Raw genomic sequence first — 59,896 nt, 5'->3', positions numbered from 1 at the left:
GTCTTACTTTACAAGTAACAACTTACATCTTCAATACTTGGTTACAACAGTTAACAATCATTATATTACTCCATTGTCACTACAGATGGTTATATGACACTTGACAATGACCCATAAACTTATAACATCATGTTCTATCGGCATGAACAACATGGTACTTTTCCTTCAGTTCGTGTACTCAACTCACATAACATATTTCCTGGTACTATTAATAGTTATGGGTTCACTACTTAACCTGGGATTTCCATATTTCTGTTAGTTAATCCCTCAATCAAGATACAATAATACTTAGGCCCATGTAACTGTGAGGAGTGCCCCAGGGTATATGACACTGGTGTCTCCACAACAAATGAAGATAGCTGTTTGGGGTCGGTTGTAGACCAACACACTGTGAGGGAGCTGGGGGCCTAATTTGCAGGGTGCGGACTTCACAGTTTATCCTGTCGAATTAACGACATCGTCAAATACAGCTAGCTGTTATACAGCTACCGATCCCCGGTAGCTGCTGGGTATTCAGCTAACACACACACTGGGCCTGGAGATGAATTGAGGAAGAGTCACGAATGTGTAACTCTAACTTCAACTACACAAAACATACGTCTGGCAACGATACAGACGATACTGACTTTACTCGAATTATGTGACACATGATTATTTCACAAGGTTAAAACATGAACACTGATATTCACAAAATCGACTAAGTTAAACTGACTTAACATGGAGGCGGGAAACAATCGTTCACATACCTGGAGATGCATTGAGGAAGAGTCACGAATGTGTGATTCTTCCTCGTGTATCGGTATATACGTGAGCCCTGGGGGCAGCTCCGGCCTACGCATTCGTACCAAAAAGGTTGATCTCACCAACAACAGACCTTCTATACAATTTGGATCGCTGTACACTTAGCTATGAATGTCAGTGTTCCTGGTCAGGCTAATTTCCTACGTTTATTCCCATTCATATAATCTAATCAGAGTTTGAGCTTGCCAGGAAAGAGTGGAATTACACACGTTGATAACTTTAATTTTGCAAGCTCAGCGCAGTTGCTAACAAGGGACTCTTCAAGTGGAGGCGTTAGATCTTGGAGATAAGGAGTTTGAAATGTTCTTCTCAGGAGATTAATGACTTTCTTAAATAGACAACTGACACTAACTAAACTACAAACATCCGATTCTCTGATGTTTGGGCAACAAAATAATCAAACTTCAGTAGCAATTGGAAACTCATGGCTATTCCTAGGGACAATATCATGGGATGTCGTTTGTCCTGGCAGACTCAACACTCACTTACCTAACCAATGTTACTAACAACAAAGACAGTTTTATGCCGGGGCGCTCTTGCTTGACACAATTGCTCAAGGTATTGGATATTTGGACCCATATTCTAGAACGGGGTGGTAATATCGACAATATTTACCTAGATTTTGCCAAGGCTTTCGACAGTGTACCCCACGAAAGGCTGAAAATCAAACTGGAAGGGTACGGAATTCGGGGAAATGTCCTAGCGTGGATAGAAGACTTTCTACATGACCGCAAGCAATGTGTGGTGATTAATGGCACGAAATCGTCATCTGTACCTGTAACAAGTGGGGTACCGCAGGGTAGTGTATTGGGCCCGCTGTTGTTTGTTTGTTTCATAAATGATATGCCTGACGTTGTACACTCCTCCATACAAATGTTTGCCGATGACGCCAAGTTATTTCGGGAAATTAAGAACCAAGCTGACTGTGAAGAGCTGCAGAAGCACCTCTGTGGGCTCCAGGAATGGTCGAAGGAATGGCTGCTGAGATTCAATGTCACGAAGTGTAAGAGGATGCACCTGGGGCGTACCAACGGTAAGGAGGCGTACCATATGTCCCAACGGGATGAAGAAAATGTACTAGTTGAGACTGTGTGTGAGAAGGACCTAGGTGTGTATGTTGACAATGAGCTGAAGTTCTCGGGCCATTGTGAGAAGAAGGTAAATCAGGCAAATAAATTATTGGGTCTTATAAGAAGGTCGTTCAGATATCTAGACGGTCCGTCCCTCGTGACGATCTTCAGGAGTGAAGTGCTTCCCCATCTGGAGTACTGTCACCCCATCTGGTCCCCGAGATATGCTAGGGACTGTCAGTTGGTTGAAAATGTTCAAAGGAGGGCCACCAAACTGGTGCCTGCACTTCGGCATCTCAGCTACCCTGAGAGATTGGAGCGCCTGAACTTGCCTAGCTTATACTACAGACGGGCAAGGGGGGACCTAGTTGAGGTTTATAAGCATCTCAGGGGGCACTACTCAGTTGAGTGTCCTTACTTGGAGCTGGCGGACGCTCGCCCCACAAGGGGTCACAGCTCAAGATTGAAGAAGCCGCAAGTCCGGAAAACCGTGAGGGCAAACTTTTTCGGAGTGAGGGTTGTAAACTCTTGGAACAATCTACCAGAGAGTGTTGTGACGGCACCGAGTGTGAGCTCTTTCAAGAGAAGACTTGACCAACACTGGAGCGGGTTCAGGTACATTCAGGAGCCGGTGCATGCCCAGTATTTGCCAACAGTGCGTGACAGAGACGTGACCGATCGCCCGGGCGGCTAGCGAGCCGACCTTTTGGTGAAGAATATAAAGGAAAAGAGACGTGACCGATCGCCCAAGCGGCTAACAAGCCGATCAGTGGCGAAGAGGATAAAAGTAAAAGTAACATCACTCACAAAGGATCTTGTATGCTTTAACTGTAATCAAACATATCTAAGTTGACTCAAAACAAGGGTGTTCTCTCTCACATTCAAATTCGCTCTATAGGGAAGTTGATTTCAGGAAGTCAGAGGAAATGGGATAACGGAGGACTCAGGCGTTTTGAAGCGATGAGAAAACGAACGCCTTAGATGGGAGACTCAATAAAGAAGGCATAGCTACATGTTTTGTGGGCTATTGAGCGTTATATGAATCATCTGATTTTACGTTAACTGACGTGTATGATCGTAGTCATTACAATAACCATGGTAACATTATGAGATCTTTTTATTACCAACATGCTATTGTACTATCCCAGATGATACTAAATGTTACATAATACTTCCTTGAGATAAATGTATAGTATATATGAGGTGCCTAAAAGAGAGCTCAGGTTCTCAACTGGCTCAGCCATGTTAACAATGTTTTTATTAACCACTCTGTATCTGTGTTTTTCTGGCTAAATAAACTGTTTCAATTCAAATCCTTGAGTCAGAATAACCGCCAGGCCAAAGACCACGAGTATAAAATATAGACAAGGGATCCTTGAGTATAATCCTATAAATTTTGCATAGAATACATAATTATTCGTAGCTAAATAATAACTAAATATTACAAAAATAATTTACTGTGGATATATTTTAATATTTGAGACAATAATTTTGTTGTTACTTTTTACTTTCAGTACTGTACTTGAGTTCTTTTAGACCCTTTTTTACTTCTACTTGAATAACATTTTTGCCAACATAACAATAATTATACTTAACTAACAAAGTCTGGTACTTATAAAACTCTGAATAAAAGCTTAAATATGTATTAGTTATTATTAGGGCCCGGATAGTTATGCATTTGCATATTTCATATGCAAATGCATATTTTGCGTGATTTCTATGATAAGTGCATATTACCTAGATAACTGCATATAAATGCATATTTTGGTAAAATATTCATCTGGCAGTATCTCTTTGTTGCCACTGAATGAGCACACGTGGTACTGGGAGGTGAGGTGAGGTGTGGTTAGGTGAAGTGAGGTGAGGTCACGTCGCTTTAATCTGTCGTTTCCACACCTGGTCATGACTCATTGGTATTTCTGGGTTAACCCCACCCCCACGAATTTTGCGTGCATCTCATCAACAATTACTAGACTTGAAGAAAGGGGACTACTGCTGTCCTTGGCAATTTCGTTGGTTAATGGTGTTCTTGATGAACTGAAAAGTTTGCAGTCTGATGCTTACTATGGTAAACTGAGTAACGTGTTGTACAAAAACAAGGGATTTGAAAAGCTGAAAAAAGTCAGTCAGATAATGTCTGGTGATGCTATTATTGACGAGACGGTACAGCCACTCACTATGTCAGACCTCCTATGTATGAAACATGCACCAATCGTCTCGTGTGATGTAGAAAGGGTGTTCTCAGAATATAAAGCTATGCTGACAGACAACAGGCGGGGTTTTAACTTTGAGAACTTACGCCACCATGTCATCATCAAATGCAACCACAATCTGTAATGTCTGAAAATATGTCAGTCTATAATGTAAATACATGTTCATATATATTTTTTGAAGCACTTTCACATATATATGTTAAATACATTACGTATATTGCTTAATAAACATTAACATTAGTTTATATTAACTATTTTGTTTCCGTATAACCTGCATTCTTGGCTTTATAAGCGACATTTTTAGTGCATATAAATGCATATTTCCCCTGTTTTTAGTGCATATTTGCATGCATATTTCATGGTTTTTTAGTGCATAACTATCCGGGCCCTAGTTATTATAGAAGATTAAGCGTACTGGGAAAAATATTTCCATTGATCAAAATACAGTTACTAAAATACTATAAACAAATGCCTTAACCATTTTGTTTTTTATTTATCAGTCACATGCGAATTAATTGAAGCTAACTTATACAAACTATGATTAAGAAAATTATTAGTGATTTAGAATCCATCAAAGATAGTTAGGTTTTTGTGTTAGGTCTGTAGATCCAGAAATTAATGTTATGCTGTGTAAGGTATTTAACATTAAATATTTTTTAAACAATAGATGATAAACGTAGCTTAGTCTAGAATATAACAAAATCATATTTTTTGAAATAATCCATAAATAAAATCAATAAAGAATAGTTTTATTAGAACGTAAATAAAAAAAATCAATAAAAAGTGTTCGTGGTAATATAGACAACATAAATAACATCACATCCAGCTAAGAGACGTTCAAGCGGATGTGAAAAAGCGACTTGTTTATCTTAGGTAATGGACTCCCAGGACTTCCGTATTTAGAGGCGATTTTCGTGAGTTATTGGGTATTTAACCACTAATTGCTACCTAAAATAGAAAGATAAGAGTATAAGGAGTTAATGTTTAGACTAAGTAGGGTTAATAAGTTTAAATAAGGTGATATAAAGTGAGGGTATCTTGACGGTGCACCTCCTACTCGGCCCATTACTAACTGCCCATTTTGCACACTTCAAACAAGTACCTGACTAGAGGTGATTCACATTCGTAACCTGTGCTTCTCCAGGTGATTTCGAATAGGGTTTGAAATTAATGCTTCCAGTAATTTGCTTACAATTGATGCTAAACTGATTGGGCGGTAGTTAGAGGATAGTGATCTATGTCCCTTCTTGAAAATCGGTATCACATTCGCTATTTTAAAGGATTCTGGTACTACACCCGTTTTAATGACATGCTAAACAGCTTTGCTAAGGGCATATTAAGCTCTTCCTTTCATTCCTTTAATACTCTGGCAAATATCTCATTGGGACCTGGTGACTCATTGGGCTTTAGTTTGTCTATTTGCTTACTAACATCAGTACTATCACTAAAATCTTGTTTAATCTAGTTTCTTCACTATCTCTTATATAATCGGTGCCTCGGGTATCATGTTTAAGTTTTGGCTGGTGAAAACTGTTGAAAAATACCTGTTCAGATTATTTCTCATTTCTCCGTTGTTCTCAGTTAGCTCACCGGTATTGGTCCAATCTTTTCTCGTGTTTTAGTTTGATACTTTTGAAAGAATCCCTTGGGGTTTGACTTTGCCGCCCTTGTTACCCTCAGTTCATTAGTCCTCTTTGCTTTTCTTATCTCGGTCTTAACCCAACTGGCCAATGCCTTGGAGGTAATCTTCACGATTTAGTCTCCTACCTACAGGCTTCCTTTGGTCAATAATCTTTAAATAATTATTTATCCATTTGGGGTCATTGCTATTTGATCCGAGTTTTCTGTATGGTATGTTCTGCCTTTGTGCACTACGTAACTCATTATATAAATGGTAAAGGTGTAGATAATGGCTACCACCAGAAGTTGTTTATGGATTTTCTTTATTTTTGCTATAGATTTTGTTTTGATGATTTTAAGTATATTAAAAGAGACAACAACTTTCTATTATGATTTTAAGTATTTTTGTTTTAATTTTGTCATTTAATCTATCCCGTTTCACAATTCTCCTCCCGGCGCCAATTTTGTTGTTTACCTCGCTGAATCCCTTTTCAAGAGACTTTCCCTATAAGAACATAGGAAAATAAGGAGCCTGCAATAGGCCGGTTGGCCTGCCCATGGCAGCTCCTGTTGAGAGTTACAACCACTCTCTGTCGTCCATGAATCTATCTAGCCTCCTCTTAAAACTTTCCAGCGTCTCAGCACTTACTACAAAGTTGCTAAACTTGTTTCACTCATCTACCACCCTATTTGTGAACCAGTTACTTCCTATCTTCCTCCTAAACCTAAATTTATCTAACTTAAATCCGTTGCTACGAGTCCTATCCTGCTCAGATATTATAAGAACTTTATCTATATCTCCTTAATTGATTCCTTTCACCCACTTAATCTCTTCTATCATATTTCCCCGCACTCTTCATCTTTCTTGGGAATACAGGTTTAGTTTCTTTAACCTATCTTGATATGGAAGGTTTCTAAGTCCAGGAATCATTTTCGTCATTCTTCGCTGCACCGACTCCTGTGATTTGATATACATTCTATAGTTAGGGCACCAACTGAACCGCATAGTCGAGGTATGGCCTGACTAGCACAAGATATAATTGCAATATGACTGTAATCGCTAATAGGAGCGATTTTGGCTTGTGCAGGGCAATAAGACTCTTGTCGTTGACGCGATGAGTGTAATTCGGTCAAAACCTGTCGAATACATTTCACGTATACAGTAAAGCCTTAAATAAGACGTTAATGTGTCCTCCAATATTGCAGTGTAAGGTGAATCATCGTATCGCGAATCATTAATTACCATTAAAATAAAGCAGTAGTAATGAGATGCGTTCCAAAGTGTGACCTTTTCATAACTTTTGTGTGGCTTTTTACCCTCTTTTCTCCCCCAAAACAATACAATTAATGAAAATTGCATTCTTTAAATAATGTTTCTGAATGCACCTTATACAATATAAACAGTGGTGTAGTGCTAAAAAAAAGAAGTGAGGGAATGCATTTTGAGTGTTACTCAGATGGTGGGTGGGGGCACTGGCGAGTGCAGCGAGCCCATACAACTGGGGGTCCTGACTGATTTTAGGGGGTCAAAAGAGGGGTTGGTGGGGGGTGGCAATATCATTTATATCAAGGCTTAACTGAACCTCGCATAGGTCTAATCAATCTGTGTTCCAATTTTGGTAACAATTGGTCCCATTGTGTCGGAGGAGTTTCGTGACAGACAGACGAGACAGACAGATATGCTGAACTTTCCGGATCCCTATATCCTACTGTACTATACATGCTGGCAACATTTTTACCTCCAGTTTCGATACCTGATAATAGTGATGCGTAGCTTTTCATGACTCCACAGTCTCAAAGCAATACATTTTATTAAATACAATTTAAAAAATAATTTATTTAGGCTCACCTTGAACATTTGCAGTCTTGGAGAAATTTTTAACAGAATTTCCAAACTGGTTCACAGTGAGATCCTTGGACTTGACTATTCTTGTTTGTGTATCAGTTGCTGAACGATGATACCTAAGCCATTTGTGTACGTAGTCGTCTGGTTTCCAGGTTGGAATCGGAGGACCGTGAAGTTTAATAAACATGAGATTGCTCACATGGTTGCTTAACAGTCTAGACCTCGTTTCCGTCACTCTTCCAATTTTTTCATCTGTTCATCAAGCTTCGCTGCACACTATTGAATTTCTCTTTGTTTCTTAGGATATTGACTGTATAAAGAGTACAGTTTATCCATAAATGAACGAAAATGATTAACACTATGTACTTCAGAAATTGTATCTGCTACTGACAATTCCAAGCAATGATTTAAGCAATGCCATACAGTGAGTTCTGCTATAACGCGTGTTTTGATAACGCGAATTTGCTCTAACGCGATTTATGAATAGAGGAACGATATTTGTGTAACGCAAATGCTTGTTTGCTGTAACACGATTTTTGCTTACTATTTCTCCAATTTTGTGGTATTAACTGTGAATATGGTAAAGAAGAATATCTCCAAGAAGCGTTCTGGTGATCGAATTCCCGGCGATGATCGTAAAATAAAGGATATAACACTTGAAGAGAAGCTCGATGTTATCAACCTCAAAATCACCCTTCTCCCCCATCAAGTTATATTCAGATTTTTTCAAGGTAAAGTGTTACATTTACTGTATGATTTCATTATTAGATATGAATGTAACATTTATTTAGACTGTGCTATCCTTTGTGTTAGGCTAACTACTAATTTTTTTTCGATTTCGAGTAGTAATCTGCACCTAACCCTATTTTCTCCATAAGCCCTGTTATTTCTATTACGCGATTTTCTATAACATGATATTTTACAAAAACACAACTATCGCGTTATAGCAGAACTGACTGTACTGTACTATAATATTAGGGTACTTCTGCAACAGTCGTTGAGCCACACCAGAGTTTTTCCCCAACATTACACTGGCACCATCACTGGTAAAAGCAACAAGATTGTCCTGAAGGTAATCATGATCAAACCCATGCTCAGCAAGACAAGTAAGTAAGTGTTCGCTTATTGTTTTTGCTCTTGTATCTGGTAATTCTAGCAAATCCAGGAAAATAAAATGTGGATCATCTCACTTGTTCGTTTCACATTTCAAATAGACTATCAAAGTAGTTTTGCTACTAAGAGTAGTGGACTCGTCTATTAGAATGGCTATTTTACCTTTATTTCTAGGATGCGTTTGCTGACTCTTTATCTCATTTCTTGTGCAACGTGGTCAGTTATATTTGTAGCACTAAATCATGAATGCAATCCTTGTGGAATGTCTGTGCCATTTAATTCTTGCAATTGCAACAAATAAAAATGGTCAGTATATGGTTTATCATTTTTGGCTATATAATATGCAGTTCTAAATATTTATTTAAACGGTCCACGATAGTTTCAACTTGTCGTTCCCTTGCACTCTGAAGAATTTTAACAGCACTGATGTGTGACTGCGACTTTGAATGAAGCAAACATTTTTTTCTCAAGGATGATAGTTGGACTGATCTTGTGCGGCCGTTGAAAGAAACTGAAACTGAACTCCGTTCTTTGGAAACACTAGCACCTTGTGATTTAAATGGGCCTAGATATGTCACACTAGAGCACTCTGAACATCCGATTTTTCCGGAATCACTCACAAGCCACGGGTGAACCTTTTTCTTATCTTCCCACATCCCAGTATCTCAGGCCATGCAGACTTAATTATATGTTGTCCTGGCAGTGTCACTTCACCACTAGAAATAGTAGCTTGTGGAATTACTTTTCCGCACTCAATATCACTTGTGGAATCACTTGCACAAGTTGCACTTTCTTCTGTGTGTTCTATTACTTTTGTTGTTTTTTGTGAAAAATTATTGTATGGAAGCTTGTTTACTCATATTTGAGGGTACAGCGTATGATTAAATAAAGATTTTGGGAAATTTTGGGTAAACCACCAAAGCCTACATCACTCGCATTGAGCTTTGGTTCTTAGAACACCACTATGTAATTTCACCAGTTCTGTTAACACATACAACGGTACAATAATAGTCTTCTAGACTTCCACCAGTGTCAAGACAAGTGCGTGCATTTTCTAGGTGACTTGGTGAGCAGCTAAACTGGCATTCCTACTCAGCACTGCAGGTCTGCAGCAGCGTCAGCACATTGCGCTTAACAATGCTGAGTATGCCAGATTTTTCGGATTGCACATTATTTTACGTATTTACAAATATTTCTGCTGCTTATTAAGAGAATATATTATACCAACGAATTAGAATAAATTAACTTAAAAATATATAAAACAGACAAACTAAAATAAGACTCAACCTATTTTTTATTTTTTACCAGATTTAAGGTACTGTATTTGGTAACCGAGAACACTAATGTCCAAGTGAGGAGAGCGGCCGCCGGCCTGTAAGAAATGGGAGGGAGCGGCTATTATTTTTGTGAGTTTTTTATATTTAAGTAATGCGACGATGCCGCAAAAATCACAGTGCCTCAAAGTTTATAGGCTAGCATTACCTCAGTTGTAGCAAAAAGAATTGAAACAGTTAATGATTCTTTCTCATATTTCTTTTAGGGGTGGAAATAAAAAATTTCATTACATTAGAGAATTGTACGTTTGGATTTATTTGAAAAAGTGAGGGAATGCCGTTCCCCCTCCCATAGCACTACATCTGAATATAAATGAATAATAATATGGTCACACAAGAGGAGATGGGACGCCATTGTTTCCGTTTGTGTTTACAGTCTGGGACGATAGTTCTGCACGAGAAAATGAAGAAAATAAGACCCTGGTTGTAGCTGTAGTAAGATTAATGTAAAAAAAAAGTATGTTTTATTTAATGTTATTTAATGTTCTGTAGACGTAACCACTGATATTAAAGAAAAAGTGACTGATATTGGAACTCCAATGTAGACGTGCGCACTCAAGGAAACATAGTCATTTATCTTAAGAATATGTACAAGAGATTCATTATTGTTTATTTCTGAATATGTATTTGATTGAATTAATGTTTATATATGTGAAATGAACAATGCAATTCATTAATAATACGTAGAATATTAAAACACACAAGAGGAGACAAGACGGCATTGTTTTCGTGAGTGACGATGGTTCTACATAGAAACTGAAGAAAATAATACCCTGGTTGTAACTGTAGTGAACTTAATTTAAAAAAATTGAATACCTGTATGTATGTTTTAAGTAATCTTATTTAATGTTAATAAATGGAACACTAGAAGTAGCCAACCACTAATGGTAAAGAAATAAGGCGAGAAAATTGGGAACGCCAACGGATGAACAGTAAGTGCGTACATGTGAAAACATATCATTTCTCTACGTTCATATACTGTTCATTTACTGTTCATATATGTTTTAAATAATATTTACAAATATAAAGCTAAAATTCTACTCACCAATGGTGGTAAAGTCTAAAACATAAGGACAGCCAATGAATATTGTGCGAGTTTTTACTCAGATGACGAAGTCATCAGGTTCAACACTGGCTGAAACTGTAGGTTCAACTCTGGCTGAAGCTGTAGGTTCAACTCTGGCTGAAGCTGTAGCTTTCCATAAAACTGTTGCTGAAACTGTTACTGAACCTGAAGTTGACGTTGAAGCTGCTTATGATGCTGAATTTGATGGTGTAGCTGAATTTGATGGCTTAGACCTTCGAATAATATAGCTGTCGAAAGAACCTTACATAGCTGTTTTCTTTTCTCATTATACATCTTTGTGTAGAGGTCATTTGCATTTATTTAAATTTTAATGCTTTGTTCTGTTAATGGATTCACTTCAGAAAATATGTTCATTGCTTGCTCCCTATAATATCCACAGACCTCTCTCCTTTTTCATATCGTTTTAACACATCTAGTTTCTCGGCTAAGCTTATACACTTTCTATTAGCTTTTGAACCAACACTACCATCACTTGCTCTCTTGCTCATGTTAAGTAGGGATGCAAAAATGCTGTAAGAAACTTGAGAAAGTTTTTCTCCTGTTCCTGTTCCAGATGCGTGAAAACAAAGGGCCCGCCAAGCCCCGACTGTTGTTTACCATTCATTAGCCAGGCAGCTTCTTTGTGCAAGGCGCTCTTCTTTTTTTTTTACAGTATTTTTTTTTATAATACATATCAGGATTTAGTTATTATTTATATGAAAATGTAATTGTATTTTATTTTTATTATATTTTGGTCTTAAATACGAATGAAATAAGGACATAAATTGAATTGGGTCCTAAATTAACTAGGGTTTTGAATATGAAAAGTTGTTGGTCGAACCGTTGTTATCGGAGGCTTTACTGTAACAACCGCTGGTACATCAGGACACACAGTTTGAATAATACGATCAATATACATGACATAACCTGTTAAATATAACTCACATGTAACAACTGCTGATTTAAAGCGACACCCACAATTAAGGACAATGTTTTAATTTAAAGCGAATCTATCCAATTTTGCGCGAGTCAATCTGGCACATCATACAGGGTATTTTAAAATTCGCGCCTAATGTTTCTCTGGGCACGCTGCACTGTCCTGAGGGCAAAGGTGTACTCTACATACAGTGAGTTCTGCTATAACGCGTGTTTTGATAATGCGAATTTGCTGTAACGCGATTTATGAATTAGGAACGATATTTGTATAGTGCGAACGCTTGTTTGCTATAACGCGATTTTTGCTTACTATTTCTCCAATTTTGTGGTACGTATTAACTGTGAATATAATAAAGAAGAATATCAACAAGAAGCGTTCTGGTGATAGAATTCCCGGTGATGATCGTAAAAGAAAGGATATAACACTTGAAGAGAAGCTCGATTTTATCAACCTCAAAATCACCCTTCTCCCCCAACAAGTAAAGTGTTACATTTACTGTATGATTTCATTATTAGATATGAAGGTAACATTTATTTAGACTGTGCTATCCTTTGTGTTAGGCTAACTACTAAATTTTTTCGATTTCGAGTAATCTGCACCTAACCCTATTTTCTCCATAAGCCCTGTTATTTCTATTACGCGATTTTCTATAACACGATATTTTACAAGAACACAATTATCGCGTTATAGCAGAACTACCTGTATACTCAAAATAATGTACTAAATGATTACTAAAATTTTTGTCCAGTGCAAAATATAGCATGATTACAGTGACCCCTCCGTTAACGAACTCAATCCGTTCCAGAAGGTCGTTCGTTAACCGAAACCATTGTTTCAGTGGGTTTTTGGGTAATTGGTTCCAGCTCACCGAAAATTTCCTAAATTCAACAAAAATGGTAGAAAAGTTTACTTACTTTGAGGTGTGTATGTAGAAGGCTCCTGGATGATGATGATGATGATGATGATGATGGGAATTAGAATGGGGGTGGAGGAGAAGGAAGAAGAGAAGGCATTGGGGTGGAAGAGAAGTCACCCCATGGCACCATTTCACCCATAAAATTTTAGCTCTCTGCTGTAATTCAAGATTATTTTCTTTAAATCAACACTGCACTGCATTATATATTGTCAATATGTAAAATATATTTCAAAATGACCAATAATTTGCTTGGAAACACAGAAAAAAGCATTTAGTTGAAGAGAGTCTCAAGCAAGATGTTACCTCCAGTGAAAACAGAGACTAACTCCTGTTTGCTGTGTTAAGAGGCTGGATGCCGCGCATTAAACTAGTCACTTTACCTTCAATTATGTTCAATAATTGTTAAATGACTAAAAAATTGAATATTAAACTTTTAAAATTATTGAATAGTATAAACTTCCTGATATTTACTAAAATAGTAAGGAATTTAAGCCCTAGAAGCGATTAATGTATTGGCGGACTGATACTAAAGCTGGTTGCCCGGTCAGTGCAAGCGAAAACATGTTGAGGTCGGTTCGTAAGAACTTCGTTAACCGAATTTTTTTTCGTTAACCGAATTGAAGATCCTTATGGAAGGCAGTTCGTTAATCGAAATTACGTTAACCGAGGTGTTCGTTAAACGAGGGGTCACTGTATATTCAAATTAATCACTATCTTATAAGAATTTCAGCAATGTAAATTATATTGTCCCTGGTCACTTCTGTGACGTTTTATAAACAAAATACTGTACAAAAATTCAATGTAAAGGACATAAATAAATAAATAAATAAATAAATACTTCACTAGATCTTCGGCCCCAACTGTCAAATGTGTCACTGTCACCTGCCGTCTCCCCCTTCTTCCCAGCCAGGGTTGGGTGGTTATAGGCTTACAGTTTTTATCTTATGTAATATGACAGACTAAAGTTAGGAGAATATAATTTGCATTGCCAGAATCCTTGCAAGACAGCTAATAATTTGAATATAAACGTCATATATTTTGCACAAGAGATAAAATTTTTAGCTCTTTGTAATAAAATTAATTAGAACATGTCAGTTTAGTGACATTTTGTAAGAGAAAAACTTAGTCACTCCTAAGGACAGATAAATAAATAAATAAATAAATAAGCACTAGACCTTGGCATCAACTGTCAAACATATCACCTCACCTCTCCCCCCCCATCTGCCCAGCATCTGGACCCTAGTAAACAGATCATTTCACATCCCATAATTTTAGCTTTGTTGATTTATGAGTGTTTTTTTTTTTTTTTAATGGGCATTAGCCCACCCGGGCACAGGTAATGACCCACATCAGGGCCTGGGGGGCGAAAACATAATAATAAATAATAATTACTATTATAATAATAATAATAAGACAGTGAACCCTCACTTTACGCGGTTAATTCAACCCACAGGGTACCGCGGAAAGTGAGAAACTCGTAAAGTGAACAACATAACATATGGGATTAATTGAAATAGAGACCGGGCCGACCCCCAAACTCCACTTTTTCAGACACAATACCTACGTTGTAGTAAAAATAACTTCTTAATTTTATGATGGTATGCACACACAATTAATAATTAAGAGAAATATCAATAATATTAGGTTTTTTAACACTTACATTAGTAGAAAAGATGGCTGGGTACATGGGGATGGGGGGTTGGTTCCGAGGCAGAGGGCAGATTATTGGCCCTCACCTGTATCACTTGTATCAATTGTATCACTATCCACCACAGAGGCTTGCAGGGCCTCTTTGTCAAAGTCCATATAAGTCCATATCCTCACTATAATTATCACTATCACTGACTTGGGCTGGCTGTGGTGGGTGGCAGGTGAAGAACTCGGTAATGTTTTGATGACTGGGCGACCTTGTGCGCACCCTGCTCGCGCCGCTTACACAACATGGCGGATGGCGGGAGAGATGGCGGGAGGTTTGGATCCAAAAATGGCGCGGCTCGCCAGCCGCTCTCCGCGTAAAGGGGTACACGCACCGCGGAATGTGAGCATTCCGGTTTCGGCAGGGTACCGCGTAAACGTGGAAACGCGGAATGTGGGTCCGCGTAAAGCGAGGGTTGACTGTACAGTCAACCCTCGTTAATTCGGACTAGTAGGGGGGAAGGGTGTCCGTTTTAGCCGATTGTCCGAATTAACCGATTTAGGGGTTAATATTGCATTATATTTCAAAGTCATTGTTTTCGTCACGATTTTATCCCACTCTCCACTGTAATACGTACGTAATTTCAGCAAAAATATTACATTTCCGTGAATGTATTATATCAAGCACAGTATGAATAGAATACCATTGTAATATAACAGTATTTTAACCGAAAACTACTAAAAAAACGAATAACATCTCAAGAACATCGGAAGCTTAGGTAAAGTCTTTTGTTTTCGTCATGTATTTTATCCTATTTTACATTGAAATACATCACGTTTCAGCAAAACTACTATTTATTTCCAAGAATATATTCATTCAGGCGCAGTTTAGGTAAAATATACATGTGATGTAACAGTTTTTTAACTGAAAACGATTCGAAAAACACTTACCCTCTAGCCCCGTTCAAGGAGAGGACTGGGAGAAACTGTTTGGTGCTGCAGACGATGACAAGGAAAATGATTTGGATGAATTTTAATGAAAATATTCAGAAATATGGTATCGTAGTATTTATTCAAGTCAATTAGGATGGAATATTATTGTAATACAACAGATTTTTAACTGAAAACCATTCGAAAAGCGATTACGGTAACATCTTTTGAACGAAAGAAAGCGAAAGTCATTGTTTTCGTCACGATTTTATCCCACTTTCCACTGTAAAACGTACGTCATTTCAGCAAAAATATTACATTTCCGTGAATGCATTATATCAAGCACAGTATGAATAGAATACCATTGTAATATAACAGTATTTTAACCAAAAACTATTAAAAAAACGAGTAACATCTCAAGAACATCGCAAGCTTAGGTAAAGTCTTTTGTTTTCGACATGTATTTTATCCTATTTTACATTGAAATACATCACGTTTCAGCAAAACTACTATTTATTTCCGAGAATATATTCATTCAGGCACAGTTAAGGTAAAATATACATGTGATGTAACAGTTTTTTAACTGAAAACGATTCAAAAAACACGTGTACCGTGTAGCTAATACTCAACAGCTGATGGTGCGTCATGTGTCGTTGTAAACAATAGGAGGTTGAAGTAGATTACCGGGTATTATATTAAGTGTGAAATATCAAAAAGGTTTTTATTACCGGTATTTTTTGTAGATCAATGAGAACTGTGATACCATATATGATATGATAAGTTAGCCTGTGCTAAGAACTTCAACATAGACTACTGAAAACACGTTGTAAGGTAATTTAGCCTATTGTAAGTTGGTGAGCTTCATTTGCTGAAGGAACTGCACAACTTTTCATTACTAATTGGTACAAATTTTACGTTTCCATTGTTTACTGGCAGTAAATGGTAAATATTTTTCATGTCTGAAGCTAAAAGTTGCATCCCCCCCCACACTAGTGGTGATGTTACATTTGACCAAAAAGACGCTGGTGTTTTATCCCAGCAGTGGGTGGACCAGCATTTTAGCTTAAGGTCTGCGTAGGTAATATTCCTACAAATCTTAAAAAAAAAAAAAAAAGTTCGTTCAGATTTTGTCCGAATTATCCGAAATCCGGATTAAAGGGGTCCGAATTAACGAGGGTCGACTGTAATTATAATAATAATAATACAGGTAATAATATTAATAATAATAATGATAATAATAATTATTATTATTATAACAATTAATAAAATTAATAGCAAATTAATAGAAATAAAATAATAACCATAAATAAATACAAAATTGAAAAAATAAATTCAAGAGTGAGAAATTATATACATTATATATGTTGTGTTGTCCAGGTAAGAGAGACAGTTGAGACCCTGCAATTGTGTGTAAATGGGGCAGAAAGTCAGATCAGCAACCTGGGACTTGGTCACAAGCTTCGTGATGCCATATGGCAGCAGGGTCTACCATTAGCCAACACATTATGCTTCCAATATCTTCCCAGGCGGTAGTACCTCCCTGTTTGGTAGCTGCCTATATACCTACTACACATAATACTACAAAAACAATGTTTTGTTTATTCTAGAAGGTGGGCTGAGGTGCATCTGGGTAGACTTTGTCTTTTTAGTATTTTGTGTTTCTCTCAAGTACCAAACTAAATTATTTTATTGAAACAACACTTCGATTTAGCGCAAATTCGGTTTAAAGCGACCTCTCTTGGAACGTATCTCGTGTTATATCGACATTCTACTGTATACAGTACATAAATACACTTATTAAAGTTATTTAAAGTTCTCAGAGGATTCAACAGTTCACAATCACACTCATGTTTTTGGGTCTAGGGTTAGACCAACGAGAACAAATATAATGTCCTACAGGAAGATGTTGGCTGACGAGAATCAAGATGTTGCCTCCACAGTAGAAGGCGATAGTCTGCCGCTCAGGCTCTTACACAGCTGCTACCAGCTCCATCTCGCTTAGTAAGCTATTCTGAGTTGTAAATAGTCTCCTCACTTAACATGTGGCCGGTGTGCACATTTGTGTGTGGCGATAACAATGACCTCTGCACTCTTATTACTTACACTTTTAGATATAAAACCTAATACTCTGTTTGCCTTATTTCGAACATTAACGCACTGTTTTCTAGGCCGTAGGTCCGGGCTTATGAGTACCCCTAAGTCTCTTTAACAGGTCGACTTCTTTAGTTTGATGTTGTTAAGACTGTGTTCATTGACAGTATTTGTTGTTCCATTATTAAGTACGCTGCACTTACTGGTATTGAATTTCATTCGCCATTTTTCTGACCACTCCTACAGTTTATTTAAATTCTCCTACAGTGCATTGCATCCTGCCCTGAATTAATCTGCTGCCCTATTTTGGTGTCATCTGCAAACTTGCTTATGTCACTGCTGATCCCAGTATCTATATCGTTTATGTAGATTATGAACACGAGTGGGCCTAGTACTGACCCCTGGGAAACCCCACTGGCTACATAGCCCCACTCAGATTTAAAACCATCTATGCTGACCCTCTGTGTTTTATCGGTGAGCCATGATTTTATCCAATTTAAAACATTTCCCTCGATACCATGAGCCTTAACTTATCTCAGAAGCCTCTGTGGTTCTCTGTCAAATGCTTTGCTAAAATTTAAGTAAATAACATCGTAATTTTCGTCATTATCTAACACCTCATAGACTTTCCAAGAAAACGTCAGCAGATTTGTTAGACAAGATTTTCCCTTTGTAAATCCATTTTGAAAGTCATAGATTAATTTTTTTTCTAAAAGCGATCAGATGCTATTTGCTGTACAGTCAACCCTCGCTTTACGCGATCCCACATTCAGCGTTTCCACGTTTACGTGGTACCCTGCCGAAACCGGAATGCTCACATACCGCGGGGCGTGTACCCCTTTATGCGGAGAGCGGCTGGCGAGCTGCGCCATTTTTGGATCCAAACCTCCCGCCATCCGCCATGTTGTGTAAGCGGCGCGAGCATGGTGCGCACAAGGTCGCCCAGTCATCAAAACATTACCGAGTTCTTCACCCGCCACCCACCACAGCCGGCCCAAGTCAGTGATAGTGATAATTATAGTGAGGATATGGACTTATATGGACTTTGAGGGGTTTGACAAAAAGGCCCTGCAAGCCTCTGTGGTGGATAGTGATACAATTGATACAAGTGATACAGGTGAGGGCCAATAATCTGCCCTCTGCCTCGGAACCAACCCCCCATCCCCGTGTGCCCAGCCATCTTTTCTACTAATGTAAGTGTTAAAAAACCTAATATTATTGATATTTCTCTTAATTATTAGTTGTGTGTGTGCATAGCATCATACAATTAAGAAGTTATTTTTACTACAACGTAGGTATTGTGTCTGAAAAAGTGGAGTTTGGGGGTCGGCCTGGTCTCTATTTCAATTAATCCTATATGTTATGTTGTTCACTTTACGAGTTTCTCACTTTCCGCGGTACCCTGTGGGTTGAATTAACCGCGTAAAGTGAGGGTTCACTGTAATTGATTGAAGAAATTACCCCATTACTGACGTCAAACTAATTGGCCAGTAATTTAACGCTGATGCTCTGTCTTCCATTTTGAATATGGGTACCACTACATTTGCCTGTCTCTACAAGTCTGGCACAACTCCCGTGTCTAATGATTTTGAAAATAAATTTACGAGGGGTCCGCTAATCTGTTCCTAACACTCTTTCAAAACCCGAGGGAAAATTTCATCGGGCCCTGGGGATTTTGTCTTCTTTAATTTATTTATCTTCTTAAGAACATCCTCTTTTCTGATTGTGATATTCTTTAATTTCTCTTCATTTCTCCTAAATATCAGTTCCACCTCTGGTGCATATCAACTCCTGGTCCATGGGCTGGATTAACGAAGTAGTGTTGGGAGGAAGGAAGACCACTTTTATGTTGGGATGACGATCCAACAGTAGGGGCGAGTGTCCTGGTGCATTGTCAAGGAGCAACAATATGTTGAATGGAACATTCTGTTGCTCGCAGAATTTCTTGACGTCGGGAACGAAACAGTCGTCAAACCAGGAGAGGGACAGAGCAGATAACATCCACGCCTTACTTGCGGTTAGCCAGTGGACATTTAGCTTGGTCATGTCCATGTTCTTGTAGGAGTGCGGCTTGCGGGCTGGGTGGATCACCGATAACTTAAGTTTACAGGTACCGGAGGCACTTACTGGCAGACTTGACAACGAAGGTCTTGGAAGGTAGCTTTTTCCAAAACAGACCGGATTCATCCATGTTGAACCCCTGGCCGTCGGTGTACTGTCCTTCCTCCATAACGTCACATAAGAACAGAGGAAAATCACTAGCCGCAACAAGGTCAGCACTCGCTCCTTCACCACCAATGTTAATGTTGGTGATCTTGTTCCTCTTCTTAAACCCTTGCAGCCACCCAGAGGAAGCATTGAAGGGTTTGGGCTCTGCAATTCCCATCTTACGTGCGTACTCTTGAACCGACCGCGTGTCCACTGCCATGTTCCGTCGTGCCTGACGAATCAAGTAGCTCACAAGTAAATTCTCCGTCTTGAGAAGCACCTTGTTCTGGCAGTACTTCACCATTGAAGCGCCTGTACACTTTGTGATGTTCATGTGTTCTTTTATCTTGGCTGCATCCTTCTTGATCGTCCGGATCATAGATTCGTTAACACCATGCTGGCGCGCGAGATCAACCTGTCTTGTTCCTTTTTCTAACTCTTGTATTATCTTGTACTTCACCTCGTAACTTAGGGCACGTCAATTCAATTTCAATTTCAATTGTTTATTCCTTGATAGAGGAAGCGGGATCCTAGTGCTGTCACTAGGTACCCCTGTACAATGACACCAGAAGCATCTGGCAAGTGTGACAAGTATATACAGTATAAATAAATAAAGGGGCTTACTAAAGCCTAAGGAAGGAAGGATATTCCTTTAACACATAATCAATATTATTTACATAATATCTGGCCAGTATGGGGAGGATCATCGTGTCTCCGTCAGGGGTCGTGGAGTGGTGGTCCAGCAGGCGTCACAGAAGCGTTGTGTGTGGGGACATCTTAGGAGGTAGTGGATAAGGGTGCTGCTGTCGGGTCTTCTGCATAATGCACAAGAGCGTTGCTCAGGGGATGCAGGGATACCAATCTCCCAAGCAAAGTCATACCCAATGATGCTACGGGCAGCAATCACGTCCCCCTTCCGCGACCCTTTCCCATAGACGTACGAGAGGTCAGGAAGTTTACGGAGGACATCGTACCAGGTGGGCGGGGAGTCCAGGGGGATGGCTGCTTCCCGAGCTTCTCTCTGTTTGCTGCGAATTTGGGTCCTAATCTGTAAGAGTGTTCGAGGAACAACGTAGTCAGGTGTGGCCTTGTTGCAGCCAGTCTTGGCAAGGCCATCTGCTGCCTCATTCCCCAAGATACCGACATGACTGGGTATCCATAGGAATGTCACAGGACGGCCTGCATCCTGAAGTGTGGATGTTAACCCTCGTATTCGGAGGATGAGGTCCTTATTTTCCCCTGATCCAAATGCAATCCCGTCGAGAGCAGACCTGGAATTGCAGCAGACAAGCAAGGGGCAGAAACCATCTGCTCCTTCCTCAGTGAGAAGGGCAGCAAGGAGGGCTATTAGTTCAGCCTGAGTGGAGGATGCCCCGTCAGAAACTCTGAGAGACAGTTTGATAGGCTCAGGGGCATCAGGACGGGAGATGTAGACACCAGCCCCGGCCCTACCTGTAGCGGGGTCAACAGAACCATCAGTGTAGAGGACGACCCTACCTGGGGACCAGTGGGCGATCCTGGAGAGGTGGTATTTGCAGAGAATAACAGGGTTCACCTGGGATTTCAGGAGCGGTCCACCGAGGGCAATCACTTCTAGTTGAAAATCCAGCCAGGGAGAAGGAGACGAACCAACAGCAGGGGTGACAACAATATCAGGCAGGAGGTCGTGTTCCTGAAGGGCTCGGATGAGTGACCCTCGCCACTGTCTTCTAGATGGAGGTCGGTCTCGGACAGCAGGAGTCAAGTTGGTTTGGACATAGTTGCCCCGAGGATCCCGGAGAATGGAAATGGCAGTTTTTAGGTAAAAGCTCCTGGACACGATTCTGTATGGGGGAAAGACCAAGTTCGGTATATAGAGAAGTAGAGCGTGTCCACTGAGGAGCCCCAAGGATGATACGAGCAACTTTCCTCTGGATAACTTCGAGACGGTTGACAGCAGTCCGACTAATGTTGACGAGGGCAGGGGCGGCGTAGTCGACACAGGAACGGACAAAGGACTTGTACATGGTGAGAAGTACAGGGATGGTGGCACCAAGGGAACCCCTGCACATGGTAGAGAAGGGAGCGAGACGCCGAAAGCATATGTCTCGAAGATAGCGGACTTCAGGGATCTGACAACGTGTGCGAGTTACATACACACCCAGGTATTTTGTCTCATTAACCCAGTCCAAGGGCGTTCCTGATAAGAGAAGGGGTGGAGGTACAACATGACCGTGTCACATGGCTTTTGTTTTCTCAGTTGAAAGAAGGAAACCAAGTGAATCACACTCTCTGGAGACCAGATCAAGGGCTTCCTGCATGCTGAGGTAGTCAGGGGCTTGGAGGAGGACATCATCGGCATATCCTGAGTGGACAACTTCTGTCGGCGACGGGAGAGATGCAATGGAGTGCATGAGAGTTGCAATGGAGTGCATGAGAGTGTTGAACAAGGTGGGACTCGGGACTCCACCTTGAGGGGTGCCGAAGTTCATTTCTTGAACAGGAGACCTAGAGCCTTCAACGCGAACCCGGGCCTGACGTCCAGTGAGGTAAGAGGCGATCCATTGTAGAAGTCTCCCTTTAACCCCTAACCGCGCAAGTTCAGCTAAAATGAGGGCAGGCTGAGCCGTATCAAAGGCTCCCTTGATATCAAGGAAGACGGAGATGCGGGCAGTCTGATTGCAATAAAAGGAAGCAATGGAGTGTGTTGTGCTGCGATGTTGAATGAAACCATTGAGGGAGTTGTGGAAGCCGCCTATGGTGTGAAGAAGGCAACGATGGAGTATCCTCTCCATCATCTTGCAAACACAGGTGGTAAGACTAATGGGTCGATATTTCCCAGGATCTCCCGGCTTAGGGATGGGGATAATAGTGGCATTTTTCCAGTTGGACGGGAGAACCCCATGTTCATAAGACATTGTAGAGAGCAAGCAAGGGGCCGTTAGGAATATTAGTACAGGCGTTGAGGACGGAGTAGGTTATCTGATCATCCCCAGGAGAGGTGTCTTTTCTAGAGCAACGAGCACTGTCAAGCTCGAACTGTGTGATGGGGTGATCAGTGGGGGCAGGGGAGGTAAGAGCAGCACAAACTACAGGCTCAGACGCATCGATGCGAGCCTGCACTGCCTCCTGCATTGGATCTGGAAGTGCCTCAGGGGAGGAAGCTCGTGCCCAGTCCTCCATTAAAGAGTAGGCAAGGGAGGCGGGGTCAGGGTGGGGAGGAGGCCTCCGTCGAGTACCCCGTATAGCATTAATCCGATTCCATACATAAGAGGGTGACGACTGGAACGATAGAGACACCGTGAAGGATAGCCAGTCCGCCTCACGTATCCGATGGTGCTCCTGAGTTGCAAAGGAGCACCAATTTTTTAAGTCTTCCCAGTCCTCTGGAGACCGAGACCTCCGTATGGCAGAGTGGAGATCACGGGTTACCTGCCGGAGATGTCTCATGGCAGGGATATGATACCAGTAGTTGGTGGCACTTCTGGGGTGACGGGGAGGGCATGGAGGGGTAGCGCGATTGACAGAGTCATACACGGCATCAACAAAATCAGCGCTGTAAGAGTCAAGGGACTGGGGGACAACATAGGAATCCGCCCAGGTAGAAAGGTATTGGGTAAAGGAAGGAGCAGCGTCTTGTGTGAGACGAAGGCTAGGGGATCGATAAGGAGCTGATGTCGGGGCAGAGAAGGAGAGCCTGAGATGGGTAGTAACGGCAAGATGGTCACTATACAGAGCATGCTCGGTGCAGACGGTAGGATGAAAGGAGGTATGACCGTTCAATAGTAAGCCAACTTCAAGAAAACTATAGGGGAGGCGAGTAGGATCGTCAGGACAAAAAAAGCGAACATCATCATCCCCATTAAGAAACTGTGAGAGATGTGATCCGTTAAGGGTACATGGCATGGGATGATCCGGAGTAAGAGTGGGATGGCGGGCATTAAAGTCGCCATGAACAATAGTGGGAATCCCATCATGGAGGTTGTGAAGAACCTTGGGGTCCAGAGAATCACTCTTGAAATGAACATTGACTACACGAAGGGTCCGGTCACCAAGAGTAAGGGAGACAGAAAGTAATTCAGACGGGGGTCCATGTGAGTCAGGTGAAGGGAGACGAACAGATGGAATGGTGTTACGCACAAGGGTGAGGAGGCCACGAGCCTGCCCACGGCACCGAGGCATGGTGTAAACAGTATAGCCAGAGAGGCGGAGTGGAGTAACATCGTCTGTGATGGTTTCCTGAAGTAGAGCAACATCTACTTGATGGTAGAGCACAAACTGAGCGAGGTCTGTCCGGCGAGGTCTAAGTCCCTGGATGTTCCATTGTAAGAAGAGGAGGGAACGTCCTCCGGTGTGAGATGAGTCGGAGGGGCTAGACAGGGCTCCAGGGGAGGTACCAAATTCTGTTGAGAAAAATGGAGAGGGAGGAGTGGGAGAGCGAGGGATGGATCCTCCATCTCGGGAGATGGAAGGAGGCGGGTCATCAGGGCTTGCAAAGTGCGCCCCTGTTGGGTCAGGGTGTCCAGAATGAGTTGTTGTTGCCTCTGCAATGTCGCAATTGTTTTCACAAACAAGTCGAGTTGGGCAGAGAGAAGGTTGATTTGCTTGGAGTGGCGATCCAGACGGAGAGTGATTGTTTCCATAGAACCAACTTGGTGTACCTGTACAGGAGCTGGAGATGGTGGCGAGGATTGCCGAGGGCCCGACTGGGCATGTGGTGGTGATAGCGACGGAGAGGGACGGTGAGGGTTCAGTTGAGTAAGAGGTGCTGGTGAGAGACAGCGGGGGTCCGGGTGGGCAGGAGGTGGTTGTGACTGTGTGGCAGGGCCGGCAACGACCTTGTTCCAAGAACGGTAGGGAGAGGGAGGGAGGGGGAGAAAGGGTGGGTGGTAGGGGTGATAGGGGGGATGGTAGAGGAAAGGAGATCAATGGGAAATCCTTGGTGGATGGAAGAGGCGGTGGTGGATAGGAGTGAGGTTTGGTTGACAGGGGCTTCGTCAGAGACGAGGGCGGTTGTACAAGGTAAGTTTTCCCCGGGCGAGTGCCAGGACGCTGTGGGCAATTGGCATTCCAGGCGTGGTGACTGCCATGGCAATTGACAAACCGTGGAATAACTGGGATTTTGTTGTGAATTTTCGATTTGCGTTCCACTGTTTCGTGAGGACCTGCACAGAAACTGCAGGCGACCATCCTCGTGCACTCCCAGGTGCGGTGTTTCCACGATTGGCAACGACCACAGATTTTCGGGGTTCCGATAAATCAGTCGAGAGGACAGTTGTGAATTGGTCCTACATTCACCTTCGGAGGGAGGGGGCCCACCCACCAGCCGATGAGTTCGTTGGATGGACGTTTGGAGACCGGGTTGATGCGACGTTCCATGTCCAGTAGTTGTGGGAGAAGAGGGCGAAGATCGTCGATAGGGATCTCCCAGGGTACGTGGCGAACCATTACCTTGGTACGACGAGTTTCTGGGGTGATGATGGTGAACTTCAGCATCACCTCCCCCTGGGGAGCAGGAAAGCCCACCTATGTGAGCAGGCGTACCGTCTCGTCCATTTGTGTGGTGACTCACAGCTGTGGGACCTCGGCGGAGGCGAAGTGTTGAGTCCTGAAGTGGAGAGCAGTGACGGAAGAACCAGGTCTTCCGTGTGCTCAGAGGCAAGTCCCGAGGAAAGGCGCGATGGGGCAGGGAGACAAAGGGAATCCCCTATGTCCATCGTCGGTGGAGGGTCGGTCATTGAGCCACATGTAAGCTCACTTGGGGACCCCGATGACAGGAGGAGTCCACCCTCTACAGCCCCAGAAGGGGTGCAAGGGGGAGCCGTGGCCCGTGGTGGAGACCCTGACTTCTGAGGTTTCTGCTTCTTCTTTGACGTGTCTTCAAGAAGAAAGTCGTCAGCATCACTGTCACCTACTGCCGCCGTTTCCAACGAACGGGAGCGTTTAACGGTGGGCATAGGGCACATTGGCAACACTGCAGTCAGGTGGAGTGGTAATGACGTCACTGCTACGTCACACTATCGCATAGCGCATGCGCAAACTTGAAAAACTTTGCTCAGAGGGATCGGGTGGTAGGACCAGATGTTTTATCCCCAAAAAATGACAAAGTCCAAAAGTAAAAAAAAACTATATGCCACTGTGCTGATAACTGGGTCTTACTATAGTTGTCTGCACAGGCTGGGATTGGTAGACTCGCTGAATTCGTCAGAAATACGAATTTTAAAGAGCAGTCTCTTACAGCCTTTTGTTGACACTACGCACGCATGCGCGTCCCTCTAGGGCACGTCGTATCTTCTTTGGCTGAGGGCGGCTGGGTCCAGGTAATGCAAGGTTTCTCTGTGGTGGTGGAGGTCCAGTGGAAGCCATTCTTACGAGATTAGCGAGACTATCCGAACAATAGAACACAGTATACACGGGGTGACTGGGAGGATCGTAACTGACGCGGTTAGGTCAGCGGCTTCATCCCTCCCGCGGCAGGGCACGTCATAGGAAGCCCCAAGGCTCCTCTATGGATCTTGGACTAAGGAGACACACAACTCGGAAAGGTCTTTCGTGGTAACTTTTGTCTTCCAGATCACTCTACATTTTGGAATAAGGATGTGACAGGAAGGTCAACTAATTAGTTACAGTCAACAACGTCAGGGGTCCAGAAAACTCTGCATTTTCAATTAATAGATTTGTTTGAGTATACTGTACACCCCGAGCCAGGTACACAGGCTATATACAAAAAAATCTATCAAACAAAATTAGTTAATGCAAGAAAACTTACTAAATGAGACAGTGCCAATCTAATAAAACTAACAGACATTAATAGTGATGAAATTCTTCATGAGAATAATTTATTGGATATAATTTTTCTCTTACTGAACAAATGGCCCAGATATGATTGAAATCAAACAATTTGGCCCATGGCTCATTTAGTTCTTAGGAAAAAAAAATGTTTTTGGACATACATACTTACTTTAACTTTACTGCACTGGAAGGGGACCTGGCTGGGTGGAGGTGGCGGGAGATGTTACAGTATTAGAGGAGGGGCTGTGGGATCAGAGGGTGGTGGAGTACCTTGAGCTGGTGGGAGACCTTGCAGTGGAGGGGGAAACAGGCAGCTCCTGGAATGATGCGGCTTTCCTCCTTGTCCTCATCCTCCCCTGACTCCTCAGAAGTTAAGCTCCGTTCGTTATTGGAATATTCATAAGAACATAAGAATGGAGGAAACTGCAGCGGGCCTATTGGCCCATACTGGGCAGTCCCGTTTACACCCAACCCCTATTGCTCATATGAGCATCCAACCTATGTTTGAAGCTATTCAGCGTATTCGAGTTAATGATGATATTTGGTAACTTGTTCCATTCATCCACTACTCTGTTTCCAAACCAGTGTTTACCTATTTCACGCCTAAATCTAAATTTGTCTAATTTAAAACCATTGTTACGAGTTCGCTCCTGGTTGGATAATTTGAGTACCTTTGTGATGTCCCCTTTGTTTAGCCCTGCCTTCCACTTATACACCTCTATCAGGTCGCCCCTCGCTCTACGTCTCTCGAGGGAGTGCAAATTGAGATGCTTTAACCTGTCTCTATACTCAAGGTTCCTAATGCCCGGGATTAGTCTTGTCATTCTCCTCTGAATTCTTTCCAAGGATTCTATATCCATTCTGTAATACGGTGACCAGAACTGAACTGCGTAATCCAGGTGTGGTCTCACAAGAGCAAGATACAGTTTTAGGATGACCTCGCTAGTCTTGTAACTAACACTCCTTTGTATGAACCCAAGTACTTTATTAGCCTTGTTACGAGCAAAAACACATTGTTTACTTGGCTTAAGGTTCCTACTTATCATTACTCCTAAATCTCTCTCGCAGTCGGATTTCTCTATGGCATCGTTGTTCATCTGGTATCTGGTTTCCCTGTTTACATCTCCTATACTGAGTACTTTACATTTGTCCACGTTGAATTTCATCTGCCATTTTTCAGACCATTGGAAAAATTTGTTTAGATCTTCCTGTAGTTTTGCGAGTCTCGTCAGATTTGATAACGCGTCCTATTTTAGTGTCATCAGCAAATTTACTTATGTTGCTGTCTATGCGATATCTATGTCGTTTATGTATATAATAAACAATAATGGTCAAGTACTGCAGGCCTTGGGGAACTCCACTTGTAGCGTTGCTCAATGGGACTTAGTGCCGTTAATGCTCCTTTCGCTGTTTCCTGTCCTAACCGCCCTAATCCATTTAAGGATGTCACCTTTGATGCCATGAGCTACTACCTTTCTGAGTAGTCTTTCGTGGGGACTCTGTCGAAAACTTTGCTAAAGTCAAGATATACCCACATCATAGTATGCCCCTCGTCACTGATTCAAAAAACTGATGAAAAGAATGTTAATAGATTAGTTAGGCAAACGTCCGGCTTGTGAAGCCATGCTGGGAATCATTGATCAATCGGTGCTTCTCCAGGTGATTTGAATAGAGTTTGAAATGATTGTTTCCAATGGTGCCTACTATTGATGTTAGACTGATTGGGCGGTAGTTAGAGGATAGTGATCTATCCCCTTCTTGAAAATCGGTATTACATTCGCTATCCTCCAGGATTCTGGTACTACACCTGTTTTTAATGACATGTTAAACAACTTTGCTAAGGGCATACTAAGCTCTTCCTTACATTCCTTTAATACTCTGGCAAATATCTCATCGGGACCAGGTGACTTATTTGGCTTTAGTTTGTCTATTTGCTTACTAACATCGTTGCTAGTCACTACTATCCCACTAATTTGTTTTCTTCACTATATCTCATCAGAGTCGTGCCTCGGGTATCACAAGCCAGATTTTTCGTGGTGAAAACTGCTGGAAAAATATTTATTCAAATATGCTCATTTTCTCCGTCGTTATCAGTGAGCTCGCCGGAGTCTGACCGTATTGGTCCACCTTTTCGTGTTTAGTTTGATACATTTGGTAACTTTGGGGGTTTGTCTTCGCCTCCCTTGGGTTATCCTTACCTCATTATTCCTCTTGCTTTCCTTATCTCGGTTTTAACTCTACTCGCCAATACCCTATAATAGTCCCGGAGGTGAATTTCGCCACGATTTATCCTTCTACCTGTAGCCTTCCTTTGGCCAATGATGTTCTTTAAATAATTATTTATCCATTTAGGGTCATTGTTGTCTGATCTGAGTTTTTTGTATGGTATGTTCTGCCTTTGTGCATTAAGTAACTCACTATTTAAATTATCGTGGAACTCGGCAATCTCAGATCTCGTTATCAGGTCGGTGTCATCTGTCAGGTTCACGGCCAAGCGCGACACCCCCTCTCTCAGCTGTCTTTTTAAACTGTCAAAGTTTGCCCTTCTGAAATCTGGTACTTTAGTGGAATTTTCCTTACGTCTGCCCTGAAAATCTAACTGGAATCGAGTTTCTTTGTGATCGTTGTTTGCAAGTTCGTTCCCTACCTCGACATTGCTAATGAGGTTTTCTCTGTTCGTCAGAACTAAATCCAGTATATTATTACCCCGTGTGGGTTCGGTTATATGTTGACTTAGGAAACAGTCTTGGATCGTCTCGAGAAAATCCTCTGATTCTGAGTTACCCGTAAGGACAGTCCAATCTATTTGGCCAAGGTTAAAGTCGCCTACTATACAGACTTTGTTGTGTATGGAAGCCCTGCGCATTTCATCCCAGATAAGTCGCTCATTGACGCTATCAAGATTGGGGGTCTATATATTACCCCTGTGATTAATTTTTCCCGACCGTCGCTTAATTCTATCCAAATTGTTTCTGTATTCCTCTCAGTTTTTATTTCCTTATTTATTTCACACTTCAGATTATCCCTAACATAGATTGCTACTCTGCCTCCTTTCCTGGTCTGCCCTGCTCGATGGAACAGTTTGTAACCATAATTTGGTATTAGACTGGTAATTCCGTGTGTCTAGGTTGATCCATGTTTCAGTGAATGCAATTATATCGATTTCTTGGGGTACATACCAAGGCCTTAATATCATCCATTTTGTTTCTCATACTTCTACTGTTAAGCACCAGTATATACATTTAAGTTAGTGAGTGTTCTGAGTCCTTCCTTACCGTGTTTAGTTTAAACTCCTGTCTAATTTAGTTTGTCATCATTCCTAACACTATTTCCCTGTAATCTTTCGCCTTGTTTACCCGGCTCCCTGCAGTCTCACTCACCCCGTTGCCCCTATGTTCTCTTAGCGGTTTAAAGACTTGATATCTTTTGAACTGCCCCCTCTAGAAACCCCAGCCAGTTGCTACTCCATCCCTAGACAGGTGCACCCATCCCTAGCATAAAAGGTCCCTTCTGCCACCATAGAAGTTGTCCCAGTTGTCAATGAATGGGACTGATATTGACTTGCAATATCTGTCAAGACGGTCGTTAACACCAACTGCCCTTGACAACCATTCACTGCCAACTCTCCTTCTAGGCAGGACACCGCATATGATAGGGATCCCTCCCTTAGTCCTAATACGATCTATGGCTGCCTTGAACTTATCAAGAAGCTCCTCGCTCCTACACCGGCCAATATCATTGCCTCCTGCACTGAGGCAGAATACCCTATAAGATAATGCAGAAAGGACAGAATCAAGAGAGATTCGGTTCGGGTTAGTACAGTAAAGCCTCGAATAACCAAGGTAGTGTCCTCCAATATTGCAGTGTAAGGTGAATCATCATATCGTGAATCATTAATTACCATTAAAATAAAGCGGCAATAATGAGTTGCGTTCCCCAGTGTGGCCTTTTCATATATTTTTTGTTGTTTTTTTACCCTCTTTTCCCCCAAACAAAAAAAATTAATGAAAAGTGCAAACTATATTCTTTAAAAAATGTTTATGAATATGCCTTATACAATATAAATGACTAATAATATGGTCACACAAGAGATGGGACGCCATTGTTTTCATTAGTGTTTACACAAAGGACGATGGTTCTATATAAGAAATTGAAGAAAATAAGACCATGGTTTTAGCTGTAGTAGAATTAATGTAAAAAAAATGTTTTAAATGATATTTAATGTTAATAAATGGAACAATAGAAGTAGCTAACCACTAATGGCAAAGAAATAAAGCGAGACGATTTGCAGTGATTTTGTGGTAATAGGCCTCGTGACCTTGGCTGTACCTCCAACTCGGTGGAAATTCAGTTTTAAAAAATACAATCGCATCTAGCATTAAAAATCCTACATCGATCTACACTTTCACATCACTTAGACGATCTTGATGTTCTTATGTAATCGCTGTCCAATTCCTACCGCTCCACATCGAATGCCGAACGCGCTTTGTCACAGAAGCAACCGACCCGCCCTCTCCCCTCACCTAAACCCCCAAGAAGCAGTCTGAAGATACTGAACCACAGCTATCCACTTCTGATGGTGGTGGTGTTAGTAGTGGTGGTGGTGTTGGTAGTGGTGGGGGTGGTGTTAGTAGTGGTGGTGGTGGTGTTAGTGGTTATTTAGTTGGGTTAATTATTATTACTCACCCGAGGAAGATTGTTTCAAAAGTAGCTTTGGTAAAGCTGCAGCAATAGTTTCTTCCATTCTTATGTTCTTACTGCCTGTAAAGTATCTGGTTTCTTTCGCTTTTCCTCAATTTTGTTTACTTTCCTTAAGGAAGAATTTCTCCTGCGGGTGGTGGTGTTTATTTACTTGGGTTAATTATTTCTCACTCGAGGAAGATTTTTTCAAAACTAGCTTTGGCAATAGGGGTTGGGTGTAAACGGGACTGCCCAGTATGGGCCAATAGGCCCTCTGCAGTTTCCTCCATTCTTATGTTCTTATGTTTCCTCGTGAATTTCTTCTGTGAAAACTGATAAGAAGTACCTGTTTAATGCTTTCCTTATTTCCTCACTATCATCGATCACTTTCCCTCTTTCTGACTTTAAAGGCCCCACTTTGTCGTTGACCTTTGTCCTACAGGTATATACCTGGAAAAATCCCTTGGGATTCGCCTTGGATTCTCTTGCTATCCTGATTTCATAGTCCCTCTTTGCCTTCCGTACATTTTTCTTAACATTCCTAGATAGTTCCTTATACAGTACCTATTTTTGAAGATGCTCCTCCCCTCCCTTTAATTTCTTATGAATTCCTTTCTTTGTTCCTGTGTCATGTTTTAAGTTTTCTGGTCATCCACCTTGGCTCATTCTTATTATACCTAAATTTTCTGTATGGTATATTTTGATCCTGTGCTTTATGTAGTATACAGTAATACCCCGATTTACGCGGTTTCGCTTTACGCGATTCTACATTTACGCGGCACCTAGCCAGAACCGGAATTTCATTTTACGCGGTGCATCTACTCATATACGCGGGTGAAGTATAATTTTTTATTTAGCTCATAAAATTCATACAAATTACCCGGCCAGAATATAATTTACATTGCTGGAATTCTTACAATATGATGATCATTTTGAATATAAACATCATGGATTTTGCATTAGAACATACAAATTTTAGATCTAATACAGTAATATCCCGCTTTACGTGGTTTCACTTTCCGCGATTTCGCATTTACGCGGTACCTCGCCAGAACCAGACTTTCACTTTACGCGGTGCATCTACTCATATACGCGGGAAGCGACGCGGGCAGGATGCGCACAAGGTCGCCCAGTCATCAAAACATTACCGAGTTCTTCACCCGCCACCCACCACAGCCAGCCCAAGTTAGTGATAGTGATAGTGAGGATATGGACTTATATGGACTTTGAGGGCTTTGACAAAGAGGCCCTGCAAGCCTATGTGGTGGATAGTGATACAATTGATACAGGTGATACAGGTGAGGGGCAATAATCTGCCCTCTGCCTCGGAACCAACCCCCCCATCCCTGTGTGCCCAGCCATCTTTTCTACTAATGTAAGTGTTAAAAAAACTAATATTATTGACACTTCTCTTAATTATTAATTGTGTGTGCATACCATCATAAAATTAAGATGTAATTTTTACTACAACGTAGGTATTGTGTCTGAAAAGGTGGAGTTTGGGGGTCGGGCCAGTCTCTATTGGAATTAATCCCATATGTTCTGTTGTTCACTTTACGCGGTTTTCACTGTCCGCGGTACCCCATGGGTTCAATTGACTGCGTAAATCGGGGTACTACTGTATAATAATTTGGTTTACACAAAGCAAATATTTTATCTTTTGTGCAAAATATATGAAGTTTACATTCAAAATATTCCCTGACCTGCAAGGACTCCAGAAATGTCAATTATATTATCCTAACGTTAGTCTGAGGTATTATTTATTAAGCCATTTAACCCTCTGTTCCCGCACTATTTAACCACGCCATCTATTGTCCTGATCTACCTACCCAGCACCACGAGCAACGCCATCTAGGACGAGACACTAGTATGACTTGCTTGCTACCACCGAGGTTTCCTCTCCCTCATCCTGCTGTTGCGCCGTCTTCCCGGGGTCTTTTGTCAGTTCAATTTGAGGAGAGGTAATCTTTGCTCTGGCGACCACAGGATCATCTATCCTCTAAACCTACGGACAGTGACTACCTACCGTCTTCTACAATACTCAGCCTTACTCGTCAGCCATCTCAGCTCCTCACTTAAGTATTTGTATCTTGTATTGCCTCCCCCACGTCCACTTGCTTCAAGATTGTTTTATGTTTTATTAATATGTATATACTGTTAATGTTTAGGTTAAGTTTGGTTAAGGGTAATTTATAAGCTGAATATTTTGTTAAGGGATTTATGGTACTCTATTATACACAACGAAAACTCTCATCCTTTGTCTACCCTCTTATAGTCCGATTGTCTTTGTTTGTTTTTTATTGTTGTTACCTGTTGGGATCTGGGTAGACGTGAGTAACTATAGCTCCCAAATCCCCAACTGTGAATAATTACTATACGTTAAAATCTAGTGTTTTCACCCAAAGATTTCTCAGAGAGGTAGGAGCCAGTGAGCTGGGAAGAGGGGTGGGGGGGGAGTTGAGTCCATTATTTGAATGGACATTAACCTGGCGACTGTATTTCTCTTAAATATTAATTGTGTGTGCATACAAACATAAAATTAAGATGTTATTTTTACTACAACATAGGTTTTGTGTCAGAAAAAGTGGAGTTTGGGGGTCGGGCCAGTCTCTATTGAAATTAATCCCATATGTTCTGTTGTTCACTTTACGCGGTTTTCACTTTCCACGGTACCCCGTGGGTTCAATTGACTTTGTAAATCGGGGTACTACTGTACCTAGATATCTTCTAAACCACCTCATAATCCGTCGATCGAAAGTCTGGGACTCTGACCATATTGTCATTATTTTTTGTTTCCCAATTTAGGGTAAACCTGATTTCTCTGTGATCACTGTTCCCTAGTTCTTCCCTTATTGTGATATCTCTGATAATATTTTCCTTCTTTGTTAATACTAGGTCTAATATATTGTCACCTCAAGTAGGTTCTGTAATTAGTTGTTTTAAAAAAAAATTTCCTGTACTGTATCTAAGAAATCTTCAGATTCATAGTCACCTATAATGTTTTCCCAGTCAATATTTCTGAAATTGAAATCCCCCATAATGCACAGGTTGTTGTATCTTGCTGCCCTACTCATTTCCTCCCATATGGGCTGAGCTGCTTCTTTCCCTAAACTTGGGGGCCTGTAAATCACTCCTATAAGTGATGATGAATGCTTCCACTAATTCCTCTTTGCCATTGCTGATTTATATCAACCTCAATACAGTGACCCCTCGTTTAACGAACACCTCGGTTAACGTAATTTCGATTAACGAACTGCCTTCCATAAGGATCTTCAATTCGGTTAACGAAAAAAAATTCGCTTAACGAACTTCTTACGAACCGACCTCAACATGTTTTCGCTTGCACTGACCGGGCAACCAGCTTTAGTATCAGTCCGCCAATACATTAATCGGTTCTAGGGCTTAAATTCCTTACTATTTTTGTAAATATCAAGAAGTTTATACTATTCAATAATTTTAAAAGTTTAATATTCAATTTTTTAGTAATTTTAACAATTATTGAACAAAATTGAAGGTAAAGTGACTAGTTTAATGCGCGGCATCCAGCCTCTTAACACAGCAAACAGGCGTCAGTCTCTCTCTGTTTTCACTGGAGGTAACATCTTGCTTGAGACTCTTCAACTAAATGCTTTTTTTCTGTGTTTCCAAGCAAATTATTGGTCATTTTGAAATATATTTTATATATTGACAATATATAATGCAGTGCAGCGTTGATTTAAAGAATATAATCTTGAATTAAACCAGAGAGCTAAAATTTTATGGGTGAAATGGCACCATGGGGTGACTTCTCTTCCACCCCAATGCCTTCTCTTCTTCCTTCTCCTCCACCCCCATTCTAAATCCCATCATCATCATCATCATCATCCAGGAGCCTTCTACATACACACCTCAAAGTAAGTGAACTTTTCTACCATTTTTGTTGAATTTAGGAAATTTTCGGTGAGCTGGAACCAATTACCCAAAAACCCATTGAAACAATGGTTTCGGTTAACGAACGTTTCGGTTAACGAACGACCTTCTGGAACGGATTGAGTTCCTTAACCGAGGGGCCACTGTATTAAGGTAAGTTGTTTAACCATGTCACCATCAACCATACCAAGACCATGGTTATGCACATCAACCTCTTCCTCCCATTTGTCCCACCTCCTTCCATTACTCTAGGTCCGAACACACTCCAGGTTGTAGATTCCACTGGCACCTCGGCGTCACCATAGACAACAAACTAAATTGGAAACCACACTTCAGTGAAGTTGTCAAATCCTCAGCTCGCTCACCTCCTCCGCCGACCAAGTCCTCGAGTTCCTGCACACAGCCCCAAGCCTAACAACATTCACATTCCTAAGCTCACCTATGCCCTCCCCACCTGGTCTTCCTCCCTAAATGCCACACAACGAAACACTTAGAAAAAGTGCAAAAGAGGGCATGCAAGATTATTCTCTCCCCTTCCTACTCCACATATCAAGAAGCGCTCAACACACTGACCCTTTCGACTCTCACTGACCATCACCACGACCTCATCTGCAAATTTGGTAAGAAGCTTCTACACCATCCCCGACACCGGCTCCTACTACCACCTGAGATCCCTTGTCCGAGAATTGCTGTTCGACACCACAACCGCATCCAGCCCATACGTGCACGAACTGATCGCTATAAGAACAGCCCAGTCCCAACCATTGTAAAAATTATCAATAACTTGTAATAAATCAGTGTACTCACTCCCAGTAACCACTGCTCCTTACACTGTCACTATGTTGAAATGAACTGTAGTTTGAGCCTTTCCCCATCTAGTTATTATATGTCTTATTTGTGTCACTTATGTTACTTGTAATTCGTAACCCATTCTCCAAATATGTAACTGTATATTTTCAGCCTTCTGGCTGCCAAGCTCTTTCAATAAACCGTTAATTATTATTATTATTATTATTATTATGTTAGGTCAGGTTCAATGTCATGATATTAGTTTGTAGAAAATTTTCAACCAAATTCGGACAATTCCTTCTGGTGGTAGCCTCTATCTATACCTTTACCCTTTAAATTGTTGTGTAACTCGTCAGCCTCAGATCTCGTGATCAGGTCATCCTCAACCGTCATATTTTGTGAGGGTGTCGTTGTCAGGTCTCCAAGTAAAGTGATCTTAATTGTGAACTAAATATAAAATATAAAATTATACCTATAAAAAAAAAGATTACCTCTTCCACCACTTGCAATCTATGCTGCATTTTATCATTGTACTTTTATCATTCATGCAAAAATGTGTAAACTTTTACTTTTTAGTTAGAGTTCGTCAACCTAAGTGGTTCGAGTTGGTTATCAGAGATGGTCCGAGTTGGATGTGGGCCAAGTTGGACTGTAACCATGTTGACACCCCCTATGGATGCCACTCCCATACGACAATTAATTAATTATACTTTATCAACTTCTAACACAATTTAGGATGTTAATTGGTATTTTAACATGATGAGGGGAATATCAGGAGGTATTAAATATAAGGAGAAGATAAGGGAAGGTCAATTAGTGAGTTAATTAGGGAATATTGGGGTCAGGTATTTTCCATCTTTGAGTTATAATAAACTCAGTAAATTGTATTTTTTTATTTTTTGTGGATTTAAGTTTATTTTTTATGGTTAATATTGACGACTGACCCGCAGACGAGTTATATGTTTTACTTTTTATTTTCTTATTTATTTTCATCAGTGAGTTGTGATATGATAATCATTTCTTGTACAAATGTTTTGTTTTGTAGATAATCAGGCACCTAAAGTGCACTACAGTCAGTTCTGCTATAACGCGATAGTTGTGTTCTTGTAAAACATCGTGTTATAGAAATTCGCGTAATAGAAATAACAGGGCTTATGGAGAAAATAGGGTTAGGTGCAGATTACTACTCGAAATCGAAAAAAATTTAGTAGTTAGCCTAACACAAAGGATAGCACAGTCTAAATAAATGTTACATTCATATCTAATAATGAAATCATACAGTAAATGTAACACTTTACCTTGAAAAAATATGAACATAACTTGATGGGGGAGAAGGGTGATTTTGAGGTTGATAACATCGAGCTTCTCTTCAAGGGTTATAGCCTTTCTTTTACGATCATCACCAGGAATGCTATCACCAGAGTGCTTCTTGGTGATATTCTTCTTTACCATATTCATTGTTAATACCACAAAATTGGAGAAATAGTAAGCAAAAATCGCGTTACAGCAAACAAGCGTTCGCATTATACAAATGTCGTTCCTCTACTCATAAATCGCATTTGAGCCAATTCGCGTTGTCAAAACACGCGTTATAGCAGAACTCACTGTACTCTGTCTTCCCGGCAGTAGGTAGTAGGCAGCTATCAAACAGGGAGGTACTACCGCCTGAGAAGATAATTTAAGCATAATGTGTTGTCTAATGGTAGACCCTGCCGCCATATGGCACACAAAAATTGTGACCAAGTCCCAGGTTGCTGATCTGTCTTTCTGCCTCATTTACACACAATTGAAGGATCTCAATTGTTTCTCGTACTTTGACAACACAACATACAGCTGCTCCCCGACTTATGACGGGGTTAGGGACCCAAATCCAGGTCGTAAGTTGAAATGGTCGTAAGTCGAAAATGCTTAAATAATACATAGAAAATCTAAAATGGGTGTCTCTTTTTCTTCTCAGAACCACAAAACTCTCACTTTTAAGCTTGCCAGCCATTTTAAAGTGAATTACAAACGAAAATTTTGTCAGTACACAGCTCAATCACTGACGTTGGGACTCGAAAATACGTAATTTGACAAAATTTTGGTACGACTGAGGCGGTTGTATGTCCGGGTGGTCGTAAGTGGGGGAGTAGCTGTACATACATTGTTTCTCACTGGGTTTTTTTTTCTTTCAGTTTTGTATTTCTTTATAGTTCTTTATTATTATTATTATTATTACAGTGTTATTATTGTTATCATTATTATTATTTTTATTATTTTATCATTATTATAAATTTAATTACTATGAATTATTATTATTATTATTATTATTATTATTATTATTATTATTATTATTATTATTATTATTATTATTATTTTTATTATTTACAATCATGCGCCGGTTAACGTCCAACCAAACAACGTCCGATTGCATATACGTCCGTGGCCACCCCTCCCCAAAAAAAAGCTTCCGTGACGCCTGCTGGACCACCACTTCACGACCCCCTGACGGAGACACGATGATCCTTCGCATACTGGCCAGATATTATGTGTTAAAGGAATATCCTATCCTTCCTTAGGCTTTAGTAAGCATTTGCCTCCAGGTGCAATGTTAACGTACATCTATTGAGGATAAAATCTTTCACCTACAAATTGACAATAACACATTTGCTGTAATCAGACATATCTAGTTGCCTGGGGTTGCAATTGGGGTTGCAATTTCAAATTCGGTGTCATTACTAAGGAATAACGAAGTCTCTGGTGCACTGCACTCTAAGATTAAGAGAAAACGGACGCAGGCGTCCTGAAGCGAGAGAAAACGGACTCCTATGATGGGGGACACAAGCACTCACACGTGCCACTTTTACTGACAGACTTGACACTCACTTACTTGACAAGTTTTACCAACCATTAGTTGTGTACGTTATCTAGTGAATTTAGTCAATATTGTACAATACAAGTACACTGCAATACAGTGGTCCCTCGGTTAACATTGGAACAAATCTGTACTGTACATGTACTAAATGATTACGGTACTTAAATTGTTATGTCTATTGCAAATATAGATTGTTTATACAGGTATTCAAATAAATCACTATCTTACAAGAATCCCAGCAATGTAAGTTATATTCACCCAGGTCATTTGGGTGGCAAATTATGAGAAGAGCTTAGTCACTCTTAAGTAATGATAAATAAACACGCAGGCCTTCAGCGCCAACTGTCAAATCTTATCTCAAATAAATAAACCAACACCAGACACTCTTGTCACCCCCCCCTCCCCCCCTTCCCACGCTCGCTGGCTACCTCCCTCCTTGTGTTCCCAGACAAAAGATTGGTGATACCTTTATGCTTTAAGGCATTTATTTTATATAATATCTCAGACTAAAGTTAGGAGATTATAATTTGCATTGCTGGAATCTTTACAAGACAGCCAATAATCTTAATATAAACTTCATATATTTTGCTCAAGATATAAAAATTGTAGTACATTAGTGTACAATACTGTAGTACATTTTATAATATAAAGTTTTTCAATTGTAAATTTTGGGTAGATTTACATAAATTTCTTCATTTATTTTCATCCATTTATATGCACACACCATTATAAAAGAAACGTAAAAGAAATAAATGACCTTAGTGCAAAGTTGGATTGCACATGTACTAATTTGATTATGGTACTAAAATTGTTATGGCTAGTGCGAATTACAGCATGTTTATATTCAAATTAATCTGTATCTTATTATCTTACAAGAATCCCAGCTATGTTAATTATATTCTCCCAGGTCATATCACTGGCATTTTAAAATGAGAGAAGCTTAGTCACTTAGAACTGATAAATATACGCATTATGTCATGATCGTGATAATGGCTGACCTGAAAACCTTAAGGATTCATATTACGCTCAAGCGTCCACAAAACCTTCTGAGTCCCCAGTGGAAGCGCCCCGTTTTCTCTGTTTCCCGTCTTTGTTTGTAGGGAACTTTGAATATAATCCAGTTTAGGAGCAGGCGCTGTATGTTGGGACCTGTTGCCATCAACCCTTTGTAATCAATTTAATTTTGCTTTTGATAGCTGAGTCAGAGCATTGTTAGTGAAGATAATAGTAGGGAATGAAACTGAGTTTATAGTCTCAGTTTCAACGTCAAGGATGTACAGTAAATTAATTCATCGGAATAGAAGTAGGTGGACTCCCTGGCCTATTTTGAGTGAGGGCCCCGTGGGCATTTCACCGTTAGTGAGTGCCGTCCTTCATCCATACAGATCCCACCGCTGCCACCATTTATGAGGGCCTGAGCTGCCACCATTTATGAGGGCCCCTACTGCCACCATTTATGAGGGCCACTACTGCCACCATTTATGAGGGCCTAGTACTAGATTTCGTCTGTTGGTACAAATAAATTCTTTCTCCTAATTTCATATTAATGTTTAAATAAATTTTGTATTTGTATATTGTGTCTATTATTTACCTACAGTATTTACCGTTATTTCTTCCCTATTGCTTGATACTATCATTACATACCCACGAGCCTCCTCTCGTCACGCTACCAATGGTAATAAGTATGAGAGTAAAAGGAATTGTTACTGGCACACAGAGGCCCTCATAAATGGTGGCAGTAGTGGCCCTCATAAATGGTGGCAGTAGGGGCCCCTCATAAATGGTGGCAGCTCAGGCCCTCATAATTAGACCTGGGCCTGTGCCAACTGTCAAACCACCCACGCCCCCTCGCTCCCTCTCTCTCCCCCACCTGCCCGGTGTTGCTGGAATCCTTGTAAAACAGTGAATATTTTTAATATAAACGTCATGTATTTTGCACAAGAGATAAAAATTAATCACCAGTATCACATTACAGTAGTGATTTAAGAGTAAAAGTGTATATGTACGTATATAGTATTCCACATACACGTAAGTATAAATACAAAGTTTCTGTGATGATCGGACAACGTCCATTTCGGTTAACGTCATGTTTCCAAGAATGTATCTAGGACATTAACCGGCGCATGACTGCATACATTTTTTGCCCCTAGGCCTCTATGTAGGTCAGTGATCTGTGCCCGGGTGGGCTAATCCCTGTACAAAAAATAAAAATAAAAAAATAAAAAATGCGGCCACTCTCTTTTCTGCGCTCGCCTCTCATTCCTGTGCCAGTTTCATGTGGTGTGTGAAGGTTGTTGCCGGTCTTGTGCTACTGTTCTAGTGCGTTAAGGAACTTAGCTTGAAAATGCCAAGATTAAACCCCTTTTATTTATATACATCTATGAAGCATTTCTTTCACAGTAATACAGGCTGACAAACCCTTTATCCGAATTCCGAAAAACCAAAAAGCTCTGAAAACTGAGTTTTTTTTTTAGGTGCCAATTTTTTTTTTTTTTTTTTTTACAGGGATTAACCCACCTGGGCACAGAACACTGACCCACATCAGGGCCTGGGGGGCGAAAATGTAATAGTAATAATAATTATAATAATTATTCATAGTAAATAAAAATTTTAATTAAAATACACCAAAATGAAGTAATAATGATAACAATAATAATAATAATAATAATAATAATAATAATAATAATAACAATATTACTATAATAATAAAATAATAATAATAATAATAATAATAATAATAATAAAGAAATACAAGAATGAAAAAAAGATCAAAAGTGAGAAACATGACCTAGACCTATGAATTATTATTATTATTATAATTTGTATTATTTTTTGCCCCTAGACCCTGATGTGAGTCAGTGATCTATGCCTGGGTGAGCTAATACACGTTAAAAAAAAAAATCTAACCAATCTGAAAACCGAAAAATTCCGAAATCCGAAATGCCCCTGGCCCCAAGGATTTCGGATAAGGGATTGTCAACCTGTACTGTCAAATTGAACTGTGTTTGTGTGCCAAGTCTGTTGTATATGACGTATTTCAAAACTCTCCACCGCCTGGGCTGGATCAAAGCCGATGCTTTCATGTCAACAAAAAAACGTAAAATTATACCATATCATAGTAAGTTATTTTTTTTAATATACCATATCATAGTAAGTTCTTTCTGTTTAATATACCATATCATAGTACGTTTTTTCTGTTTATTATACCATATCATAGTAAGTTCTTTCTGTTTAATACACCATATCATAGTATGTTCTTTCTGTTTAATATACCATATCATAGTAAGTTCTTTCTGTTTAATATACCATATCATAGTAAGTTCTTTCTGTTTAATATACCATATCATAGTAAGTTCTTTCTGTTTAATATACCATATCATAGTAAGTTCTTTCTGTTTAATACACCATATCATAGTAAGTTCTTTCTGTTTAATATACCATATCATAGTAAGTTCTTTCTGTTTAATATACCATATCATAGTAAGTTCTTTCTGTTTAATACACCATATCATAGTAAGTTCTTTCTGTTTAATATACCATATCATAGTAAGTTCTTTCTTTTTAATATACCATATCATAGTAAGTTCTTTCTGTTTGAAATACTGGGGGTCCAGGTAAGGAAGCTAGCTAAGGTTAGGTAGGTTACGTTAGGTTAAGTTAGGTTTAATTTAGAAATACAGTGGGGTATGCTATAACGAACGGACCCTACTACGAATATTCCTATAATGAACGGTTTTACCTATAAAATTGAGAATGCTATAACGAACGCAACTCCTACAACGAACGCGGATGAATACGGGACTAATTCGTCTGGCGCATGAATATTGTTGTACCGCGACCCACAACAAGAGCGTCAGGCACCATATTTGTCTCATTGTGTAGCCAGTGCACCACTGTTATTGTTGAAATTTCGTCTTTTGATGTGGAAATAGAGTAATTTGTATAAATATTTTGTTATACAAGTGTACAATTGTAAAAATGAATCGTCCAAAGCGAGTGAGAAAGCTCATAACTCTTGAAACTAAGAAAGAAATCATAAAGAAACGTGAGAATGGAACAAGCATTGCGAAACTTAGTGATGAGTATAGGATGGCTAAATCGACTATATGTACGATTTTGAAGAATAAAGAGGATTTGAAAACTGTGCAAGTGGCTAAAGGAATCTCTAGACTTAGCAAAGCAAGGTGTAATGTGATTGAGGAGACAGAAAATTTACTCTTAGTGTGGATAAAGAAGAAAGAAATTGCAGGTGATAGCATTAGTGAAGCTATAATTTGTGAGAAGGCCAGACAATTGTTTGAGGACCTTAAAGCCAAGACTCCCAGTGAAAGTGATAGTGATGTGCCAGTGTTTAGGGGTACCAAGGGGTGGTTTACTGGTTTCAGAAGGAGAAATAAATTACATAGTGTTGTGAGACATGGTGATGCTGCTAGTGCAGATAAGGAAGCAGCTAAGGAACACCTTGACATTTTTTTTAATGTGATTAAAGAGGGAGGCTTTGTTTCTCAGCAGGTATTCAACTGTGATGAAACTGGACTTTTTTGGGAAAAAAATGCCTCGCCGTACATACATTACCAGGGAGGAAACTTCTGTCCCTGGCCATAAGCCATTGAAAGACAGGCTTACCCTCCTTCTTTGTGCTAATGCTTCTGGTGACTGCAAAATAAAGCCACTCCTTGTGTACCATGCAGAGAACCCCAGAGCTTTCAAAAACATTAGGAAGACCCGCCTTGGTGTTATGTGCCGGTCAAACCCAAAGGCTTGGGTGACCAGGAGTTTATTCTCTGAGTGGGTGATTGAGGTGTTTGGACCCAGTGTTCGGGAATACCTCAGGGAGAATAATCTTCCACTGTAAGCTTTGTTGGTGATGGACAATGCACCAGCCCACCCTCCTAATTTGATGGTTGAATTGCCAGAGGAGTTCAACTTCATCACTGTGCACTTCTTGCCACCCAACACAACACCTCTCATCCAGCCCATGGATCAACAGGTAATTTCTAACTTTAAGAAACTGTACACAAAGGCACTGTTTAGAAAATGTTTTGCGTCCACTACAACAGTGTCCACTATAAAAACAGTGAAATTGCAGTGTTTTTAAAATCGTTTTCCATGAAAAGTTGACCACTGGTCAGTCATCAATAATTACCTTTTTGATTAATTCCCACCCGAATATGAGGTGAGGAAGAATGAGTTTGTGTGAGGGAAGGTGAAAGAGTATGTCTGAGGAAAGGAGAGAGAGAGTATATGTGAGGAAAGTTGAGAAAGAGATTATTTATGTCCACCCCCTACCCCGTCACCACCTCAATACAACCACTCCAGTACGAATAAAAACACAGTTTGTTTAATTCCAGGTCACGATACCCGTCCATCATCGCCCTGTCGTCCGAGTTTGTGTCGTTGGTTGAACAGGAGATTCCCGAAGGCTGTCAATCTCTCTCCGATTCTCTTGCTAAAAGAGAGAAAGTCGCGGCTTATTGTATCGAGAACTTTGCCAAGGTGAGTTGATGTGGGTTTGTTAAATAGGGGTCTCGCAGCTAACAGACCCTCAATATAATGGACTTTTAACTTTGCTGGGGTGAATTAATTTGTGTTTAGTTTGTTAAATGGGATCTTACAGCTAACAGATCGTCTGTAGTAAAAGCCAAGTTCTAAAAGATGAGACTTTACTTAACAAAAACCATCACCTGCAACAAAGAAAAAAATATTTATATATCCATAACCCATCAAACTCAATAATTTATCAGTTACAGGAAACATCACTAAAATGAAATTACCGGTAACATTAAAATGATACATGTAACCCATTAAGAAAATCATCATATGTATATATTGGTATATTTTATATATGTATATACTGGTATATTTTATATATGTGTATACTGGTATATTTTATATATGTATACAGTATACTGTACAGTAATACCCCGATTTACGCGGTCAATTGAACCCGCAGAGTAGCGCGTAAAACGAGAAACGCGTATATGAAATAACAGAACATATGAGATTACAGGCATCCCCGCATTACGGAAGCCCGGGTTACGGAATTTCACTCTTACGGAATTTGTAAATTTTGACCAATAATTTCGCTTTACGGCCCGTAAATCCGCCCTTACGGAAATTGGGGTAAATTTTAACAAACACAAGGCCTCACACATGCCATTCAGACTGACAGACTTGACAAGTTTTACCAACCATAAAGACAGTTGAAGCTTTAAACATCACTCACAATGGATTTTGAATATTCCAACTGTAATCAGACATACGTAAGTTGCCTCAACAATTGCAACCCCAGTTGCAATATCAAATTCTGTGTCACCACTAAAAAATAAAACAGTAGTCCCTGGTGCACTCTTAAGATTAAGAGAAAACGGACGTCTCAGGCGGCCTTGAAGTGAGAGAAAACGGACTCCTATGACGGGGCACTCAAATAAACATACACATAGATGTATAATGCAATATTATGCAATATTAACCCCTAAATTGGTGTTTTAAGAAGGTATATCATAAATTATTTAATGTACTGTATTGTATGTGTTTATAAATGTTTATTTTCATTAATAAAAGTGCTTGAATTACTTTTTTGGGGCCGAAAAAATTCCTTAGGAACGCATCTCCAGTTTTATAATGGAAGTCTATGGGAAAATAGGTTTTCTCGTTACGGAATTTCGCGATACGGTCAATTTTCCGGGAACGGAACCCTTCCGTAACGCGGAGGATGCCTGTAATTGAAATAGAGACTGGGCCGACTCCCAAACTCCACTTTTTCCAACACAATACAGACACAATAAATAAATACCTCAGATTAAAGTTAGGATAATATAATTGACATTGCTGGATTCCGTGCAAGACCAGGAATATTTTGAATACAAACGTCATATATTTTGCACAAAAGATAAAATGTTGGCTCTTTGTAATCAAAATTCTTACATTAGATCTAAAATTTGTATGTCTAATGCAAATTCCATGTTGATAATATTTAAAATAATTACAATCTTATAAGAATTCCAGCAATGCAAATTATATTCTGGCCGGGTAATTTGTATGAATTTTATGAGCTAAAACAAAAATCTTCAGTAAATAAACAAATTATACTTGACCCAGACACTATCTGTCAATCAAAATACCCCACCTCTGCTCCCCCCCTCTTCCCACGCTGGGTCCCTCCCTCCCTCCCTCCCTCCCTACCCCCCACCTTCCCTTCCTACCAGAGAAATGTTTGGGTGAAAACATTAGGCGAGCCAGCAGCCTGGAGGCTATTGGTTCACCTCTACACCCGTGGGAACATCCAAGTTGGTTGTGTACAACAGCGTCAGAGAATTAAAGCAGCCTCACAGTAAGAAAGGAATGTTCTATAATCAGCACCAGTGTCTTAAGGCTTATTAAGGCATCATGTATTGGTCAATACAAAAGTTTTACCAAGTTAATGGCTTACAATCCAATATAATATTTATGATTTTTCACTTTTAATAACACACATAAATGAATAGCTTCATACAAAACGAAACTTAACGTAACGTCCGTAACGTAATATGTAACGAAATATAACATAACCTGCTTTAGGTATATATAATTTGAATATATTATGTGTTACGAGTTGGGGATTTAGAATATAGTTAAAAGTCTACCCAGATCCCAACAGGCAACAAAAAAACAAAAACAAAGACAATCGGACTATAAAAGGGTAGACAAAGGGTGCGAGTTTTTGTTGTGTATAATAAAGTACCATAAATTCCTTAACAAAATATTCAGCTTTCTATAATTTACCCTTAACCATACTTAACCTAAACATTAACAGTATATACATATTTATACAACATACAATAATTTGAAGCAAGTGGACGTGGGGGAGGCAATATAAGATTACAAATACTTAAGTGCGGAGCTGAGATGGCTGACGAGTAAGGCTGAGTATTGTAGAAGACGGTAGGTAGTCACTGTGCCGTAGGTTTCCAGGATAGGTGATCCTGTGGTCACTTCCCAGAGTGAACTCAGCTCTCCTCGAACTGGAGCTGACAAAGAAGACTTTGAGGAGGTGACGCAACAACCAGGATATGGAGAAGGGAAACCCGGGAGTGGTAACTAAGACTAGTCATACTCGTGTTTCGTCCCTAGATGGCGTTGCTCGTGGTGCTGGGTAGGTAGATCAGGACAATAGATGGCGTGGTTCGTAGTGCTGGGTAGGTAGATCATGACAATTGGTGGCGTGGTTCGTAACACACCCCCCCTCCAAAGACCTCCATAGCGCGGGGCGAAGGAGGTGATCACCTGGTGCGTCTGGAGAGTAGCTGCTGCATTTCCACTGGAGCTCGGGATAAGGAGTCCGCAATCAGGTTGTCCACCCCCTTTATGTGCCGGACTTGTAGATTATAGGGCTGGGTGAGGAGAGCCCAGCGGAGGATTCGCTGGTTGGAGGTCTTGTTGGTTTGGATGAACGTGAGTGGGTTATGGTCGGTGAAGACTAGGGTTGTTTGTGGGCAAGACTGGAGGTAACATTCAAACTTTTTATTGCCAACACGAGAGCCAGGGCCTCCTTCTATATGGTCGAGTAGTTGGTCTGATGTTTTTTCAACTTGGCGGAGTAGTATGCCACAGGGTGAAGGACATCAGTGGTTGGGTCGGGTTGTAGGAGCACAGCCCCCACTCCGACACCGCTAGCGTCGATCTGCAGATGGAAGGGCAAGGTGTAGTCAGGGGGGTGGACTACAGGCTTGGGGGCAAGGAAGGCTTTGAGGCGGTGGAAAGACTGGTCGGTGCGCTGGAGAAGTTACTGCAGAACCGACGGTAGTAACCGCACATCCCCAGGAAGTGCATGAGTTCCTTCCTCGTCCTTGGAGTGGGGAAGGACAAGATGGCTTTAACGTTTGCGTCCTTGGGTCTCACCATACCATGCCCAACGATATGTCCCAGGTAAGTCACTGAGGCCCGGCCAAAAGCAGATTTAGCCAGGTTTATGGTGAATCCAGTCTCTTGCAGTCGTGCGAACAGTATCTCCAAACGCACCAGATGTTCGCCCCAGCCGTCCGACACCACCACCAGGTCATCCAGGTAGGCGAACGTCCCACCTAGGTCCTGAATTAGGTAATTGATGGCCCTCTGGAATGTGGCCAGAGCATTAGAAAAGCCAAATGCCATAACCAATTATTGAAAAAGACCAAATGGAGTTATAAATGCCGAGATTATTTTTGCCCTATCCGTGAGCCCCACTTGATAATATCCTTTCAATAAGTCCACCGTACTGATAAATTTGGCACAGCCTATGCTGTCTATTATATCTTCAATCAAAGGTAAAGGGTAGGAGTCTAAGACAGTGACCTGGTTCACTTTACGATAATCGGTACAGAAACGAAAAGTGCCATCGGGTTTTGGAATGAGAAGGCAAGGTGAAGCCCAGGGGGAGGTACTAATGCTCAGCTAAGTTATGTTTTAACAAAAAATCTACCTCCTTTTTCATAATCTCTCTTTTTTGTGGATTTAGTCGATATGCTGATTGCCTAATGGGTTGTACATCATCCGAGATTAGCTTAATATCATGTTTAAGTATATTGCAAAACCCTGGGAGGTCTGACGTGACTTTAGGAAATGTTGATAATAACTTAGTGAGATCTTTTGCTCGAGATGGATTCAGAACAGAAAAATACTCATCCAGGTTGTTGAGTATGTGACTGTTAGCAGGGTTTTCTTTAGGTAGAGGGAAGTCTAAATTCTCCAATAGGTCCATGTCATCTGTCTCCGGCTCCAGCCCTGACAAAACCGTATGCAATACAGGTTGGCTTATAGCCTCTGGGATGTCTTCCTCTGACTGCCTGGAATGGTAAAGTTTCATGAGATTAATGTGAACAAGTTGTGAATCTTTTCTGCGATCAGGAGTATGGACTATATAGTTGAGAGGAGATAGTTTATTAGCATTGATTTGAAAGTTTTCATGGAACCGTTCCAAGCACCCTTGGGACGGTGGGTGGTAAGCCGAAGATGTACAATGGTCCACACTGAGGTCTTTCATCGCCTGTTTGAACAAAGATGGATCAGATTGTAGGGCTTTAATGAGCTCATCCTTACTAATGGTCTTATAGTACAGATCTTCTGTGGGTAGGAAGATATTGGAGGTGGTTTTAGATGAAGAGGGCCCATTTCGCTAACTCTGTGACCGGGTGACAACACAAGATGGGAAAAGGTGAGGAATAGTTTCTTCAAGGTCAGTGGTGGAGTTGACAGGTAAGGGAGAGTCGACTGTCTTTATGTTGGGAACCACTAGATCTCCTATCAAGTCATTACCCAATAATAAATGAATGCCGCTCACAGGCATTGGATCTTTCCTAATGGCTATTTGCACTTCCCCAGTAATCAAGGGACATTGGAGGTGCACTTTAGCTAAGGGATAGGAAGAATGGGATGAGAGATCTGAAATTAGAACACTCTCGTTAGTAAATGCGGTAGATATATCAGGAATGACGTTAAAGAGGAGGATAGATTGTGCTGCGCCCGTATCACATAGTATGCGAATAGGGAAAGAACGAGACCCCTCTATGATTGAAATTTTTCCCTCATAGGTGAATGAAGAGAATAGATCCTGATGGGGCCTTTCCACATTGGTGGTTGCTATTGGTTTGAATTTGGGATCCAGGGAACTACTTTTAGCAATTCGACACTTAGGGTGTTTACAAGACTGGATCGTATGGCCTGGGTTTTTACAGTAAGAACAAGTAAACTTGGTTGCATCAGGGGGGTTAGGTGTGGGACCTTTCGACCTACCACTCACGCCCCCAAGGTTATCATCAGAGGAGGACCTAACATGCCGGGAAGTACCACGTTCCCTACGGCACAGTGACTCCACCAGCAAGGCGTACGCATCAGCCAGCTCAGCAGCACGCCCTAAATTAACCTCTCCACGCTCCTCCACATGCTTCAAGATGTGAAATGGAATCTTGCTCTTCCACTCCTCCAGGACTACCAAGTTTAACAATTCCTGAGGTGGCCATTAAGAAAACCTAGATAAATTAATCAATGGTCAAAAGATAAGATAAGTGGATACCCTAGAAAATGTCACGGCAGTGGATAACCAGAAAGTTCCGGAAACTACCCAAGTTATACCTAGGGAAAATACACTTATGAATATTGTTCTTCTGATAAGATCCTTAGATAAGGATAAGAGACTTGAAAGAGGAAGGGCGTATTACGGCATTAATATAAAGATCCGGATTAACAACCCTGAGATACTTGAAACAGGAAGGGCGTATTACGGCATTAATATAAGGATCCGGATTAACAACCCTTAGATACTTGAAACAGGAAGGGCGTATTACGGCATTTATATAAAGATCCGGATTAACAACCCTGAGATACTTGAAACAGGAATGGCGTATTACGGCATTAATATAAAGATCCGGATTAACAACCCTGTGATACTTGAAACAGGAAGGGCGTATTACGGCATTAATATAAAGATCCAGATTAACAACCCTGAGTAAACAGGAAGGGCGTATTACGGCATTTATATAAAGATCCGTATTAACAACCCTTGAGTTTGGTATGATTGACCCCGAATGAGATAATGAGAAGAACAATAATGGAGGCTTTATAATTATGGGGTCCTGGTAGAGCGAGGCGTCCCAAGATATCACTTCACCCTAAACTAGGGACTATGGAACAGCCTACTCTGGAGTGAGGGTACGGCATTAAACAGATCCGGATTCTTCCCTACACTCGATAAGACCTACTACACGACTGCCACGTGTAATAACAGGTAAGCCTTATGACACTTGGAACCTAATATCCTACGTCTGTCACTCTTACTGTACGGTAATACCAATATATGCACACATATGAAGGAAACTTTAAACCACCGTAAAGCAATTGTGAACAGAAGTAACTGGGAGGAATAATTAACACTGAGTAACAAGGGGGGAAGGAATATGGCACTTAATGTTGTGTCCTGTCACGGTCGCCATTTGTTACGAGTTGGGGATTTAGAATATAGTTAAAAGTCTACCCAGATCCCAACAGGCAACAACAAAAAAAAAAAAGACAATTGGACTATAAAAGGGTAGACAAAGGATGGGAGTTTTTGTTGTGTATAATAAAGTACCATAAATTCCTTAACAAAATATTCAGCTTTCTATAATTTACCCTTAACCATACTTAACCTAAACATTAACAGTATATACATATTTATACAACATACAATAATTTGAAGCAAGTGGACGTGGGGGAGGCAATATAAAATTACAAATACTTAAGTGCGGAGCTGAGATGGCTGACGAGTAAGGCTGAGTATTGTAGAAGACGGTAGGTAGTCACTGTGCCGTAGGTTTCCAGGATAGGTGATCCTGTGGTCACTTCCCAGAGTGAACTCAGCTCTCCTCGAACTGGAGCTGACAAAGAAGACTTTGAGGAGGTGACACAACAACCAGGATATGGAGAAGGGAAACCCGGGAGTGGTAACTAAGACTAGTCATACTCGTGTTTCGTCCCTAGATGGCGTTGCTCGTGGTGCTGGGTAGGTAGATCAGGACAATAGATGGCGTGGTTCGTAGATCTGGGTAGGTAGATCATGACAATTGGTGGCGTGGTTCGTAACATATGAAACATCATTTTTTTTCATGTGTAAATTAATTAATATTGTCATAACAATGGAAAAAAGATTATCCCATTATCCCTATTTGGCGGTCACACACGCGCACACACACACACACACACACACACACACACACACACACACACACACACAAACACACGGGTGGCTGAGAAACAAGAACTGAAGAAACAGGAGGAAGGGAATAGGAGAGAAGGTGGTGTGTGGTAGAAATGTCCTGTCATGACGTGTTTAAATTTTTGGACAACACATGAATATAACTTGCCAAGGGGGCAAGGTAATGATGTGATACACAGCAGTGGTTCATCTTATTCTATGGCCAGCAAGGAAATAATTAGAGAGTTTCATGAAGTGACTCACACAGAAACACATGAAAAAATTTTTATACTGTTTTAAAAGTATTGTCTAATAAAGTTAATAAATTCTTGTAATTAGTTGTTAATAATGTCTCTATACAAAAGCCTATGTGATACATAGGCTCTATAAGACATGAGATATATCAAAGAGAAGCACCATCATCACACTCACCACATACAGAAGCACCATCATCACACTCACCACACAGTGAAGCACCATCATCACACTTGCCACACAGAGAAGCACCATCATCACACTCAACACACAGAGAAGCACCATCATCACACTCACCACACAGAGAAGCACCAGCATCACAAACACCAGCATCACAAACACCAGCATCACAAACACCATCGCATTAATCACCACACTGATTGTGATATTACTCCTAACATCAGTTTTAAAGGACAAATTAGTTGTGTGTAATGCTGAAATGGTAATGAACAACCGACTAAAAAGAGGATTTTCTTACACCTACATCGTTAACATGATCAGTATCATTTTTAATACCAATATCATTAACATCAAATATTCTTATGGAGACTTACTGGCTACCCTGGCTCTGTCTGCGGTGCCCATCTGGAACTTTGCTGCATACTTTTATTGAACTATTGCCTCGCCTGTATACTTTTGTTGAACTATCACCTCGCCTGTTCAACCTGTGTCTGGCCACGGGGCCATCGCAGTGAGCCGCCAACCAGAAACACCACCCTAGCCTCACCTCCCGCTCAACCTAGCGGGTCAGAGATTATGGTTTCTGACTGTACATACTGCTATATTATATATATATATGTATATCATTGCCAGAATATTCACTTAATAGTTGTAAATTAATGGTGTGTCCTTCCTGTGCATTCCAGGCAATCGTGAGGATTGAATCAACTACCATGGTCATCATGAGTGTTTTCTCAACAACAAATATAACCTGCCAGAGACCCCAGGCTGATATAACCTGCCAAGGACTACCCCAGGCTGATATAACCTGCTAGACACTACCCCAGGCTTATATAACCTGCCAGAGACTACCCCAGGCTTATATAACCTGCCAGAGACTACCCCAGGCTTATATAGCCTGCCAGGGACTACCCCAGGCTGATATAACCTGCCAGAGACTACCCCAGGCTTATATAACCTGCCAGGGACTACCCCAGGCCGATATAACCTGCCAGAGAATACCCTATGCTGATATAACCTGCCAGAGACTGCCCCAGGTTGATATAACCTGCCAGAGATTACCTCAGGTTGATATAACCTGCCACAGACTACCCCAGGCACACAGACTACCAACTTGTTCAGAAAAAGGTGAGAATTTAGTCATATGTGTAGTTATGATGTTGAGGGATAACATTTGTACTATTAGTCAAGTAAATTTTCCATAAGAAGAGCTGTAGATCACTTGACTTAACCTCTTGAGTACAGTGGTCCCTCGGTTAACGAACACAATTCGTTCCAGAAGGTCGTTCGTTAACCGAAACCATTGTTTCAATGGGATTTTGGGTAATTGGTTCCAGCTCACCAAAAATTACATACAAACTTAAAATAAATGCAATAAAGTACACTTACTTTGAGGTGTGCATGTAGACGGCTCCTGGTTGATGATGATGATGATGGGAAATAGAAGTGGGGGTGGAGGAGAAGGGAGAAGAGAAGACAGTGGGGGTGGAAGAGAAGTCACCCCATGCTTCATGCTGCCATTTCACCCATAAAATTTTAAGTTCACTTGGTGTAATTCAAGATTATTTTCTTTAAATCAAAACTGCACTGCACTATATATTGTCAATATGTAAAATAAATTTCAGAATGATCAATAATTGTACTGTAAAAATGTAAAAATAGTTTATGTTCAAGCGAGTCTCATGCAAGATGCTACCTCCACTGAGCAGAGACACAAACTGACGCCATTCTGGGTGAGTCAAGTGGCTGTTTGGCGCGCTAAAAACTAGTTCCCTGTATTTCAATTATGTTAAATAATTGTTAAAATGACTAAAATTTTTAATATAAGACTTGAAAATTTTTTGAATAGTACAACCTTCTTGATATTTACTCAAATGGTAACGAATTTAAGCCCTAAAACCGATTACTGTATTGGCAGACTAATACTCCAGCTGGTGAGCAGGCGAAAACATGTTGACACGATTTCGTAAGGATTTCGTTAACCGAATTTTTGTTCGTTAATCGAGTTGAAGATTCTTATGGAAGGTAATTCGTTAACTGAAATTTCGTTAACCGAGGGATCACTGTACAATTACCTTTGGCCCGACCCGACACCAGACACTGTAGCAAGAGAGACCGCACCACCTCCCCACCTGACACTATACAGTAATGGAGCTATAGATTCTTAGAAAACCCGAGATGTATTTGAATTAGGAGAGTCTAAACAACTCTCATTGTGTACATAATGAATACAGTACCATTTTTTCCCCATAGATTCTACTGCTATTAAGATCATCAGGTGCACCATGCTAAATACTGATAGTCACCAAAATGTTGAATGTTGTCCAGTCTTTGTTCACTAAGATGTATCTAAGACCAATTGGCCCACTGGCTCACCGACCCATCGGCAATATGCCCGAACTCCCAATAGACCTGTCCGTCACTGGGTGACGATGTGTCATAAACCCTGATTAGCTGTAATTAAACCTTTGTACAGTGGTCCCTTGGTTAACGAACGCCTCGCTTAACGAAATTTCGGTTAACGAATTACCTTCCATAAGAATCTTCAATTCAGTTAACGAAAAAAAATTTGATTAACGAAATCCTTACGAAAATCACATTTTGTTTTGAACATCAGCTGATAAGCTGAGGAGGTACTCAGCCAATTCAGTGGTCTCTTCTATGTTTACATTCAAACTAATCATTATCTTATAAGAATTCCAGCAATGCAAATTAAATTCACCCCAGTCACTTCTAATAAATCTTATAAGCAAAAAACAAAAACTTAATCTAAAAGAAAAAAAACTAATAATTAAATACTTTACACCACAGGTGCCAACTGTCAAACATGTCACTGTCACCCCTCCCTCCCTACCCCCCACCTCCCTGAGAAACGTTTGGGTAAAAGGACTAGGTTTACAGGTTTAAAAATAAATAATACCTCAGACTAAAGTTAGGATAATATAATTTGCATTGCTGAAATCCTTGCAAGACAGCAAATATTTTGAATATAAACTTCATATATTTTGCACAAAAGATAAAAATTTTGCTCTCCCTAATAAAATTCTTAAATTAGATCTAAAATTTGTATGTCTACTGCAAATTTTAGCTTGTTTATATTCAAATTAATCACTATCTTATAAGAATTCCAGCAATGGAAATTATATTGTGGCCGGGTAATTTCTATGGATTTTATAAGCTAAAAACAAAAATCTCAAATAAATAAACAAACACCAGACACTCTGTCACCTCACCTCCCGCTCTCCCCCTGCTCTCCCCCTCTTCCCATGCTCACTGGCTCCCTCCCTCCTTGCTGTTTCCAGACAAAAGATTGGTGATTTCTTTATGCTTTAAATTGTTTATTTTATATAATATCTCAGACTAAAGTTAGGATAATATAATTTACATTGCTGAAATCCTTGCAAGACAGGGAATATTTTGAATATAAACATCAAATATTTTGCACAAAAGATAAAAGTTTTGCTCTCCCTAATAAAATTCTTAAATTAGATCTAAAATTTTTATGTCTACTGCAAATTTTAGCTTGTTTATATTCAAATTAATCACTATCTTATAAGAATTCCAGCAATGTAAATTATATTCTGGCTTTACTTTGTATATACTTTTCTGTGAGCTGGAATCAATTATCCAATATCCCATTGCAACAATGGTTTTGGTTAACAAAATTTTCGATTAACGAACGACCTTCCGGAACGAATTGTGTTCGTTAACCGAGGGACCACTTTAATTACTTTTAGAATATTTTCATTTTACACAAGTTGATTTAGTCACTTGTAGTTTTCATTTTTAAATTTTACTTTTTACAAGAAAATTATCTAAGTCAAAAATATTTTGTTTCAGATACTGTGACGTCACATCTCAAGACAGGTAACTAAATAGAAGTTCACAATGTCAAGCAGAGATAAAAAATTCTCCTCTGAGGAATGTGGCAAACAGTTTTGCTTAAAGTCTACTCTTCAGACACAGTTACTTGTACACAATGATGTGAAGGAGTTTAAATGTGAGGAATGTGGGAAACATTTTTCTCAGAACAGTCATCTCAAGAGACACATTCTAGGACACAGTGGTATAAAGGAGTTTGAATGTGAGGAATGTGGGACACATTTTTCTCAGAGCAGTCATCTCAAGAGACACATTCTAGGGCACAGTGGTGTAAAGGAGTTTGAATGTGAGGGATGTGGGAAACATTTTTCTCGGAAGAGTCATCTCAAGACACACATTCTTGGACACCGTGGTGTAAAGGAGTTTGAATGTGAGGAATGTGGGAAACATTTTTCTAAGAAGGGTACTCTCAAAAGACACATTCTTGGACACAGTGGTATAAAGGAGTTTGAATGTGAGGAATGTGGACAATGTTTCTCCCGGAAGAGCACTCTCCAGACACACATTCTTGAACACAGTGGTATAAAAAAGTTTGAATGTGAGGAATGTGGGAAACATTTTGCTCTAAAGGGTAATCTCAAGACTCACATTCTTGTGCACAGTGGTATAAAGGAGTTTGAATGTGAGGAATGTGGGAAACATTTTGCACAAAAGGGTACTCTCAAATCACACATTCTTGTACACAGTGGTGTAAAAAAGTTTGAATGTGAGGAATGTGGAAAATGTTTCTCCCAGAAGAGTAATCTCAAACATCATAAACTTGTGCATGAAAAAAACAGAATTCAGTAAATGTTTGAATGACTAACAGAAGATAAATGTGACATAAACTTGAATACAGTGATATACTGTATATCAATATAAAACTACTTAAACGGACTCTATGAATGTAGCAGAAATAAAGACAAGTGACAAATGGCACTTTTATAGATATTAAACTCAAGTTATAATTATCTGCTCTGAAGATGTAAATTTTTTCTACCGTGGCCGTATTGTAGTAGACATTTGGTGTTGGTTAAATATCACTCATAAAAATACTCCATTTTGTTTCATCAGCCTTTTTGATAATGTTATTTACAGTCTCACATCTCCAAAGTTAAAAGGAAATGAAAATGCACATTTGAATTAACTATAGGAAAAAAATGCATTCATAAAAACAATAATGCAAGAAAAAAAGTCAAACAAAGAGACACATAGGAGAAAAAAAAAACCTCAACTAATGTTACACCACATAAACTACACCACGTAGTCAGCCAACCAACAGGATGGCCTGTGGCCTCTCCGGGGCCTGGCCACGCCCGACTGGGGTGGGGCCGGGGGTGCAAGCGAGGGCGCGGGTACGGAGGGCACCGCAGAAGGGGGGCCAGGAGTCATAGTTTGATGCCACCACCGGAGTGGTAGGCACAGGCGTGGCGCCGCTTCACAGGTGGCATCTGTTGCGGATGGACAGCCTGCCATTGCCAATCAACCTGATGACATACTGCCTGTGAGGACGGGCTTTCACAACTATGCATGTCCTGTCCCAGAGCTTGGTAGCTGCATCCTGCAAACGCACGTGCGTGCCCACGGCTAGGGAAGCCAGCTGGCGGAACACCTCCCCCCGTGACAGAAGGACCCCGTCCTGGGCTTTGGCCAAGCGCACCTCCCTCATACTAAGTGCACGCCGCCAGTGCTGGTCCACCTTATAGTGCTGACTGGCCACGGGAACTCCGTCACGGAGCTGGCGACCGGTGGCAAATTGGGCGGGCGACTTGTTCACCCCCGGAGAGGCGTGTTCAGATACTGGTGGAGGGCCTGGGATGTCCTATCGCAGTCCAGGCTACCCCCGGGCCCAGTGTTATCCCTGAGGAGCCTCTTGGCAGCCTTGACCCCAGCCTCTGCCCTGTCATTGGACTGGGGGAAGTGGGCCGACGAGAGGCGCACCTCGACCCCCCATGACTTGAGGAAATCTGTCATCTCAAGGCTGGCAAGGTTTGTACCTCCATCCGTGGAGATCTGCTCAGGTGCCCCTAACCTCGTGGAGTTACCCTGCAGACGGGCAATGATTTTTCCAGAGGTGGCCTCTTTGGGGCAGTGGGCGATCTCCAGCCAACCTGTTAATCGGTCAGCATATGCTAGGTACGTGTGGCCTGCAGGTGGAACAAATCGGCCACCACTTGTCGAAAGGGATAGTCTGGAGCTGGGGGTCAAGACCAACAACTCCGGAGGCTGGGAAGGGGCGTGGGTCTCGCAAACAGCACACCAGGACCGATGATACTGCAGGTCACCCTCCATGCCAGGCCAATAGACAGACTGCCCGGCCCGCCTGAGCATTGAGTCGAGACCCTGGTGCCCCACGTGCAGGTTAACGGCGACACGGTGGCGGAGGAAGTCAGGGATGACGAGGCGCACGCAGCCCTGGCCAAAGGCGTGGCCGGACAGATGGCCGAAGGACATTTGGCCGACGGATGTTTCACCGACGGACATTTGACCAAACGGACATCAAGCCGATGGACATTTGGCCGCATTGACAACAGACCGAACGGACATTTGGCCGAATGGACATATGGCCTTTTTAATTGTTTTTATTTTTATTTCTTCTTTGCAATGTATTTTTTGCACATTTACTAAAGGATAAAATATATTAATTGTGTTGTAATTGTTTTATAAAAATTGCTTCAGTCTTGTGCTTAATATCTGGTAGAAGTCGAAAATAATCAGCATTATTCGGAAACAATCTGCATTATTTTCCCCCAATTTCAATTTAACTAGTGAATTACAAGGACTGAGAGAGGTTTATGTACACATGGTGACCTTACAAAACATGAGGTCAGATCAAAAACATGACATCCGCTAATCCACACACCAACACCACCACAAACACAAAAGAAAGGGCGACGTAACTAGTCATGTTAAGTCAGGTGAAGTTTTTAGCCACGCCCCAAACCAACCAAACTTTAGCCCTGCTTGCCTGGACTCGGATGTAGTCACTCTTCAGAGGTTGTAAAGGTAAGCCAATATTTTTATTGTTGTTGTTATTATTGTTATTATTATTATTATTATTATTATTATTATTATTATTATTATTATTATTACTTAATTTAATATTTGTTTGTTTTAAGACCATGGAATTCATACCAACGACAAGAGGAGGAAGAAGGCTTTTGCTTGACGGCTACGCCTACATCGTTGATAAACGGAAAGACAATGTAATATATTGGCGATGTGAACGCAAAGGAAGTTGTTGGAGACGATTAAAAACAGAAGAGGACGTTATTCAAGGAGAAGCAAGTAATCATTCACGTCCGCCTGATGCCGGACTTAACCTGTCCTTGAAAACAGTAAAGAAAATTAAAGAAAGAGCCAGACAGTCGGAGGAAGTGACATCGACTATTATACAAAATTGCACCAGTGAGTACCCACTTGATGCCGCAGGTGCTCTTCCTAAGAAAGAAACTCTGGCAAGAATCGTGCACAGACAACGCATGGCACCAGACGGGGATTTTTTAACTGACGACTTACGGAAAGCAATTAGAGGAGAAGACTTTGTCATCCATGAAAGTGACAACCTGCTAATTCTGTCAACACCTCGAAACTTACAGCTTCTTGCTTTCAAAGACCACTGGCCAACAACTTCCTTTGCGTTCACTTCTCCATTATATTACATTGTCTTTCTGTTTATCAACGATGTAGGCGTAGCCGTCAAGCAAAGGCCTTCTTCCTCCTCTTGTCGTTGGTATGAATTCCATGGTCTTAAAAGAAACAAATATTTAAAAAAAAATTTATATCATGCAAATGTATCACATTGAAATTATGTTATCTTTTTATCCTTTGTTTTATAAAGCAAATACATTGCAAAGAAGCAATTACATTATAATAAATATCTTTTATCCTTTAGTAAATGTGCACAAAATACATTGCAAAGAAGAAAGAAAAATAAAAAGCAAATTTAAAAAGGACGTGTCCATTCGGCCATTTGTTCGTTCAGTCTATTGTACGTTCAGCCATTTGTCCGTTCGGTCTATTGTCCGTTCGGCTAAATGTCCGTCGGCTCGATGTCCGTTCGGTCAAATGTCCGTCGGCCAAATGTCCTTCAACCATCTGTCCGGGAGCCGGCCAAAGGTGTAGGTGACCA

The 59,896-nt window shown here is 40.7% G+C and overlaps 2 protein-coding genes across 4 annotated transcripts; both read left to right on the top strand.

Moving 5' to 3' along the window:
• The first annotated feature begins 3,773 nt into the window (after positions 1–3,773).
• LOC121855674 lies at positions 3,774–52,750 on the top strand. The gene is made up of 4 exons (XM_042350746.1): positions 3,774–4,034; positions 4,911–4,957; positions 44,135–44,279; positions 52,590–52,750. The coding sequence occupies exons 1-4, from the start codon at positions 3,774–3,776 to the stop codon at positions 52,716–52,718; spliced, it is 582 nt and encodes a 193-aa protein (XP_042206680.1). The 3' UTR covers positions 52,719–52,750.
• A 9-nt stretch (positions 52,751–52,759) lies between these two features.
• Positions 52,760–56,820, top strand: LOC121855672 (gastrula zinc finger protein XlCGF57.1-like). 3 transcript variants are annotated; one of them, XM_042350744.1, is made up of 3 exons: positions 52,760–53,031; positions 53,578–53,636; positions 55,744–56,820. In XM_042350744.1, the coding sequence occupies exon 3, from the start codon at positions 55,792–55,794 to the stop codon at positions 56,572–56,574; it is 783 nt and encodes a 260-aa protein (XP_042206678.1). In that variant the 5' UTR covers positions 52,760–53,031; positions 53,578–53,636; positions 55,744–55,791; the 3' UTR covers positions 56,575–56,820. The 3 variants fall into 3 exon arrangements, with proteins under 3 accessions (XP_042206678.1, XP_042206679.1, XP_042206677.1); XM_042350745.1 differs by having other exon boundaries at positions 53,566–53,636; XM_042350743.1 differs by lacking the exon at positions 53,578–53,636.
• The last annotated feature ends 3,076 nt before the right edge of the window (positions 56,821–59,896 follow it).

Source organism: Homarus americanus, unplaced genomic scaffold (genome assembly GCF_018991925.1).
Source record: "Homarus americanus isolate GMGI-L3 unplaced genomic scaffold, GMGI_Hamer_2.0 scaffold20940, whole genome shotgun sequence".
Taxonomy (NCBI): Eukaryota; Metazoa; Arthropoda; class Malacostraca; order Decapoda; family Nephropidae; genus Homarus; species Homarus americanus.
The sequence above is the reverse complement of the archived record's forward strand: the minus strand, read 5'-3'. Positions and strand labels throughout refer to the sequence as shown.

Coding starts and splice junctions, on each gene's coding strand:
- LOC121855674 (XM_042350746.1), top strand. CDS start 3,774: ATGACTCATTGGTATTTCTGGGTTAACCCCACCCCCACGAATTTTGCG. Junction 4,035..4,910: donor ATGCTATTATTGACGAGACG/GTACAGCCACTC, acceptor CATCACATCCAG/CTAAGAGACGTTCAAGCGGA. Junction 44,280..52,589: donor GTATCGAGAACTTTGCCAAG/GTGAGTTGATGT, acceptor TGTGCATTCCAG/GCAATCGTGAGGATTGAATC.
- LOC121855672 (XM_042350743.1), top strand. CDS start 55,792: ATGTCAAGCAGAGATAAAAAATTCTCCTCTGAGGAATGTGGCAAACAG.